The sequence below is a fragment of the Chionomys nivalis genome, chromosome 20 (genome assembly GCF_950005125.1).
Source record: "Chionomys nivalis chromosome 20, mChiNiv1.1, whole genome shotgun sequence".
NCBI lineage: Eukaryota > Metazoa > Chordata > Mammalia > Rodentia > Cricetidae > Chionomys > Chionomys nivalis.
In genome coordinates, this window is record NC_080105.1 from 26,777,992 (window position 1) to 26,850,080 (window position 72,089).

Consider the following 72,089-nt stretch of genomic DNA (forward strand, 5'->3'; position numbering starts at 1 on the left):
CGCATGTCAATCTTCGCAGCTCCATGATGAGCTATTGCTCTAGGATTTCCGTGAAGAATTTGAAGTGTAGGAATTATAAAACACTTGACCAAAAGCGTGCATCCAGGAAAAAGAGAAACTGGATTTTTCTTTTTAAAAAAAAAATGAAGAAAATTATTAAAATCTATTACCTCATATGGTTTTATAACTTGTTCAGGAAGACACAAAGACCAAGTTTTATCTTTGATACATGTTCTGTATCTTTAAGTAGCATCACAATGCTTACTACTTAAAGTCCATTATGTGCGTCATTTGTAGGTAGTCAAGATGCAGAGCTGTTACACTGGTCTTTATATGTTCCCGTATGCTTTAAGTCTTACAGGTATTGGTTGCTACCACTTGGAGCATAAAGATTAGTAGTGTAGCCATTGCCTGTCCTGTGTGATGTTCTGAGTTTGATTCCCAATACCTTCTCCCCTCTTCCCTACACACCACTAAAAAGAATGATCAGATTCTGAGCTAGTGCAAGAAACTAACTCAACATATTAGCAAACTTATGAATCTAACTAAAATCCCTAAACTTAGCTGATGATTGATAAGGGCAATTGAAATTCCTCTACTTGCAGTTTGCTATGGCCACATTCTAATTTTCTATTATGCAGTTTTTCTTTTTCTGGTAATGTAAATCTGCTTGTATACATCATAAGTAAATATAGAGATAACAAGAAATTATACAATCTAATAATCTTTACATTATATTATACTATATTTTAAAGAGATCTTAATTTAGAAAAAGAAAAAAATGGAAAATTGATGAAAATGACCTTAGGAATGAAATTAAACACAGATCCAAAAATAATAAAAGCACTTTCACTTTCCATTGTTAACTTCCAATCATTTAAACAATAAATCCACAGTCAAAAATGAGGTGTTTGTACAAGATCTAACGATAAATTATAATAAAAATATTCACGTTTGAGGTGTAATAGTCATGTGTGTATTTTTCACAAGCTTGCCAAAAGTGAACAATTGCATGGTAGGAGGAATTTAAAATGTCATGTTTCTGGCATGTGTAACTGAGATTATAAACTCTACCTCAAAGATTTCTTTGGAAGAGTCAATAGACTGAGTTACATAATGGGTTGAGTTTGAGAAGTAGTTCATAACAGGACGTAACAGTTACAAGTCAATCTCAAAAAGTAAACAAGAAAACATGAACTCCAAAATTCTTAACTACCTTCATGCCACAGTACTATTAAAAGTAATAGTGGCATTGAACAATTGTTTAGATACATGATTTTTGGTTGCTTGTTTGTTTGTTGGACTCGGGTACATGATGATCACTCTTCATCTTTATCAATCAGAAGGTTGAAAGCACTAATCAATGTTCTGATAAGGCAGTCCTTCTGATAGAACTCCTACAACAGGTCTCAATGCTGTTAGCACAGGCAGCAATCTTATTTTATTAAAGCCATTATCTATATGTGACACGTGACTTCTGTTGGTGTACAGCTGTCGAAATACTTTATCTAAAATTCAGTGTTTCTTTTATTATTTGCATATGTGGGTGTTTTGCCTACATATATGTCTAGGCAAAACATGTCTGTATGGTACTGTGTATGGGAAGTGAACGTTGACCCCTTGGATTTGGAACCATAGACAGTTAGGAGACACCATGTGGGATGGGTTTCAAACTCAGAGCCTATGGAGAAAAGCTCTTCTGCCTTAATGTTCAAAACCAGTAGATTTTAGGTTGTTTTTTTTTTTTTCCTTTACTGTCTTTCTTCTTTCTTCTTTCTTTTCTGTTCCTAGACCCTGACAGTAGTTCCTGCTGTGTTACTTAAGGAAAATTCTTTTGAACTAGAGGAAGAACTAGAGAGAAGGAACACGATGCAGAGCTCCTGTTTCAGCATGCTGCAGTTGATAGGAGCACATGTGAATTAGTTCTAAGTGAAGCATGTATATATTTCTGTGTGTGTTTCTTACGGAATATTTTCATTATCAAATTTATCATCACTGTATGTGCCTTCCTTTCAAGAAAAGAAAAATGCAAGTAAAAATAAATGATCTTAAGCTTTACATATTACTTTTTACCATATCATTTACTAACAATTGTATATAACTTGAAGTTTTTATTTCATACTGTCTGAATGGGTATGCTTATTGATAACAAAGATATGTTGTTATGTTATTGGAGTTGTACAGAATGTGCATCTACATTTATATCTTTTTCAAGAGATAAAACTATATTTGAATCTAGTTACTAATTTTAAATGTCCGCCATAAATATGTAAGCAACAGAGCTATAAAGTCTGGGAGAGCATTCTGTTGGTAATCAGTGGGAAAAGTGCCTGACTCATTGGGATGAACAAGAGGTAGTTCGTAAATAAATAAAGAATGGAAGGAAACAAAAGTGGGATGGAGGAATGAATTAAATTAAGCGTATGATTTACAAGTGAAAATACGTAAATAATGTTTTTCCCCAAAGAGATCAAAGTACTAAGTTTGTGAAAATATAAAATAAAAAGTAATAATTAAAAAGTAAATTAGAATAAGATATTCACTAAGAACTCATGGAGTTTGTAGAAAATAACAGGCATGCTAAACATTTCATATTTTTATTTCATTCTGTATTCCACTAACTCAAAATATCATCATATACTTCACTTACATAGTTTTCAAGAGTTATCTGATAATCCATGCTTCCCAACTCTGTTAACCCTCTTGATTTATTCTTAAGTAAATATAAGCTACTTGGTTTGAGTTAGCAAATCAAGAATAATGCTAAAGACTACAGTTCTATCAAGGTGAAGCTATCATGATTGAAAATATAGATTTCACTGGCAAGGAGCAGCTGTGTTCCTGGGGTTATAGCACTTTGTTGCGGAAAGAATATCAATGGAGTGTTTATGAAATAACAAGGGAACATCACATTGCAAGGAGCAATGAAAGTCTGTTTTTAAAAATCTTTATAATAAACATGTCTGGATGGGTATGGTTCTGGCAGATTGCTACAGAGAAAGTATTAGGAAAAAATCTCACCCTCATACATTTTTCATGCCATGTGCTGTATTATACATCACAGCTGCAAATCTGCCCTCTGAAGTTTGCAGCTTCTTAATGACACCAGCGATTCGGGGCACAGGGTGGAGTTCGGCTGACATGTGACTGATGAGGTGGAAGTGTGAGTCTGAGGGCCATTGAACACAGAGAGTTTTCCCAATGTATCATAATTACAGAAACACCTGTGCTGGAGAATTTGTGCTGATTCAGGGAAAATGCATGGAACTTAATGGTCTGCACGATCTTTCATCTCAGACCCATAGCTATTGGACATAAAAGATGCAGTTGGATCATAAAATGAATTTAAGACATTGGTTTTGTCCTTTAGCAGATGATGTTACTGTCACCTGAAAATATTTTTCATTTGCAAATGGAAAATTGGATACTGAACCGCAACTGAATCACGCTAGGAGCATTTTGTAGAAAATGTTGTGGGGCTATAAGGTCACAAGCTACTGAGTTAAAAGGTACAATCAAAGCTAAATTATTCTTTGTTTGCCTTATCTTAACAAAGTACACCATTGGCTGAAGAAATTTAGACTCAAGTGCGTATTCTATCCAATGTAACACGTAATTTGACAATGGAATCATCGTTCAGTTGTAAGTTATACCTCAGTGCATATATTTATTTCAAATATATGGAGGTTTATGACACATTATATATGACCTTTGATATTCATGTATATATATGAAACATTTTATATGTATAGATTTATATTTATATATATTTATAGTTATATATCTACCTAAAAAGATTAAAATGGTAATGTATGTAGTATGTGCAAATTACGGTCTACAAAGTAAAATAACAAACCAAGTAATAAAAATGTGTTTATTTAAAGGGAAATGAAAATTTATGAGAATAAAATACATTTCTTTAAACAAGTGAAAGTAAAATAAATTGAGCAGAAAATAGTGACTATGAACTATAAATAGATCAGTATATTACATAACTTCCCATAACAGTTTTTCTTTCTAAGCCTTTATCTGTCACTAAAGGGGCAATCTATCTTTATGAGTACTTCATTATTATTTGCTGAGTATTTCAACAATAAGCACATATTGTTATTTTGCTAACAGGCTAAAAGGTAGTGTCTTTTTTTAAAAAAAATAATCTCCTTGTCATTCTTTATTTAAGAATATTCTATTCTAAGGATATTTCTTAAGGACAATTTCAGATAATGAAAAAGATAGTATGTTGTTTTCTCTATCAAAACTAAAATATACTGTGTTTGTCTTTCTGGGTCTTGGTTATCTCACACAAGATGATTTTTTGCTAGTTCTATATATTTGACTGCAAATTTCATGATGTCATTTCTTTTTCCACTGAGTAATAGACTATTGTGTAGATGTATCACATTTTCTTTATCCGTTTTTGGTTGAGGGACATCTAAGTTGTTTCCAGGTTCTCACTATTGCGAATAATGCTGGTATGAACATAGTTGAGCAAGTGTCCTTGGGGTATGAGTGAACGTCCTTTGGGTATATCCAAGAGCAGTATTACTGTGTCTTGAGGTAGGTTAATTCCTAATTTTCTGAGAACCTGCCATAGTGATTTCCAAAGTGGCTGTACAAGTTTGAACTCCTACCAGGAATGGAGAAGTGTTTTCCTTACTCCACATCCTAGCCAGCAACAACTGTCATTAGTGTGTTTGATATTAACCATTCTGAGAGGTTAAAGATGTGTTTGACTCCTGTCCCTCATACATTAGCTGGCTCTTTGGAACCTATTCCCCCTGCTGGGATGCCTTACACAGCCTTGAAGTAAGAGGGGGAGAGCTTGGACCTGCCTCAATTTGATACAACATGCTTTGTTGATTCTTATGGGAGGCCTTACCACTTCTGAATGGAGATGGAAGAGGAGTGGATGGGGTATCGAGTAGAATGGAGGTTGAGGGAGAGAATGTGATGAAAGGAAGGAGGGAAAATTGTGGTTGGAATATAAAACAAATAAACAAAAGCAAAAACTAACACAACAGAAAAGAAAATTGAAAAGTAGTACAAATTGTTTATAATCTCAAGTTATACATGCAATATAAGCTTTTGAGAAAATATAAAATAAATAATATAAAATAAAACCTAAACCAGTTTATTTTGATTAAAAATTAAGCATAAAAGATCAGTGAATATTTTCCATCTTCTGTTTAAAATGAAGGAGGTAAAGGAATTGGTTCATTTTTCTATTATTGTGATAAATTCTACTGAGAAAAGCAACTTAATGAGAAAGAGTTCATTAAAGCTCACAGTCAAAGGGTTAGCCTGTCATTGTAGAAGAGTCCTTAGAGCAGGATCTTGAGGGTAAGGGTGCCCATGTTTCCAGAGTCGGGAAGCAGAAAATGCTGAATAATACTAGCCTCCTCATTTTTCTCTCAGCTCATAATGCTAGCTCATGAAATGGAACATATCAAACTCAGGGTGGGTATGGGAGAAGTTCACCTAGTTCAGACATTCCTTCACACATCTATCCAGAAGCCAGGCTCCACGGAGAATCTAAATGCTGCTGGGTTCAGAATCAGTATTACCTAAAGTAGTACATGACAACATGGCATAGAAAATACTTGAAAAAAAAAAAAAAAACAGATGTAAACTTACTCTCCTAGAGACTTTAAAAGTGTAAAGTGAAATTGAAGCTTTGTTTTTCATTTAAAATTTGAGTTCTTAAATTCAAATGTGAATATTAATTATTTAAATTAGAGTAATTAATCAGTATGCAGGTACTTAACTGAGTAGTTTCTCTGATCAATAGGGTCGTGGAATTCTGTAAATTAATACCAGCAAGCTAAATAAAACTAACTGGATTAGTGAAGGAAATGCACACCCTGTTTATAACCCAATTTCAAATAACACTAATTAAAGATATTTCAAAGTGCTTAATCAAGATGTTTAAGTACAGCTTTCTCATCTGTCTAGCAGAGTCACTGAGAATTGAGTACACTACTGTTTCTAATAGCTTTATAGGACTCTTGTCAAAAGAGAGGCACACCTCACTGTGCAATTGGCTAACAAACTCTTATAGGTCATTTTATATATTGTAATTTGAATATTAGAGCATTTAATATTTTACTATTTGACCATCATGGTCTGCTCCAAAAGCCTTTTTTATTTCTAAGTTACATTTTTCTTAATAAAATATATTTGTGCATTTTTTTTTTTATTTTTCAAGGAAGCAGGTTTTGATTATCTTATTTTTAGCCAGAGAGTCACAATATCAAAACTTGTGAAATAGATGTCAGGCAAATAATTTACATCAATTTGTTTACTCTTTTATAATTCTTTCCCTAAAAATTATACCCACCATAATCTACTCCTGATGTCCTTAGATCCTGCTTTTAATGTTGGCTGTATATTTTTCTACTTGAGATTTCTATTGCATGATCTACTTTATTAAACTCTTACATTAAAATATTTAGCCACGTTTTAAGTTTTAGCATTCTTATGTGTTGTAGTGAAGATTTTTCTCACACATAGCTCTGGCACAGGAAATAGCAAATGTGAATCTAGCAGGAAAAATAGGTTTTCCAACTTCACCTGTCTTGTTCACTAAAGTATATGTGAGCTGCATCTTAAAGGTAAAATGATGAATAAGAGATACAATCAATGAGATTCGGGGCTTCAGTGGACAATGGGTCAGGAGAGAAGACAAATGCAATGCTGCTGCTAACATTCAAGAGAAAATAATATCTTAAACAGAGAAACAACAAGAAAGGTAGAATGTCCGGCTCTCTTTTGATTTTTTCTTTTAATTTCTGGCTTGAGGTTAATTTGATGATTTGAGTTTTGTTTGTTTGGGTTGGAGAATTGATATTTGCTTCTTTCATTATTTTGAATTATTTTACAGTGTGTCTTGCTACATAAAACTTGCTGGCTTTAAACTTAAGATTATCCCATCATACTCTCATTACGAGATAGAGCTTCAATCACCATACTACCAAGAAGTATTAAAAAGAAAGATCAGATACAAGGTGAATTGTAGACAAGAACAAATATAAATTGGAGGATTATCAATATATCAGCATCAGCTATGAATTCTGAATATCGTCCTTATTTTTATGGATTCAAATTATTCTTTAACATGACAATTTTGTACATGAACCTTGTCTATTCTGCTTACACTCGAATCTCTATGACTCCTTTCTTTTTGCCATAGATCTCTTTTATCTCTCATGCTTTTGTTTGTTTTTATGATGCAGTTTTAATCAAGACATTCTGTGTGGTCATGGATAGAATAATCATTTAGTGTAAAATTAAAGCAATGACTGTGAATCCTTAGAATCCTTTATTAGTCAACTCTTTATAGGGGAGGGTTAGGGCTCCATTAACTGCATCTCAACCCATGATTAGATAATGATAGGCCAAATCTTATGTAGGCCTGGTGTAAGGAAAGAGAGCATGTTTGCGATGACAGTGTCAATGTCTTGAATATAACATGTCACAGCCATTTGTGGTCTTCTCTTGTTCTTACATTCTTCCTGATCTCTTTTTCCCTTGAGCCTTAGGGATGTATACTTCCCTGTTTAGAGTGCATCCTTTTCTATAGTTTATTCAGATTATCTTGAGCAATGATGAGCCTCTGCATTCATCATGATCACTGAAAATCAGACTTCTCTCACTAAAAATGAAAATAGCATTTGTTAGTGTATACACATCACTATTTAAGCAACAGGTTTCTGGCATTTCAATTTAGTTAAGCAACAGTGTTGAATTCTAGTACTAGAGTCTTTATGTTGAAAGTAAAGCTCTATTTCTTGGTTTTTAAAATTGTATTTATTTTGTTTTATTTTTGTTTTTATTTCCTTTTTTGGATAGTACCTATTATTTGTCTTTTTCTGTGGGATGGTACTCAAATTCAGTCATGGAGATAAAGGCTATACCAGGGGGTGAAGAGTAAGAGTCTATGTAAAGAACCCAGAGCAACCCAGTACTGTTAGTTGGGAAGACACTGAAATACAGATGGAGAAAAAAATAATATTAGATTAGGCTATGTTACAAACCTTGCTATTATAATAATCATCTACAGTCCTGGATTTCATCAGAGCCACTGCATAGGGTGCTTGAATTAATGTTGTCAGATGACTCCATTGTGCTACAGTAGGCTTCCTATCAAAACACATAAAAATAATAATACATATTTTGTGGGAAGAATACAAGAAGTTCATAAAATAGAAGGATGAGATAAAATGATATTTGGCACAAAATGAGTCCTCAAACAAAAGTTATTATCAGCCATAATTGGAAGGATCAAAGGCTCCAAAAATAGCTAATTGATATTGAAAGCAATGGTGCCAGAGGCAGATATGCATGAGTGAATGAATCAATGTTTTTGCCTCAGTGTGCTCATCAGTAAAATGGGCATTACGGAAATACATGTTATAAAGTCTGTCACAGAGATCAAATGGAGTTAATTGTACAGTGATTTACTCTGTGTAGAAAGAGAGTGTAGTCCATAAACCTGGTGTGGAAAGAGAGTTGATAAGATCATTAACTGAGATTCTGTATGTTTTCACATCATTTTCTGTCTTGGAAATTCAATTTTATGTGATTCCTTTAGTGTGTTGAAAATGTCCCCTTTTTCAACTAAGAAATGCTTTCAAAATTAAATGAACTTCTAATGACTTATTATTATATTCATGGATCAGAGCATTTTTCATATCTCATTAGAGATGCTTTATTTTTTTCCTGTAAATAGAGGTTAACAGAGACTCAAAAATGGTCAAGAAGCACAGAATAAAAGTCTTTGGAATACTAAAAAACTGAATGTGAATCAGAATCATTTTCTTTAATTCCAAGGCTCAAAGAACACCAAGGAAGAATCAAGGAAATGATTGCAAGGTCTGGAAATGCTTTGTGTGTGTGTGTGTGTGTGTGTGTATGTGTGTGTGTGTGTACATGCAGGTGACCATGGATGCCTAAAGAGAGTTACTCATTCTTTGAGGCTGAAGTTATAAGTCATTGTGAGCTGCCAGGTGGGTGTTGTTAACAAAACTGTGGTCCTCTGGAAGAGCAGCAAATGCTTTTTGAAGCATCCTCCTAGACCTGTCACTAATTGCTATTAATTATGGGAGGAAATTCAACTGAGACTTTTAAGTTTTGGTTATTAATATGGAATGATCAGGTTTAAAACTAACCCCTCGCTGTGCCATGTTGATTCCAAGAAACAATACAGATAGATATTGTTCAAAACTAGTGGAATAAACTGTACCAAACTAAGTCTGAAAGATGAGGAATGTGTTTTATTTTAGGGAACAGACTAATTTCAAATCAGAGGCATGAAAGTCATATTTGGCTTTAAAATTTTACAGTCAACATGTTGTGAATTTTCAGAACTGATAAAGAAGCTTAGAACATTTTTGACCTATATAATGTGTGTAATCAAATAAAACACCTGTTCAAAAAGTCTCAATAGCACCTCTCTTAGTAAGAATTATTTATGAGTTCCTTTGTGAATCTTGATTATAGTTTAATTAAAAATGGACACTTCTTTCTAAATTTAATGACAGTATTAAACTCTTGCTAAAGTACAGAAATTAACCATGACATTTTTATTGTAACATGAGTTTGTACACTTTATTCTAGATATAATTTTACTAAATAATATATGAAATTATGGTATAATAGATACTTTTTTCAAATGGAAGTTATATCCATGATAAAAGGCAATCTTGGGAAATTGAATGAATTATCCTATTTTGTGATATTTAGTTGTACTAAAGCCTGTATTATTATACTAGTATATTTCTAACTTTAATAAATTATTAAATTTACTACGTTTTACATTATGCATTGCATTATATTTTGTTGTTGCCTATATATTAAGATAGTAGGATTTCAAAGTAGCATGTATAAGGTTTTCTTGAAAAAGAAAACAAAAAATATGTTGGCTATACAAATTTGGCATTTATTTTCTACAATATAATTTGTATGACCTTTGAACTAGTGAATTAAATAGAAATATTATGTGGACCTTTTTGATGCATTCAGGAGCCATTTCCTTAGACAAATCTATTAATTTTAAGACCATTAGATTACTATTCAAAATAATGATTACTTGGGCAGACTAAAAGTTAATTTTGCTTTCAGGGTACTTTAGACCCAGGAATCGCTGTCTCTTTGACTTAAGTAGCTAAGAGAATCTATTCTGGAAAGTCAAACTTGGTGAGTTTAAGGGAAAGGCAATTTAAAGAGTGAAAATAAAATTATAAGAGATTCTTATAGTATCATTGTCCTTCAAAACCAGGAGGAATTTCAGTTTTATTCTCAAATGAGTAAAGGGTGCCCAGTGGTGAAAATACCCCGGCACTGCAGTACTCTAATATTCACCTGAACCCCAGAACACTTTCCAACCTCAGGAAAGATGATTTGAATGAGTGGAAACATAAGATGTGAAATGTTATGCTTACTTGGGAGTAGTCTGGAGAGTAGTGAAATTGGTCTTAGATGTACATAATTATTAGTAAGTGATAAGATAAACAAATAGTGTTCTTGTTGGACAAAGATTCTCTTATATTTTGCTTTTGTTTTACTTGATTATTGTGGCTATTCTTTTCAAGTTACAATATGCAATTCATATTTGTATCCATATACTCATATACCCTAATTTACAGTTAATATAAATGGGATCTTTCCTAGTCTCACTAAGACAATTTGATGCTAATATTGCTTCTAACATTTTTTCTTACTATGCTGAATATTAATCTTGCGAAATACAGAAGGAGGAACATTACCTAAAGAGATGATTCTACTAGAATCAACCATATTAGATTAATCCTCCAAATGTAAAAGTCATTCTAAAACACCATAAAAATAAATGAAAATGTGATGTTATTCAACATTATTTTAAAATTAATGAAGCAATTGAGTAATTACATGTAATTAATAAAAAATAGTACATATATTAACACATATTCCTCGAAATTGGGAACCTGGAGTTGTTCTTACGAGTTGAAATTATTCAGTTGCTCTTGTTCAGTAGTACTCACCATGAGTTAAAATTCACAAGCATAGAGACGGCATGGCAAACCCTGCCACTCTCCTAACTGTGACATGTATCTCTGTGAATTCCTGGCATCACCTGCCCACTCTCACACAAACTCCAGCACAATATCACAAGAGAACTCACTAGCAAATAATATGAATTTGGAAACAAGGCATAAAATGCGTCATCTTGAGGAAGGAGTTGGCCCCCAATTCTAGGGAGAAATATTAGAGGAAGAAAAGCAGTGATGTTTGAGTGTTAAGATCAGGGGTGAATGAGACTAAGGAGAACAGAAATGGAAGGAAGAAATAGCCTCTCTCTTCATTCCCCCAGACACTGAAATTCTAATAGTTATATATGAGCTTCCTTAACCATAGGCTATGATTCTTGATCAATATCTGTATTATTAAATAAAATCATGTGTTATAGGACAAAAGAAGCACAAATAGAAAAATGAGCAAATTTTATTTTTGTCTTTGACTTTTAAGGTGAATTAATAGAATTCTGTCCCATGTTGGTTTTGTAGTGGTTTTGTGCTTGTAATGGTTCAGTCCAGTTTAGTACTTATTTTGTAGTGGACATTAACTCTGAACTCCTGCTTCCATCTCCCAAGAGGTGAAATCACAGTTGTGCTTAGCTGTTAGAGTTGTTGAAATCTCCACATTTTGAATACACTTTGCAAGAACGTACTCAAATAATTAAAAAAAAATAGTTTTAAGTAGCCTACCATAATTTTCTACTCATTATGCATAAATACCTCCTAAAGTCTTTCCTTGTACTTTTTATTCTATGAGCCAAACAGATTTATACTTTCTGAATAACAAAATGGTGTACCTAAGCTTCATAAATGGCATCTCCCTTATCATCAATAAAAATGATGTACATCTTATTGTGATGATATTCAGCAAGCAATTCCCAGAAATCACTGTTATTACAGGGAATAAAACAGATGTATAACTCCCTCTTTAGGATGTCGGATTTACACAAAGAGACAGTGATATACTCCAGAGCAAAGAAAGAAAAACATTAGTTTTGGTGATGCTTTTCCCAATGCGTATAATGCCTAATAGAAATACATGTTTAAAGTCTTTGGTAATTGACTCATCAAAATATAAAAGAATATTAGCACAAAACATGGACAGAATCTTCAAAAAGCCAAATATCATCGAACAAGTTAAAACGGGTACGAAATAAACGAAAAAGCTGAAAGAGCTTCCTGTACCTCTTTTTATAAAGTGTTCCACAATCTCCATTTATCCATAGGTACAATTAAAGGACAATTCAAAACAAATACAAATGACTTTTTATTAATAATGAATATAATATTAAAATATAATATTAACTCCATTCTCTTCTTTTTCACCCTTTTATTTCATCTCTTAATTACTTGAAAATTTCGTATGTGAATATGAGGTATTTGAATCATAACCACGCCCATTCCTCCTTGTTTAATGTCTTCCTATCCAACCCACTACTTACCCATTTTAACTTTATGTGCTCTTTTTTTTGTATGCTTGAATTTATTGCATAGGTTAAGAATTTTAGATTTTAATACAATGTAAAAGATTTAAGAGGTGCTGTAAACTAGCTGAAGAAACATTTTCAACTCAGGCGATCCTCTTCTCCTTTAAATAGAAGACTATAGTCTTTAGGAACATGATTATTCATAAAGCGTTATGATTTATCCTGACAAAAAATATGGCTCAACACAGAGCCAAAAGTGTCTCTCTCCCTTAATCTCTTTTCTTTTTTCTTTTTATTTTTTTATTATCAAATGTGTTTTTTTATATAATTATTATTATTATTAAAAATTTCCATCTCCTCCCTTCTCCCATTCCCCTCCCCCATCCCCCCACTTCACCTACCCCTCCCTCTCCAGTCAAAGAGCAGTCAGGGTTCCCTGTCTTGTGGGAAGTCCAAGGTCCTCCCCCATCCATCCAGGCCTAGGAAGGTGAGCATCCAAACAGCCTAGGCTCCCACAAAGCCGGTACATGCAGTAGGATCAAAACCCAGTGTCATTGTTCTTGGCTTCTCAGCACGCATTGTCCACCACGTTCAGGGAGTCTGGTTTGATCACATACTCCATCAGTCCCAGTTCAGCTGGCCTTGGTGAGCTCCCATTAGATCAGCCCCACTGTCCTCGAGGTCCTGATTTCTTTGTTCATGTTCTCTCTCCATCTGCTCCTCATTTGGATTTTGAGAGCTCAGTCCAGTGCTCCAATGTGGGTCTTTGTCTCTATATCCATTCATCGCCAGATGAAGGTTCTATGGTGATATGCAAGACATTCATCAGTATGGCTATAGGATAGGGCATTTTATGTGCTCTTTAACCCCAGTAAGTCCCTAGGCACTGCCAGTATGAGTAGTATAAAACTCTTTATGGGAGCTCTGGTAGACTATTAGGGAGAGAAAAACTTACTCTCCCTCCATTAGGCATCATCCATTGTCACTATTTTCTCAATAGGAGTTGGACTTCCTGAGAAAATGTAGTCACAATTGCTGAATTTATAGTTGTATTGACATTTTCTGTCCTTCTGGTGCCAAGGAAATAATTTTCCATGAACTTCCCTAGCCCCATTCTTTTCATATCTGTGCTATTAATTATTATTATTATTATTATTATTATTATCATTTTTTTTTTGCTTTTTCGAGACAGGGTTTCTCTGTGGTTTTGGAGCCTGTCCTGGAACTAGCTCTTGTAGACCAGGCTGGTCTCGAACTCACAGAGATCCGCCTGCCTCTGCCTCCCTCCCAAGTGCTGGGATTAAAGGCGTGCACCACCACCGCCCGGGCCTCGTAGTAAGAGCTTTTTATACATTAAGTTTTATAAATATTAATGTTTGGGGTGATCAGATGCTAAATAGGTATTAATCTTATATCAAAGCTTACAGCTTCAATTCTCTAATGTCTTTTCAAAGGAAAGAAGCTAAGAAAAGAAGAAATATTACTTAATGAATATGAAAAACAATATTGAATATGTTTCAATAATGCAAAGTACTGTGTATATATATTGATGTATACATAACAGTACTAATACATATATGCAAATAAATCACATATAAATGATGACACCATTCCTATGTTTGAAAATACAGCAACATTCACTAACCTCTGGTCTTATACTAAGAAAAGGTGTGAGGGTGTCTACAAGTGAAGCATGGAGAATGACAAATTACCAGCAGTGTGCTTTATATTTCATTATAAATAAAAGGGAAACAAATGAAATGTAAGGAAAAGATTATCTTATCTTAAAAGATAAAAGAGTTGTCATTCATTTTATGTATTTTATAAAAGAAATAATTGGTATACATATTGTTTATAACAGATATTTTATAAATTTTAAGGGAAAAGTTTTTTTTTTTTAAAAAAAATGCATGTAATTTCTGGTATCTCACTCAGTTATTTTCCACATTGCCTTTCTCTTTTATCCTTGGATATAGAAGGGAGAATGAACAAAATGGCAAACAAACTAGAATCATCCAATCTGTCTAAGAGCATGCACTTCCTCTTTCCACTTCCATCTCAAGGCCAACAGAAAGGAGTACATATCAACATTTCTACAGTTCACTCAAATTTAACTAAGCTCTGCTTAAACAACAACACACACACATATATTCCACAGGTGCTGCAAAACATTGTCAAAATAAGGAGACACTAAGAGAGGTTGTGCTCGAGGAATAACAAAGAAGCCAAGGCAAGAGAAGCTGTTACCCTCACCCTTATCATTCTACCCCTCATTTCCCTGAAGCAAAACATTTTCTAATATTTTCACCTTCTCAAGCTTCTTGCACATTCTCCTTTCTATTTATCTTCTCTTACAAAGCTAATTAACATCAGTACCTTCCCCTATATTCTCAGTTTCTTGAAAAGTAACATGAGCTGCTCTTGATACATTCCTCTTACTGTGATAAAACGTTTCTAACCCAAAGCAACTCTAACCAAAAAGAAAGCACTGATATTAGCCAGAATTTCCACTACTAAAGTTGGCCAAGGAAGGAACTAATAGCAAAAACCTAGAGTCAGGTTATGTTACAGAACATTGGAAGACTGACACTTGCTGTCTTACTTCCCCTGAAATATTTCCAACTATCATTCTTACATATCCCAGGCTACATGTGCAGGGTTCTCACCAGCCGTAGAACCCTAGGCTACTATATAAGTTAATAAAATGAATGTTTTTCAAAATTTTGAGTAAAGCTGGATAGTCACATTATATCCCTAAATAAATAAAAAATATGTGGTTTCTGAGTTTAATGAGGTAGGCCCAGTAGCATGAATTACAGTTAGAAAAATATCCCAAATATATGCTCACAGGTCAGACTTATCAAGGCAATCCTCCAACTGAGACTCTCTCAAGGAACTCTGGGGTGTGGTGTGTCAATTTGGTGGCTGAAGTTAACTAGAGGCTTCATTGTGTGTGTGTGTGTGTGTGTGTGTTCTCACACTTACAGGTAACTTGCTATTATCCTTTACACCATCTACTGTCTTGCATGCCTTGTAAGCTACCAATGTATAATTGTTTCACATTTGTACAATAACAATTAAAATGATAAATTACAGCTGTGATACATTCAAAGTTGAACAGTAGGTATCTAATAAATTCTGGGGATTTTTGTGCAGTGCATAGGATATATTAAGGGATAATCAGTCTATCTCATACTTACTAACCTCTCACATGCACTCTTTTAACATTATTCTGTGTTTAATATTTACCTAGATTTGAACAAATTCCACAGGAGTGGGACTGAACCAACTACCTAGAACAGAGTGGGCCTGAGGAAGCAAACTATGGGAACAGAAGACAGGAGCCAGTCCAGTCCTGGGACACTGGCAGATCAGAATTGAGCCAGTGACCTGATCCAGTGTCAGCAATCTCTACCAGAACAGGTACAAGAGAGTACCTCACAGATTAATTAAGGCTTGTATTTAGAATGCTTATTATAATCAAAAGCAACTACAAATGGGCATTTAAAAAGATTTTTTTTATCCCCAATGATTTATTTTTTAACACAAATTAAGATTGATTTATTCCTTAAGACAAATAATGATGGTGCATGCTTTTAATCCCAGCACTCAAAGGAACAGGCAGGTGGATTCTGTGAGTTCGAGGCCAGGCTGGTCTACAAGAGCTAGCTCTAGGACAGACACCAAAGCTACAGGGAAACCCTGTCTCAAATAACCAAAAAATGAAATAAAATAAGTGGCTCATTTCTTAAAGTGGACTATTACTAACAATTTATGTTAAGTAATCTTAATTCCCTTTGGAAAAGATTTATTTTATGACATCACACAATGTGTATATTAAAGTACAAATGTTAGCTACTTATTTGCCATTAAATAACTTTTAATCTTTTAGACGTTATCTTTTCCATAAGACAAATATGAATCAGCTCAAATGATGGGTAGGAACTGCATTATCTTAGCTTTCAAGCAAAAGTTTAGATTTTCTCTTCTGAAACTATCTAATAAGTGAATCCTGTCTCTTAGTTTGAGTTGTATGACAATTAGACGTTCAGATTAACATACCTTATTTACCCCCTTAATATACTGTGTCATTTACAGATAAATATACTTCTAAAAATAAAATATTTAATTAACAATTAATAAAAGTATAAATTACACTTTGTATAAATATGAAATAGAAATAATAATAAAGTATTTTCAAAGGTATTAATAGATATATGTTTATGTATATGTTACATATATGTATACATAGACACACATACACACACATATATATGAAACGTGTATATCCATATATGTATAAGTATATATACTCTTATTACAGTGTAACCAAGCTCTATGCACCAGTTTTGTGCACAGATGTCCCTTTTCCTGTGCACATACCACTGTGCTTATGAGGAATTACTCTCTAGTAGGGGCTAAAATGTATTTCAACACATTAGATGGCCAGTGATCTAATAGTAATTCAATACCAAAATCTATGGACCAAGAGAACAAATGATGTAATTTCTAGTCCAGGAACAAGAGAAGTTCAATGTTTCTTCTTATGTGGGCAACAGGAAGAAACAACATCACACTCTCTTTTCCATCTACTTAAGTTCCTCAGTGGTTTGAACAATGCTCACTTACATGGGAAAAAATGAGGTAATTCAGTGAATCAATTCTAATGCCAATCTCATATGTAAAAAACACTTAGATGAACTGAATAAAATTATGTTTGATGTCATGGACTAGAGTTCAGTCTTATTAACAGAGGAAACCTATAGTCAGACACTTATATCAGTTAAGCAAGGGGTGAAAAGCAAGTCAGCCAAAGTAGTGAGCATATCCAGCAAAGAGATTAGCCTCCTTCTCTGGTTTAAAGCTTAGATTGATGTCAAGTTTCCCAATGGAAGAAAGGGATTAACTAAAGTTTAGTGAATGAGCTTTGCAGCATTCGACCGCAGCAAAGATCATCATCTAAAATCTATTATGTACCTGTCTCAGGAATTTGGGCATTCTGGCTGATCTAGATGTGGGCTTCTCATTTTCTTCTCAGTTATAAAATATTTTATGAAATTATTCTTGTAAATTTTGAATATGAAAGAGGCAAAAGCCAAACAGAGCACTAAAACACAAATGCATACTTCTATTATGTAGTCTTTTCCAATTAACCTAACTGGGTTGAAGGACGGTCCTGAACTCAGAGATACTGCAAAACAGGCCAGTTACCTACATGTCTTAAAGGTATGGTGTTAACTGGACTTTGGTCCACCTGTAAGATTTAGCCTGCACCATCAAAATGAGCTGAATAGCAAGAGAGGAAATTACAACGATTTCTGGATGCTCTGATGGGAAAGATATTCTGAAATTGATTTTATATTAACATATGTTAATTCCACAAAGTTTAATAATTATGAAGTTTGAATCAAATAAAATGATATGCACTCTCCTTTAAGAAAAAAATTATAAAAGATTTTAAGTAAGTAGATGTCTATGTGTATTTTCAAACTATACAAAACTAGTATTTATTTATATGAAAACTGGCTGTGTAGGAGATAGCAGTAGAAGTATTTAGGCGTCCTGAGAATGTTGATTCTCATAAAATTGTGTATTGCTGTGAAGATAAATTATTGATGACACAATGCAATGAAACTCCTAAATCACAAAGAATTAAAAATATTTAAAACTAAGCTAGTGTGAGCATGAGTCTCACACTATTTCAAAACAGATTGAGCTAGTGTGTACAATATAGTTAGATAGTGAGAAATCTTATCTGGAAGGCTTGAAAAAAAATCAAACTTTCTGTAATAACAAAATTCATGATTTTATTTATCCCCAAGTATGGGGCTATAGAGAGTTTGGAAATAAAGCCTGGCATTATTTTGCACATATTTGAAGAACACTTGAGACTCTTTGTGCCAATAAATAAATAAATAAATACTTGACTTTAGGATATATCAAAAAAGTCTAAGATTAACACTTGAGGAGAGCAGATATTTTATTTTTCACAAATGCATCTGATCTAGTAATCAACCTAAATATATTCTTAGTATTAAACAATGTACTATAGGAAATGATTCCCTTTTTCTGCAAAATAATGTTATTTTTAAATAAACAAAGAAAAACGAAAGATTTAAAGTGACTACTGGAAGTTTTAACTGACATCTAGTTAAAGAAAGTCCTAAAAGTGTTTTAGATGAGCAGAATATTTATTGGAAGGATAGGGACAAAACAGAAATGGAGTTATATAAAGGTGTAAAGACAGTTTTAAAAAGGAAACAAAAGTTATTACTTTGTTTAAAATTCAAATGTAAATATAGAAGAAATAGACTCATAAGACAAATATAATGTGAAATCTAAAAAGTTCCTGACACAAAACAACCAGGAAATATAGGATGCCAAGAAAAAAAACACACCTAAAAACAACAGGAATAGATTTAGGAGAGGATACCAAGTTCAAAGACTGAGAAAATTTCTTCAAAAGAATCATAGAAGAAAACTATTCTAACTCAAAGAAGTATAAGCCTACAAAGGTACAAGACGCCTAAAGAACAACAAATAGATTGGATCAGAAATGTAAATCCTTTTCCCACATAGCAATCAAAATGTTAAACACACAGACTAAAGATAGAATATCAAAAGCTGCAAGGAGAAAAAGTCAAGTAAGATATAAAAGCAAACCTATTAGAACTATACCTTTCTTTTCAGTGGATACTCTAAAAGCAAGAACTGCCTAGACAGATATCTCAAACTATAAGAGACCTGTGATGCCAACCCAGAATACTATACCCAGCAAAACTTTAAATCTGATTTTTGATGAAAGCAAGAAATTTCATGACTAAATCAACCTATATATCCATCCCTACACAAGGTGTCAGAAAGAAATTTCCAACCTATGCAAGTTAACTATACCCATGAAAATACAGGATTAAATAATCTCAGAAGAGCAAAAGCTAAATAAGGGATGCACACACACAAACACACACCAACAATAACAAAATATTTGGAATGGACAATCACTGATCAGTAATATCTCTCATTGTCAATAGATTTGATTCATCAATAAAAAGAAAACTATATTCTGTCTCACTCCAGAGATTATCCTGATTTCAGTTGTCTCTCCGAGTACTCTCTCCTTCCATCCTCTCTGCACCTGTTCTGTACTCTTCCTATAACCACACTCCCATCACCCTGTGATGTTTCTTCTATTTCTGCCTCACAGTGAAATTCATGTGTTCCCCCCTTGAGCCCTACTTGTTACTTTGCTTTGGGGGTTTCATCTTTATTCATGATAGTCAAAAACTAGAAAAAAAAAAAAACAAGATGTCCATAAATCAAAGAATGGATAAAGAAGATGTGGTATATTTACACAATGGAATATTACTCAGCTGTTAAAAACAATGACACCAAGAAATTTGCTGACAAGTGGCTAGTACTAGAAAAGATAATCCTAAATAGATAATCCAGACCCAGAATGGCAAACAAGGTATATACTCACTTATAGGTGGGATATTAGCTGTAAAGGATAAACATGCTACAATGCACAGATCAAGCCAAGATTCCTTTACCCACGGTCTTACCGTGCAATTGAGACAAAGCAAGCTAACAAACAAACCAAAAACTATTGCAAATATTTAACAAAAATTTGTTTGAGTGTGCTCATTTGGTTGCCCTGAAACTACCTTCAAATTAAGGAAATAGAAATACCTAACCTCTAAAAAAAATTATGTTTTGTTCTTGCTGTTATTTTTATCTATCATATATTTGTCCTATATCTAGATAATTATGAACTATTTACCTTCTATGCATACGTCTGTGGGGAAAGGCTTTACTGAGACCAGCCTGGACTCAACCATGTAATTCTCCTTTCCTAGTGTTTTGATTACAAGTTTAGCTTCTGGAAACTGAGAAACCAATACCACATATTCCCACCTATGACTCTTAATAGAAACTAAGCCAATAACACTTGATATCAACTCAATGAATGTTCTTTCTGTTTCTGGTGTCTGTACATGTGATAAAATAATTCTGTTTGATTGTAAACACTATTCTAGACAAATGTGGTTACTGTAGTGAACAGAAACTAATGTATAATATTTGAATGTAGTAATATATTTTTTGAGGAAGACTTGATTCTAGAAAATCTTTTCAATTACTTAAAAACCTATCTCAAAACTAGGTAATGAGCATAAAGACTAAATGTGGGAATATGGAAAAAACTCTGATATGTGTGTATGCAAAGCATGAACACTTATAATAATATCTGGTCTCAAAACACAAAGATCTATAATCATGTAGGTGATTTTATATAAGAATGCATACATTAACTTAGAAATGTAGCATTATCATACTATGACTCTAAAGTTTACGTATTTGATGACACACATGGAAATACAGATAGACACATACACAACACACACATACACACACACATACACACACATACTCACTGTTTTTTCACAGTATTCTCTTGAGGAGACATGGAGAAGCAGCTACTCATACCATATTGAAACCCGATTTCAAAGCAAAAAAATGAATACTACCAACATCCAAATTGGTGAATCAGTGAGTTTAAAATGAGTTTATTATAGGAGTTTGGGTGAGGAAATTCTTAAAGAGGCAGTACCAACTCAAAAGCAGGTGAAACATCAAAGCCCACTCTAGGAATGGTGACAGCTCATGAAACCTGTAAAACTGGATAATGTTGCATGTAGGCAGCTCTGCAGTTTGGAAAATATCCTTCCCAGTTAGTTTGATTGATCTGAACCTCTTCTAGGCAGATTGTTGTTCTCTGCTTCTTGCAGGTAATTAGATCAATCTCAGTCATGAAAAGTATATGGCTGTGGGGCATTATCTCTTGCTGGTAGTCAACAGATAATTGATCTATTCTTTCTCTTTAAAAAGTCCTTAACCAGCATATGTCCTTAGCTTAGCTTTAGAACCAAAAAGCACCTGGTTCTCGAGAAAGTATCAGGAAAAATTGAAAAGACCCTAGCTCTAGATAAGTTACAAGCTCCTCTTGTATTCAATATCTATGCCATATAGACATATAATCAATGAGATTTGATTCATAGATTATGCTCATTTGGAGATTAGGTATAAGTAAATAATAATGCAGCAATGACACCCATATTAATGGTAAATGTTATATGAATGTTATTGCCCTCAAGCATTGTATTGTATATCTAATAAGTCAATTATGTTTCTCTTTTTCTCTGCTTCTGAAGTCAGAACTTCTACATCTTCAATTAGACTAGTTAAAATTTTTCCTTGGCATGTATTAACATCATCACCATTTTTATGCTTTGGGACTATTACTTTTTTTTTATTCTTTTTTAATTAAAATTTCCGCCTCCTCCCCGTTTCCCATTTCCCTCCCCCTCCTTCCACATATTGCCCCCTCCCCCCACTCCTCTCCCCCTATCCCCACTCCTCTTCTCCTCCCCCCACTCCATTCCCTCTCCCTCTCCATACTGAAGAGCAGTCCAAATTCCCTGCCCTGCGGGAAGACCAAGGTCCTCCCACTTCTATCTAGGTCCAGGAAGGTGAGCATCCAAACAGGCTAAGCTCCCACAAAGCCAGTTCATGTATTAGGACCAAAATCTAGTGCCATTGTCCTTGGCTTCTCATCAGCCTTCATTGTCCGCCATGCTCAGAGAGTCCAGTTTCAACCCATGTTTATTCAGTCCCAGACCAGCTGGCCTTGGTGGGCTCCCAATAGATCAGTTCCTCATGTCCTCCCTCCTTCTGCTCCTCATTTGAGGTGGCATGGGGCTAAGGGGAAATGGGATGAGAAACTTGAGAAGGGGAGGATGGAGGGAGCTTGGGGGAATGGAATGGTTGGGATATAGGAAGGGTGGATACAGGAGCAGCGAAATATATATCCTAATTAAGGGAGCCATCTTAGGGTTGGCAAGAGACTTGACTCTAGAGGGGCTCGCAGGTGTCCAGGGAGATGTCCCCAGCTGGTACCTTGGGCAACTGAGGAGAGGGAACCTGAAATGACCCTATCCTATACTGATGAATATCTTGCATATCACCTTAGAACCTTCATCTGGCGATGGATCGAGATAGAGACAGAGACCCAATTTGGAGCAACGGACTGAGCTCTTAAGGGACTATTACTTTTTTAAATGAGGGTTTTCACGGGATTGGTTATATAGTCTCTGTGAAATCTAGACCAAAAATTTGAGAGCCTACTTTGAAATTAGGCTTTCTATATGTGGGCAACAGTTATGTAGCTTGGTCTGTTTGAGAAGCCCACTGGCAGTGGGAGCAGGATCTATTTGTGATGCATGACCTGGCTCTTTGGAGCCCATTCCCTATGGTGGGAAGTTGTGTTGTTTAACCTGATGCAGAAGGTGGGGTCTTGGTTCTGCTTCAACTTCATGTGCCAGGTTTTGTTAACTCCTTACATTTTGTAGGAGTAGATGGGAAATTTGGGCGAGGCAGTGAGGAGAGGGAGGAGGAGTAAGAGGGAGAACTATGGCTGGTATGTAAAATGAATAAAACTTTAAGAAATGAAGGTTTTCAATATCAAATGCTTAGCTCTGAAAGCACATGTAAATATGATATTACATATTCTAACAGGATATATTTTTGTAAATTTATGTGTGTATGTTTATATATACATATATTCAGTGTATGTATAAATATACATATATGTGTGTAACAACAATTGATGAAAAAAGATGCCATAAATTTAAAATAGTGCAAGCAGTCATATATGAAGGGCTTAGAATGAGAAAAGGGAAGGGGAAAATAATGTGATTATATTATGAACTAAAAACATGATTTTAAAATTTAAGGGTTGAAACAGTAGCCATGTGATACTATGACAGTCAACCCAATAGTAAAAAGATGGTTTCTATATGACTAACCTGCGAGAATAATTTGGTGCATGCAGAACACATGGAGATATCTGTTTCAAGTGTGAAATAATTATACAGGTTTTTATTTATTTCCTCAGATAGCTAGAAGGCATGCAATTTAAAACCTAACTTATTCATGTGTAGAGTCTTTCATTGAATATTGAACTGTATTTGACTATAAATAACTACTAGAGAAAAAGTGATGGGAGACTTTTTATATTATACAAATCAAGGTTTTAAATAATTGTACAACTAAGTTTGGAGTATTTAACAAGTCTCATGTTCATTTAATACTTTAATGAGCTGATATACAATTGGGTTTCTTCTTCTTCTTGATTATTTATAGCAAAAATTGTTCTTTATGTGCCTCTAAATTCATTGGGAATCCACAGAAACCTGTGAGCATACTGATCAACCCAATATGTGTGAGGTCATAAATTAAATTTCCTTCAGATAAAAAAAATCCACTCAATATGTATATCAGAGAATACTTTTAGGTTTTCTAACCTATTCCAGTGGTTAGTGCTTTGGTTTTATTAGAACACAATTTTGGAACACAGCTGTACTCACCACAATACCACCAAACAAAGGGCAATAACCTAGTTTACATAAATGGAATTATAGTCAAAATGGTGAAATTTACAGGTCAAAGAATGGAATTGAAAATATACTGATTTTGGTATCGTGGACACCATATTCTATTTTGTATATTCTATTTTGTATATTCTATCACTGAATCCTTAGATGTGAGTATAAAACCTGGACTAGCTACAGAAACAAGAAAAGGAGAAGGAATTGTGGGTTGTGAATAAACAAGAAAGTTCTCTAGAAATGGAGACGTTAGGACACACATGTTAAAAGAAGATTAGTGGAAAATGAGGTAACTAACTGAGGAGATGAAGGGAGGGTAATGTTAAGAAGAAGGAGGAAGAAAGTATGAGAAATAAACCATACTAAGAATGTTTGAAACACACTTGGAAACTATTTTATAAATTTACTTAAAATATATAATAGTTATGGATATTAATATAAAAATAGCAACAATAATTTATTGAAAAGAGATTTCTGACTGGTATTGGAGTGCAGTAAGATGAGGGGGCAATATGGAAATGATGGAAATACACTGAAATCATGTCTAAAAAATATATATATATAATATACACTATATTTATATTTATAATTACATTTGTGTTTATTTTTATGCTTATATATAATCTGGTATACATGAAGTTTTTTTTTTTTTTTTTTTCGGTTTTTCGAGACAGGGTTTGTCTGTGGTTTTGGAGCCTGTCCTGGAACTAGCTCTTATAGACCAGGCTGGTCTCGAACTCACAGAGATCCGCCTGTCTCTGCCTCCCGAGTGCTGGGATTAAAGGCGTGCGCCACCACCGCCCGGCATGAAGTTTGTTTTAAAATCTTGTAGTGCAATAGCTTCTTCTTTCTTCTCTATGTTAAAGGTTGCTTGGGTATTTGATAGTTTTCCATCCTTTCATAAAAAGTGAAGATCAGTTTCTCTACTATGATGTATAGCATTGGTATCCTGTCAGAAATTTCTAAAACCTTCAGACTTCTTAGGAATATATCTAAATTTTATTAATATTTTGTTAGTTCAGTCAAGAACACAAGATATCATTCCACTTTTTGTATGTCCTACAGTTTATTTCATTGGTGTTTTATATTATTCAGTGAAAACATATTTCTCCTAAGTTCAACAAATTTTGTAGGTACTTTGTTTTCTGCAGGTATTTGCAATGAGTTTGCTTCCTTGACTTGTAGTGACTCTTGCTATGTTTCGATGTTACTGATATTGTGACCTGAAGCATTACTATTTTCTAAAGAATTTTGGGTGGAGACTTTGGAGGTTTCTTCATATAAGAGCATGTTACCCGAAGCCAGTTACACTTGTTTTCGTATTTGCCTGCCTGTTGTTTCTTTCTCTTTCTTGATTTATCTGACTACGACTCCAGTACTATGTTGAATAAAAGTGATGGGATTTGGCATGCTCGTCTCCTGGACAGAAAGCCGTCTGAGAAGCTGGGACTGTTTACACAAGGCTGAACAAGGTCAGAAGAGCCCAAACTCCAACATTCATATGAGATTGGTTCATAAAGTTCCGCTTCTAGCTAAGAAGCGTGTGGTACCTTTTGACTCCTGGAAAAAAGAAAGCCAGTTATCTTTAGGATGTAGCCCTAAAATTCCACCCATGCTCCAGCAGATGGTCTTATACTCAGGTGTATACAGGAAGCACTAAGTGGATTCAGAGGGTTAATTTGATTTCAATGTATTTGTTGCCAAAAAGAGAGTAAGTTATCTGTAATTATACTTGCATTTATTCTAAAAATGATTGAATAGTCTACCCTTTTTGCTTTTAATAATTGCTTACATTTTCTCCTTAAATTATGGCATAAAACTCCATTTATTTAAAATAAACCCAATAACATGACTTTTTAAGGATGGGATCCAACTGAAATAGTGTTTCTGAATTTGAGTTACTCCTGTTTAAGACTGCCATCCCTCATAACAGGAACTTAGTACATTTTGCCATATGACTGAATTCTGGTCTGAATGAAAGGTTATTGACCAAATCCTGTTTCAAAGTAAGAAAAAGAATCTGGTATTTTCTGAAAAACCTTTGTAACTATCTTCATATCCATATTGACCATTCCCCAATTTTTCTAAACTGTTTTAAGTCCATATGTAATTGCTAAAACTGATCATTATTGCTTTCTACTACATAATATGAGCAAGAATCAAAGCAAATTAATTTAAAGTTATTCAAATGAAAATAAAGAAAAAGGACAGTCTTATTTAAGCAATATTTTGTATGTCCCTTTTTATCTTAAAATATGTATATTGAAATCTTGATTATGGATGCCTTGAGTACAATTGTAAATGAGAAATTTAGACTTTTGGGAAAGGAATTAAACTAAATGGTGTACTTAGTGAGGACTCTATAAGAATGTAATGTCTTTATGGACAATATTCTTACACACAATATGTCTTTACACACAATATGTCTTTATGGACAATATTCTTACTAGTTGAAAATATGAGGAAAGAGACAGATAGCTAGAGAATAGCCTCAGAAGAAAAATACCTGTGTTCTCCTATTTTGAACTTTCAGAATTATTAGAAAGAAAATGTTCATTTAAGTCCCCTAATCTGAGATATTTTATTGTGGCAGTCCTAACAACACATATCTACGAATATTTTCTTTTATAATGAAAGTCCATATTAACAATTCATTTTCTAAGTTTCTTGAAACTTATTCAGGTTGATTTTTTTAACGTTTGGTCATGTGCACATTTATTTTGTAAAATTCAAGTACTAATTATTTTTGACATCATGTAAGCAAAATTCTGAACATTAATTCCTTAATTTATATGAGTAGACACACTAAGAGAAAAATACAAAGCAGTTTTATATTAGCTCAATTCTAAATTTGTTAACAAAGTAAATTTTAAAAAATGCTGCAGGTATTTTGATCTATAACAATAGTTCATGACAAATGTTCTTTTCTTAAAAATAAAGAAAATTTTTGAGCTTACATATGCAATCCTTCACACAAACAAAAGTCTATATGTCTAGCTCAAAAACCAGTTTTTAACTGAGAAAGGACAAGTATGTTCTCAGTTAGTATATATTAACCTACATAGATTGTATGTTTACACAGTATATATCTACCTATATAGAGAGATATATGAAATAAATATATTTGATCTATAATAATAGATCAAAATAAGTGAACAAAATAAGCATAGATGAACCTCTATTCCTGATTTTATCTTTTTTACCTGTAATAAAGTATCAGCGTTGAGTAGAACTTGATTATTAGGAAAGTTAATGTACTCACCAGGTGTTTCTGTTTGCTTTCTCGCTTACTTGTAAAGGTCAAAGAATCACTCGAGTCCTCTCCATAATTTCATCAAGTTGCCACCCCACCCCTAAATCAATGTTTGAAGAGACATTCAGTTTCTATTTGACTGTTTTACTTATTGGAACTTCAAATAATTTCAGATTCTCCAATCCATAAAATAGATTTTTGGTGGTAGATTATGTCCTCGGCTTTTAAGTATGTCTCAGTTATTTGTTGGTTTAAAGGAATATTGTTAATAATACTCTTATGTGAGTTTACTAGTCTTACATTCTTTGTATAGAGACAAAAGAGTGCAGCTGTGATGTGGAGGCCAGTTTAGAATAGTTAACACCTGAACATCTAATAAATGCTGCCCATTGCCATACAGGTCCTGCATCATTACAGTTTATAGCTGGTGTCTATATCATTTTTTCGCCTGTTTTGAAATTAGCTCAAATTGATTTGTTCCTGATTTCTATCAAAGACCTCTCTCTCTATTTGTTTTGAGGGCTGAAAGCTATTTTGAAGGTTGAGTCTAAAGTGTGCTTCATCATAATCATGCTTTTCTCTGGATACCACTGTTGAGAAATCTGAAAAAAAAAAAAGTACATGTTTACTTCTTTTTATTTTTTAGAGATTCTTTTCCTCTTTAAGATAAGATTAGGATGGTGTTGACAGAGCACCCCAAAAATAACAAAACTGGTACATCAGTATGTTACATTCTTTGAAAATTGTATTTATACATTGCATATGTAATTATTTCATGTGACATTCCAATGGTTAGAGGGAAGACTCTTATCTGTTAGTTGTGGTGCTTATGCAAGTATGGTCAGTGACAGAAAATAAAATGATGCAGCTACAAACCTAGGAGTTGGAAGAGTCTCTTGTCATTATGAGAAACTGGGGAGCTACAGGAGGCAAAGTCTCCAGCAGATGCACAACCCTCATAGCTAACACACTTTGACTCCAGAGCTCTCTCATCTAGGTGGGAAGAATAAGTTTCTTTTGTGTTATGCAACCAAGTTAGTGAGAGCCTGGAAACCCATACACAGGTTCATTGTAGGAAGTTATTTACATCAGTTTTTGAGTGGTAGGGAGTGAAATAGCTTTGTAATTTTAAAAGAAAATTTTCAATAATAATAGTTCATCATTAACATTGCAATAGTGAGAAATCAAGTCAATGAAGTATCAGCTTTCTGTCCTTAGAGAAGCAGTACTGAAAGACAAAGACTTCCTTCACTTTATGCTGTTTCAAGCCTTGCATTGGTTAATGGCCTAGTTACTTTTCTTTCTTTTGATAAGACACCATGAACTAGGTAATGTATAAAAGAAAGAATTTACTTTGTACTTAAGGTTTCAGAGTGGGCAGTAATGACCATCATGGCAAGTAGCCGTTACGCAATAGTTCCAAGTTTACGTGCTGATCCATAAACACCATGCAAGAGAACTAATAATGGCGGTGCTTTTGAAACTCCAAAGCCCACTCCTAGCGCTGTATCTCCTCAACAAGGTCACCCTGCCTAAACCTGCTCAAGCATTCTACGTACTAAGAACCAAGCATTCAAATATATGAGTTCAAGAGGGTCGTTTTCATTTGAATAAAGACAGCTACTATATTAACTGCTTTTTTCAACTATATTGTTATGTATCTGTGTGCCAACTTCAGAGAGTTTTAAATTGTCAGTTATAAAATCTTTGATTTAAGCTAACTCTAAATATGTAATTTTCTATCAGATGCTGTATTATACACATATCTGAAAGAACTGTGATGTGCACTTTTTAATAAGGTCCTGCAATATATTGATAATATTTAATAATAAGGTCATACAATATACTGATTAAATTGAATGAACATTTTTAAAATGCTTTCTGTTTCCCTAGTAAGTAAAGCATAAAACTTATTTGTATTTTATTAAAAATTTTATAGTATTTGAATTTACTAAGAATTTTTAAACTTTTTAAAAATTTTACTTTGCATATTTTAGTACAGATTTTGGATTTTTTCTTTTCAAGAGAAAACACATTGTATAGAGCTTGTCTTTTTTTTCTTTCAAAATTATCCATCTCTAATACATTATACTCTGATTTCAGTTTTTCCTCCCAGTTTTCTCCCACCTTCCCTCTCCTACATATCTGATCCTCCTAGATTTCCCTTCAGAAAAGCATTTTCAACTGTAGCAAACATTCTTCTTTGATTTTAAGTTATCTTACTGATGCTTTCAAAGTTCCAACTGTATGAAAATTACATCATACGGTAGATAAGATGTCATTTAATGTTCCATAATCAAACATTTTGCTTTTGTTTTTATTTTTGTTTGTTTGTTTGAATGTTTCTAGACAGGGTTTCTCTGTATGGTCCTGACTATCCTAAAGCTGGCTCTGTAGGTCAGGGCTGGTCTCAAACTCACAGATTTGTCTACCTCTGCATCCGGGATACTGGGATTGAAGGCATGTGCCACCAGCACCCAGAGAAGCAAACCTTTATTAAACCCTATTTGTGTTTTGTCCCAGATGCATCCTTTGGAGAGGTTTAGGTTAGAAGCTGTAGAGCCTGCCACAACATCTGTCCATCGAATGTATGAATGGGACTTAACAACCATTTGCAGTTGCACCTTGTTCAGTGAAGTCCACTAGTGTCGTAAATCAAACACACACAGTTTTATCTGGAATATTTCAGAAACATGCACCGACTACATGATTTCATATAAAGTGCAAATGTGCTAAGTTCCCAGCCTGCAAATGAACCACACTGCATTGGCGACTATGATAGTATTTATTGGAAATATAATTTATTTCTATAGGAGAAACATTTTGAATAAAAATCAAGGCAATCATTCAAATTACTTCCCTCCCTACAAAGTGAAATTCAAAGGCATCTCCTATTTTTATAGCAAGGATCATACACAGAATAAGTAAAAATGAAGCAAAAAGGGATATGTAAAATATGCTCAGAACTAAATCACGACCCATTTGTTCATTTTGGCTCAATAAGCTGAAGAAATGGAACCAGGTTTATCCTTTGGCTTTGCCCCAGGAAAAAGACTTTAACAGCAAAACATAAGGAAAAAAAAAATCAAAAACATACCGTCCAATTACCCCTACCTGAGAACAGCTAGGCAGCTATATGCCCAAGATCAGAACAAGGTTAATGCATTTAACATTTTTCTAAAAAAGGTTTTTCAGGATAGCTGTGGGGAGGGGTCATGAGTTCCAGCTTTGACAGGTAAATCTCCATATCTCAAGTGTCTACAAGAAAGGAAGCAATGCTTGGATGCCAAGGTGCAAATGTATTCTCAGACGGCAGGCTGGCATGTCTTTTCTACAGGGTCCTTACTTGTATTATAGCAAGAAAATATTAAAAGTAATAATGATAAATTAGAAGGACTTTTGCCTCCTTTATATATAAGGATTTCTGAAACTGAATTTTAAGGATAAAGTTGTGTTAAGTTATTTAAACGATCAAAATTCTCACCTAAAACAAGAACTTCAAGAAATTATTATACAGATAACAGTAAAATACAAAACATCCATGTTTTTCATGCCTTTAAATATATGTTTGTTTATTCACCGCCTTTAGCACTATGCATAAAACATGCATTTTTCACAACATATACACATTTTCATATCTCCTTCTTATATAAATAATGTAACTTGTGTTTACACGATAATGTCTTATAAAAGAAAAATAAAACACTATTTTAAAGTTGCTCTTGGCAAGACATTGAATATCTAGTATAAGATATCTGTATCATGACACTCAATATGTTTTTATACCATATAGTTGTTGCCTGTTGTGAGTTAGACTTGTTAAGTGGTAAAATGATAAAACCTTATATCTGTGCTTCAACAGAGAAATGAACTTTATGTTTACCAAACCCTTTTTCCATTCCAAACAGAATTATATAAAATACTGAGCATTTAGGGAATGGTCTCAAATAGAGAAAATAACAATAATAATAGTAGGAAAATGTCTTTAGCATACCAAATACCTGAAAGATTCACAAACTAGGACCCACATCACCATCACTTACATGATCTAGAGATGGGTCAGATAGAAGATTCACAATAGAAAGATCTTTTAAAATGCTAGTTGCTGAGCTGATCACCATCATAATAACATCCTAATAGATCTATAGGTTTTAGAGAATAAAAACTTCAAACAATTTAATTTCATACTATGTTTTAAGAGATTGAAAATCTGCAAAATTTCTATACCAGAAAACCTTTTGTGAAGAAACTTACTGAAATGAAGTTGTTTCTGAACAAAACAGATATGTTTATAGATATGTTTGTTAGTATATGTGAAGTTTGAGTGTATGTGGGCATGTGGGAGTGTGTGTACATGAGTTCACTGTGTGTGTGTGTGTGAGTGATTTGACTATGGGTGGCTATAAGTTTGTGTTGGTTAAGTGTTTATTGACATTGAACTCGAAATCAAATAATACATGTTCCTCCTGAATAAAATATTTACCTGAGATGTGGTTCATATTTTTCTACTTTGCTGAAGAATTAAAGTCATGAGATCATGATTTAAAAGAATGTAGGGGGAATATAATAAAATATTTTACAATAAAATATCTGCCCTTAAAACCTGATTTGAAAAAGATTGATAAAGAATGTTAATGGAAAGAGATAGAAAAAATGAACTGACACATCCACCTGATTTAATGGTGTTTTTCACAGTATTAAACTGCTCAGAGGTGGCACATTGGGTCAATTGGTTGCTACTCAACAACAAATAAATTATCTAGCTGATTTTTCCTCTAAATTGGCTGAAAAGATGAGCTGTTTTGGCAACAAGTAAACACAGCCAGATAAAAATTTAACCTTTATTGACCCCCATTATCTATTTGTATTCAAAACTAAATGCAGATTGAGAACTCATTATTGTAGTGACAACCTCTTTCATAATTAAAAAACATGGGATCTATTGCTAAAGTAGAGGTATGGCAAAGGGCAAGGAAAAAGCTGCCCCTTCCCATACATTATCCCAAGGCTTCTCATTGTGAAAGCCTTTCCAGCTGTGTCAAACAGATATATTGACCTATGACTCTGACTAGTTAATCCAACTGTGACAGAAAACGTAAAGAGCTGTCAATTAGTCACTGGAGTGCAATGGTCAAAAGGTGAATAACAGAACGCTGGGATACATGTGGCTGCCTGTCACAAGCAGCATCACATCAGCGTCTCTTTAAATGAACAATTTATACTGTTCAAATATGACTAACTTAATTGCACGGTGCCAGTTTTCTTTTCCTCCTTTGGTTTTGTCTATTTAAACACTGAATTCAAAACTTAATAAAACTTTACTTTTAATTTTGCTGCCTGGTATATCAGCAGCAAAAAATTCATTCCCTTTGACTTAGGTCATGAAGTCACTCGATACTATTTCAGTCCTGTACACTGGAGTCTTTAGCTCTCTAGCGCAGTGATCAGTGATGTGTTTGGGGAAAATTTCGTAGCATGAAAGCTACATAGAAAGAAAAGAAAAATCACTTTTATCATTAGCTTATTTTGCACTGAGAACAAAATGGTGGGGTGTAAATATTTAAAGTCCATGGAAAAACACTCTCTCTACCGTGTAGCCATTGGCCAATCAGATTCTGAAATTCCCATATAAGAATACATGACTCAATGAGTGCTACTGGTAGTTCTAAAATGTAAGTCATTATGTTAATTTTCTTCACCTTATCAATCGCATCTACTTACATCATTTACATCTTAGTCCTAGAAATTAAATTTCCTCGTCATTAAAGTCAAGCTTTCAATTCATCCTTATGCAGCTTGGATTCCTGGTGTTGTACGGATACTATCCCGTTTCTTGTCTTCTTATGTTTCACATTATCCCTGTTGAATGATAATTCTGGGATCCAGATGCCAAAACGCAAAAATCTTCTTCCAGGAGCAACATATGGTTCCTTGGCAAGCTTATCTAGCATCTGTCCAAAGAGTTCCTGGTTTCCTTCGGGTGTGGAATACTTCTGGCTGCTAAGAGGCTAGTTGTGCACGCGTTTCCTCACAGACGCCATTTCTCTTGACATAACTTTAGTTCTAAGGAAATTTTGCACACATTTTTGTCCGTTCGAGAATCAATAATAAACACAGCCCTGCTTTACTACCAGGCCACTATCCAAATATCTTCACTATATGATCGGGGGGTGGATCTGGCACTGGTGCCAAACGGTTTAAACACAATAAGAGATTATTTAGTTACTTTGAAAAGCAGAGTTGCCTTAGTAATAAAATCTGAATATGATCTACATTGTGTTAGCTGATTGTAATGATTACTAGGTCAAGAAAAAAATGCATTTGAGATGAAAGCTGTGCAAGGTTTTGAAGCAGGCTTTTCATCAGCATTCAGGCTGTTAGAAGTTAGGTGTGAGATAAGTTACTCATAAGCAACTTTCCCTTCCCAAAAATTTCTGTCTCTCACAGTTGTGTGAATGGAGCCCGGGGGCTGGTGAACTCCACTAGAATCTGCCGTCCCTTCCTGTAGAAAACTCTTTTGTTGGTTATCATTTTATCGAAGGTCTAAAAAAATAATTACTTTTTCCCAAATGAGAAAATACTTCACACTGAGGAATTTACCACCTAACTTTTAACATTTAATATAGACACTTTTATGGCTTTTCATAATTATGGCATTGCTCTGAGTTTTATGATTTTTTTCTCCGCAGAAAATGACTGCATTTGTGAAAGGACATACTCATTATTTTTGTTGAAAACAAAATCACAGCAAGATGTGCTTTAATATCCAATCCCTCATTTTGTGACTCCCAGTAAGAATATATTATATAAATTCTATATATTATATGTATATTCTAACCATAACCCAACCTATATATAACATATTCTTACTATTCATGACATTAAGCCAACTTTAATATAAAAAATAGAAGTCTATTTTCATTACATGTAATTTCTTTATATGTGATATCATGACCCCAAATTTCAAAATAATATATTAATAAATTGGAAAGAAAAGTAGAACAGAAACACATCAATAGGGAGTGCTATATGTAAGTATGTCAAACATAGATGTGCTGAATACTTTTCAAGTACAACAGCCATTTCTTAACACAACATATAACAAAAGTTGCTCAAAAGTAACGGAACAATCTCTTCAATAGCACTCCATTCTGAATTGTGGTATTTTCCATAGTTAAACAGGAATGAAAACCAACATTCTTAAACACCGCTCCTTACTGGGAGCCTTTTGGTGGTCTTCGGCTTCCTGTACTGCTTTATGGATGCCTGAGGAAGGGCCTTCTCTACTCACACTCTGATTTCCTAAAAGTCGATTTCCTGAAATGATACTAGGCAAAATACATTTCAAAAAAATCAGAGGTATAGAAAATGTCAATACCCACATGTCATCAGTAAATTGTGCAATATCATGCCAGTAGTTTTTAATATACAACAAATAAGGAAATAATAACAAAACTCATATCATGTGATGCACATATTAAGGAAGAGTCTTATTGTAGGTTTCTCATGTTTGAGTTCTTTAGAAACTTCAGATTAAATAAAATGTGAAACTAATAGTTTAGTAATTGTATAATTGATCTATTTTTTAAGGCTTACAATTTTGAGAGCTGAGTATGAGTGCCAGACATACCAACCAGAGAGGAGAAATTCATTTGATAAGTGAACTTTTAGTACTGGGGAAACTTAATTTCTAAAAAGTGACTCAAACTGAGCAAAACTGGAGAGATACGGGCACAAGAAGGGCAGAAAGCAATGTGAGAGCTTCTTTCCCTCCATTTAAATCAAGTAAGGGGTGGCCATATGGAAAGCGATGGCAATGATTCTTTATATATTTAATTTTTTTCATTTATTTATTTTATATCCTGGCCACGTCCCCCCAGCTATCCCACCTCCCATTCCTTCTCCCCCTTTCCTCCCCCCATTCCCCAGTCTCCTCCTTTTCCATCTCCATACAGGAAAGGGCAGGTTTCCTATCAGTATTAATAAACCATGGTATATCGAGTTGCAGTAAGACTAAGCACCTTCCCATGTATTAAGGCTGGGCAAGTTGACACAGTATAAGAAATAGAGTCCCAAAATCCTGTAAAAGAGTTGGAGACAGCCCATGTTCCCACTGTTAGGTGTCCTATAGGAAAATCAAGCTACACAATTTAAAACAGTTTGAAAAGTAGAAATTTAAAATATTTGGGCTAAAAGCATTATTATTAATATAATAGTGAGAAATCATTTGCAGAAAATTATCTTATCAGCAAAAGTAAAATGCAATCATTAAGTGAAGATGTATAGTTATAGGCTGTTTTGATTCATTCTTAAATCACACGAACATTTTATCATCATACATGGATGGCCCATAATAGAATTTGGCTCTTGTAAATTCATGCTCATTCTCGGACGTGTGCTGTGCCATACATTTTGCTATTTTCTCAGTTTACTTGTGATAGGTGATGGTGAGAACTATTACCCATTTACCCAAGATTAAAGGGAAATCCCACCCCTCCTGGGAAACCTGACCTAGGAATGAAGGATCATGTGGAATATTTTAATCCATCCCTTCTCTGATATCTAGCGGGACCTCTACAAGAACAGTGATTTCCAAGCATTTCTTTCCACCTGAATCAGGAAAAAGTACAATGGAATGTGAATAATGTATACTGTATTTAGAAAAACAACGTAAATTCTTTATAGACTGTTCAGTAAATAATGTATATGCTTAGAAAAACAATATCAATATTTCATGGACTACTGGGCAACTGTTAAGATTCAGATTAAACCTCTGGGTTTAGAAAACACTGTGTTTATCAAAACTCAATTTCTTCTACCCAATAGAATTCTGCAAGGTTCTGGATAAATTGCCATATATAAGCTATGCGTGCATGATGCAGTCAATGTATTAACTGTACATTATGTTTTCCCGCCACTGCACAATGAAATCCTATGTGCTTCAAAGTTGGAGTGATATTATATTGTTACAAAATATAGAGAAAAACTTCTTGTCAAGCCATTGCCAGCCTTGCCAATCAGTTTATGAATTGATATATTTGTGACCTATTAGGCTTACAAATGCATTCATGTGTTTCTAATAATAATGTTTATTTTTCTCAAACTTGGATTCTGTTATAGAAATTACATTTATTCTTTCCTCTCTCAAAATTGCATAACTTTCTTCTATTTTATTGACAATAGTGTTTTTCGTGTAATCAATTTTGATTAGAGTTGTCCTTCCCCCTCCTCCTAATTCCACCTTCATCAGGATCCACACTCTTTCTTTCCTTGGTAGAAAACAAATAGGCATCTCCCTTTATCTATGCAAGGTACTTAAGATAGATGATATAGATATAGATGATATAGATATAGATATAGATATAGATATAGATATAGATATAGATGTGTGTGTGTAGGGAGGGAGAGAGAGAAAGACAGAGACAGAAACTTTTCTTTTTTGGATTCTTTTAAATCACAGCTGAAAATGTGTTTTTCTGTGACTCCCTTTTACTTCTTCAGCACTATGGCATATCACTGCAGTTTCCCATTTAATATTCAATATCTATTGTTAAAATCTCATAAAGTGCCAGTAAGTGCTCATATGTTCTAATTAATAGGCATAGTGTGAAGGCCATAACCAGCTTCACAGAGGAGAACAATGAGCTCACAGATCACAGCTGCAATCCACCAGAGGTTGGATGTGAACATTCCCTCCTCAACTGCTGAGTATTTCAAGCAGGCGGAGCAGCTGGCGAGCGAACAGAATCCACGATGCAGGAGCAGTTTGTGGAAACCCTGAAAAAAAACTGTAGATGTCAAATGCATATCAAACAGTATTCTAAACCAACTGTTAAACTTCGTTTGTTTCAAAAGATACGGACCGCGTAAATAAAAGTTCCTGTAGCATTAATATAGTAGTTAGAAGCATGAAAGGATAATTTACCAGAATTTTTGAATCCACAGACTAGCAAAAGGTGTTTGAGATGAAGGGGAAAATCTGTTCAATGAAGATAATATATAATATCTTCTGTGTTCATATTAAATCATGTTGGTACATTTGTATTCAAATGTGCGCCTGTGGTTTAAGATATGTTCATAAGCACACATATAAATGGAGCTAGACGGAGACAGAAAGAATGTCACCTGGGTCATTACAAAAGCTAACCCAGTGTGACCTTCCTACTCTATTGATACAACATGAAAAATTACTCAAAACACATATCCTCAGTCATATAATCTTCAGGCTTGAAAATTTGCCAGGTTTTACAATTGAAATTCTGACATGTGAAAACTTTAAATAACACAAGTAAAAGTGGACTCAGAAACACAGAGCTGTGTTGAAAGTAATCACTTGATAAGGTACAGTGAAAAGAAGCCCAGGGACAGTGTGAGCAAGATTATAGATGGTATTACAAGAAATTAAGGAAATGAAAGGGAAGTTGGCGTAGAAAGAAAGATTATAGAAGGTTAAGGGTCACATAAGATTACAACGGAACCTTCATTTTTATTCATCTCTTGTTACTGACTAGAAGAACAATGTTGTAAAATTGCTTTTCTCTGACTTTCAAGCTGTCTTACTCTTTGAGATGCTATAAATGCTAAAGTTTAATCCTGGGTTTCTCTCATGCTAGAATTCATGTTCTAATTGAAGTTCTTCAGTGACAGATCCAGCTAGAATCAAAGCTAGGAATCAAAATTGCTCTGTGATCTCAAGTTTATTGTCGGCTTTTTGTTTTTTTTTTCTGTTTTAAACTTAGAATAAAGCATTTAGTTATTCTTTCCAAGGTAAAAGAGCAGGTCACACTATGTATTAAAAATTCATATACTATTTGGTAATCATGAAATATATTTATAGTTATTATAAGAAATAGGCTGGTGCTAGTGTCATATAATCTTGCTGAAGATTATGAGCCAAAAGTACTATGAAATTCGCTAAATATCTGTAAGTCTAAAAGACAATAATCCTGGTCATTACTACAGCTGCTGATCCTAGATAAGAATTGTTTTGACAATATTATGAAAGGAGAAAACAGAACGAACAGGAAAAGGAAGTCAAAGGACAGGGAGGTATGGAGTCAAGTACCTTGGAAATTCAGTATAAAAGCCAGAGCTTAACATTCATTAAGTTCCTGGACACCTAAGTAAAATAGAATTTAAAGAATATAGTTCAAAATCTTTGAATCATATACAAAAGTCTAATAGCTCATTTTCAAACTACTTTCCTCCCAATATTGGAGGCAAAAGAAAAACAACAACCAAGAAGTTACAATGGGTTATTAATGACTAGAGGTGTTTCTTAACCCAGAAAAAGAAAAATTTCACAATTTAAGCAGTTTTTACCTGCAACCTCAAGTTTAAAAAAATCACCTTAATTTTCTCTTTATTCATTCTTTAATATCTAATTCTCATTTGCTTTCTTAAACCAAGAGAGTACAAACAGAGGGAAGACATTGGGCTTACTTCAAAATTAATTTATTTACATTCTGAAAAGGGAGAAAATAGAAATATTTCTCATCATGAATTCTGTTCCCCAAGTGCAGTGAGAGTGAAGAGTGACCACACTACCAGTGCACACCCACTCTAGAGTAAATCCACCAAGAATCACTGATGTTTTAGATACCTGAATTTTTCCAAATTATTTAGTTTTTCCACATTTAAACTGAATATTTTGTATGTAACCCAGAAAAGATGTGCAACCATGCATAACCAGCATATTGCTTCATTTGTGTTCAAATACATAATGGGATTTTCTAGATTTTCACATCATAGATTATGGAATGTATATGAAACAATTATTAGAATTTTCAATTATTGGAATATAATACATGTTAAAATGCTCTTGATATTGAGAGAGGATATTTTTCACTTTTTTATTTCAACAGTCTGTTATAGAATCAAAAGATATGTGTAAAAATCTCTGCCACCAGCTTCTAGTTATGAATGTCATGAAAACAACTGATAATTTTTAAACATTCCGCAAATATTTCTCAATAGTAATCAGAATAATTAAGTCTATGTCCATGTCCTTATCACTGTCTCTTTAATACAAAGACTATATATGCAGAAAACTTCTCTAAACTGAAATATGCAGCATGGTTGACTGCAACTAAGTACATACCCCTGCATTTGCATGTCTGTAACTTGTTTGACAATTCAGCAACTCTTTGCCCTACAATTTGATTGTGAGAGAATATTCAGTCGCCTCCTATAAGAAAAGGACACTTCAGGCACTACTTACTACCAGAACTTTCTACCCTCATTGCCTTCAGAAAAATTCCTTTGTGTTTTTAGATTAGTACTACACAAGAACTATTTATTAGCTTTTGGCTGCTGATTTGCTAAATTCCTTTCCTTCCTTCTTTCCTTCCTTCTTTCCTTCTTTCATATATTTTAGATTTCAGGTTCATGCTCATAGATATTTTGTACTGAATGTAAAAATATTCAAAGATATACCTGTGCCAGAAAAAAAATGCTACAGATAACTTCTAATCAACAACAGATATTCATCCACACATGTAGAGCAACATTGGACTACAACAAACAGAATGTGCTTTCCTTCAAGACTCTAAATTAATTTTTTAATATCTTCCCCCTCCTTCCTTCTTTCTTTTTCTTTTTTTTCTTTTCTTTTTTTTTGTGTGTTTGTGTGTGTGTGTGTGTGTGTGTGTATAGGTTCACATGCTTATGGAGGCCAAATGTCCAAATCAGACATTATTCTTCAAGAACCACATTCGCTGGTTTTTGAGACATAGCCTCATTTGCATGGCACTCACAGAGTAGTCTAATCTTGGAGGTCAAATTATTACTATTTGGGTGCTGTGGATGACATTGACATCCTCATGCTCATTTGTGAAACATTTTCCAATAGAGTCAAAACTCCAGCCAAGACTCTGATTTCTACCTGGTTCTGATCAATGGTTTCTAAGTGCTAAGTGTTTTGGAGCTGTTTGGTTAATTCTGACTAATGTGTGAGAATATGGCAATGAAGTACTAGAATTGCTCATACCAAAGGAAGTTCTGTGTTTTACAGCTACATTCTAAGTTTAGCTGTGTAATCCAGCTGTACATGAACCACAGCTGGATGTACATATATATATATATACGTGTCAACATCACTAAGCACATATTAATCACCCACAGCAGATACTTGTTTGATAAGGAATATTTATCATTTAAATGCTATTTTCTGATTTGGTGGTATTTCTTCAATAACTATCAGTTCTTATTTATTTAATCTTGTAAATTATATTATCTATATCACCATTACATTTTATTAAGCTTCTAGTAAGTTTTTTAAAAATATAACATTTTAGGTATTACTATAAGAAAAAATATATACAAATCTATTTTATAAATCATTTATGAATGTACAAGCTTACTAAAAATCTCTACTCATTGTGTGACAATACAAATATTTAATAGGTCAAATTTTATAAAAGAATCTTTAGTATTCTGCTTAACATTACACAGTCAACAGATGAAGGAGTTAGGAGGCAGATTTCATTCCTGCACTTCAATGCCTCCTAACTCTACTTTGGGACCAAGAAGATCAGTCAAGGACTCCATAATAAGAAGTTAAGGACAAAGGGGGAATAGGAGCATCACTGAAAGGGAAAACTATGAAATGATACGCTTCACTAGAATACATACGGGAAATGATGGATAATATTGAAGAGGAATCAAGTTCACCTGTACAGTGGACTGAGTGGCATTCTCAGAATATGACATTTGCCATATGAATTTCTAAACTGCTGTTTTAAAGTCACCTAGAGAACAGGGAAGTATTTTTCCTTTTATATCTCTCTGTGTTTTCAGTTGTGTGTTTGTGTGTGGGTCGGTGTACAAGACAGCAGATAGAGAGGTCAGAGGTCTGGGATCCCCTGGCACTAGAGATACAGACTGATTATAAAACTCCTCTACAAGGGTAGTGAGCTCTTTCAGCTGCCGACTACCTCTCGGGTCTTAGGAAAGGTATTTCTGGAAGGGAAACATACTGAAATGCAAAACACTTTGTAAACACTCACTTGTCTATACAGTTAGTAATATCTCTCACTTCGAAGATGAACTGTTCTTTTAAGAATTGTTTCTTATCTTTTGAACTAATATAACTTGCTTTACATGTATACATAATGTAGGCATTTAGTCCATTATTATTTTGTCTTGTTGATGAGGAAAACAAGTACTTCAATTTTGAGCAGCATATTCAGTGTGTAACTGATACAATGATGCCCAAGAACTTGAAGTCACTGCAGGGCATTCTTTACTATTTACAAACCCTATGTGAATATTTAAAGATTTTATTGTCATTACTATTGTAAAACTCAGCATCAGTTGCTTACTCTTCGATACCATAGCACAGATAATAAATCTCCAATGTTTCAACAATGAACATGTGACATATACAATAAAAAAAAATTTAATGATTGGGACCTTTTTTGCTGAAATTCACTGGTCGCTTGCTTTATTAGTTAATCACAGTTTTGGTTTTGGAGAAAGACAAAGACCGGATTCAGAAGTGGACATATTTAATCTTTTTTTCCAAGGAAGTATTGTGTGCAGTGTGTGAGCATGCATGAATTAGTTTTAAAGCTTTGGGGCTTTCCTCCTGAGAAATAAAGGATTTGGTTATAGGGAAGTATTGTTCAGAGCCATTGCGCTCAGTGGCATTACGTAAGTGGACATTTTTATATAGAAATTGGAGATCGCCCCAAAGCAGTACACACTATTGATTCACCATGAGCTAGAGAAGCAGTTAGGCCATCAGGGGTCTTGCAACCCAAGTCCTTTTCAAGTAATGAAATCTACAGCGAAGAAGTCAAGAATCCAGAGAGATGGCTGGGTACCATGGCCAAGGGGGAAAAGGCTCAGTTCAAACTGCATGCTAATTCCCTCTGAGTCAACTATTGAAGTGATAATAAGGCACAGGAATGGCAGCTGGCCTCTCAGTCTGGAAGTTCCCACTAGTCAAGGACAGCATTGAGCAGGGCTCTGTAGTAGCACCATCCTCTCTAACAAAATTGGACGCTCATAAACTCTGAGTATTAGCAGAGAAACGTGGCAATGTCTTTGTGCTAAATATTTCTGTATTTTTAATGTTATTTTCTTGAACATCATTTATTTTTTTCTGAAGCTATTCTAAAGTGTCAGGTCCCTAAATTATGTTTACCACTGTGGAGGTGGGGTGGGAGCAAGACATTGTCGTTTTCCAAAAGTTCTGGGTGTAATTTTAGGAGTGATGATTCTAGACCAAAAGCAAGGAAACAATAGAAAGTTCAGGTTTCTTGTGTATAACAGAAGTGGAGAGGCAAGCTGAATTCTCCTCTGAATAGCATTTTCAATAAGAACTTTATTCACATTTTAATAAGTTAATTACTATACTTCTCACAAAATAGTATGAATATACAATGATCTATGAAGTAGAGATTTTTAGCTTTATATATATATACACTTTGATATATATAGTCACCATTTTCAAATTCTGTATTGAGAACACCTGAAGTTACAACGTAGGATTCTGACAAAGCTGTTCCATCCAGGTGAAAACTCAGTGGCAAGGCAGGGAAAGAGGTATATTTTTCCTTATTTCATATGCAATAATTTAATAGGGCAATTAAGGTTGGAGTTCAGGTCCAAAAAGTAGGATCATTCCTGATTTCTGTCTTATCTCATGTTGTTTCCTTTTTATAGGGGGTATTTGATTACTTGAAAGATTTCATAGCAGCATAGCTTTGAACATAGTTTTACATATGAAATATCTGACGCGAGTGAGAAAAGGACACGAGATGAAAACCAACCCACTTAAGAGTTTATTAAAGAAGAAGAATGTGCTCATGGCCCGACAAAACTGTGCGGGGAAAGAGTGAGGGTAAAGATGGCCCATCTAGCTCTTAAAGGCTTCCTAGCACGGGGAAGACATGCCTACGTCTGACACTGATGACGAGAGATCCTACGCCTTGCACATGCGCACAGGGGTTTTGTGTGAGCATGTCAGATGCTGATGATGCAGATGGTGGGCGACCCACACATGTGTACACAGGGGGTTAGTTGAGTCACCGGTAGAGGTAACTACGCATGCTCACACGTGGGTCATGTGGGCCCTGTTCCCAAGGGTCCACCCACATGTTCCTGCCTTAGGACATGGAAGTGCAGCCTTATGGGTGGCTAAATAATTACAACATAGCTATGCCGAACTCAAGCTTTCATCTCTGCTGATTCTTACTAATGGTTTTCTGACATATCTTCCTCTCTGAATGTTACCTGTGTGTCAGGATTTCAGTCTGACATTGTTTTACTTCCTTTGGACATATGCAAACATGCTGCAGATTTAAAATGCATTACACACCCAAGACAATCTCATATGAAATTTCCAAAGCCCTGGGATTAGGGCAATAGGGCATTTTTGGTTGCTAATTTTGTTTTATTCAACTAGGTTACAGTGTACACAAAAAGAGAATTAAAGAAAAGCACAGGTCCTTTAAAAAAAAAAGTCAGTGGCTAACTTATAGATCTCTGTTAACCTTTTGGTTCATTTCGGAAATATTTATTGTTAAGTGGTGGGGAAGCTAGTGTATAAAAACTGGCTAAAGAACAAAGCTATAAGTCCTCAAAAATCCAACATGTCTTCACCTGGGACAGTGCTGGAGGGAAATAGTTTTCTAAACTCTAGAAGGCTGGCAATCCCTGAGAATGTTATCACGTCCAAGAGAGGAACATGAAAGTTGATGATTGACTTCCAGGTTCCCTCCAGTGCTGCAGCCCCAAGAAATTTTTCTTGCACAGTCTATAAAACATGCAAAGTGTAAAAGAATTTATACCCTAAGGTTATTTCAGTGCTTAAAAACACAAATCATAGAAAGCAATAGTCTTTGGGGGAATGGATAAAATACAGGAATAAAAAGATAAAAGAATTGATGAGAACAAAGAAGTAGAAATAACGAAAACCAGGGCAAGTTTAATCTAAAGGGAAAGGACCAAGAGTAGATTCAATGACAACAGTGATTTTAGTTGGAAGCCGAAAACAAACACTTTAACAAGTTTTTCTAAATTTCTAAATGCAGGAGAAGTGGTGGAAAGGGTAATGTCTTCTGAAAAACTATCTGCATCTCTCACACTTGCCATTCCTTTATTAGTTTTTAAAGTATCACAATATTGAATATACACAACCGTTATATTTTTTAAAAATATTTATTTATTATGGATACAATATTCTGTTTGCATATATGCCTGCTAGAAGAGGACACCAGACCTCATTACAGATGGTTGTGAGCCACCACGTGGTTGCTGGGAATCGAACTCGGGTCCTTTGGAAGAGCATGCAATGCTCTTAACCGCTGAGCCATCTCTCCAGCCCCCACAACCATTATATTTTAACATGGTAGAACTATTAGCTTGCTTTTCATCTAAGTGGTTCAAGTACAGAGTGTATATGCATCCTAAACCACATATACAGATTATTTTAGTTCCAAATGGTATTAAAAATGATTTGATTGAGTTCTTTCATTATTCAAATTTTCTTACAGGAACATAGATAATGTGAAGACTTTGAAAAGACCTCATATGTTTGTAGTGGAAAAAATGAGAATAAGAATCTCAACCCTGCCCCTATCTATGATCTATACATTCACATATATTTCAAATAAATGCAACAGACCCCCACACAGCAGAAAAGAATGTCGACGTGTATATGGTGACATGTGCCTCCAGATGCTATATCCATTATGACTAATATGCTAAAAAATAAGTTTAAAGAAAGACAATCATCCAAGATCAAAATGTGTAAATACACACACACACACACACACACACACAAACACAGTGATATTTTGTGCTATAACAAATAAAGCTTGCCTGAAGATCAGAGTGCAGAGCTAGTTAGCTATAGAGGCCAGGCAGTGGTGGAAGACACACCTTTAATCCCACTACTAGGAAAACAGAGGTCGAGGGATTTCTGTGAGTTCATGCTTACCCTGGGTTCTGTTAGACTCAATCAGTCTAAAAGAGAAACAGATGCAAGATGTGGTGGCTTACACATTTAATACCACCACCAGAGACGTGAATGATGATATGGCGGACAGAGAAAAAATATAAGGCAAAAGGAAACAGAAGCCCAGGATTCAATCTGAGGTTTGTAGAGACAGGATGCATTCAGTCTGAAGACTTGTAAAGACAGGATGCCCCAATCAGTCTGAGGATTTTGTAGAGATAAGAACTAGTGACAGGCTTCTCTGCTCCTCTGATCTTTTAACTTTCAGCTCCTAATATCTGACTTTGAGTTTTTTTTGTAATAAGACCAATGAAAATAAGCACTACACAGATAAACACACACACACTGAGTTTTCCAATATATGAGGCCAAGATATTTAAATTAATGCATACTATTAAAATATAGGAAAGAAAAAATGTTAAAAATAAATGAGGAATTATAAACTCAAAATGTAATCAATACTTGCATCATGTACAGACAATGGGAGTTTACAAAACTTCTTGATAATGTATCTTATACAATACATATAATGTTTTAAAAGGAATTCATGTTTGATCTGAGAATTTAGTGAAAGTAAGTTAGACAGAATCTTGGAAAACCTTCAGTATCATTTTATTTTTCTACAACCAAATTTTGTTCTCCATGAACTGAGAGATACAGTGAGCCTGTTCTTTAATGATAAATTTGCATTCTACCCCCAAGTTGGAGCACAAAATAAATGGTAACTTATTTTCCATGTTTATAAGTAAGTTCAACATCTAGATTATATATAATAAAACTATTGTTTGTAATTTAATCTTACTTTTTAAAATTTATGGGTAGTGGGCTTTGTGAGTGTTACTTGTGTGTGTACATGTGTATAGATACCTATGGCAATCAAAAGAGCTTATCAGGCATGCAGTCTGAACGCAGGGATCCTAGAATAACACCCATGTCTTCTACAAGATGATAAAGTGGATTAAATGCTAAGTCATTGATTCAGTCCCTAAATTCATAATTTTTATGCTTTTAATTTAATGAATTTTATCAAAGACATATCATCTTAAAACAGTCAACATGATCAAATTAGATCAACAACATTCCTCTCATGGCTTTCACCCTCTTTTCTCCCACAGTCAGCCCCACTCTCAGTAAATGCCTATATCTTTCTGTCTCTATAATTTTATGTTTTAGAGAAAGTCAAACTAATAGAATTGTGTAGTATGTAGTTTTTGTTCTTTTGCTTCTGACTTTTTTCCTTAGCACAGTGCTATTAAAATTCATCAATATGACTGCATTATTTTCTCATTCTTTTATTTTTACCACGAAAAAGCTTTGCGCTATATAAATATGTGACATTTTACTGTCCATTCTCCAAGTGACTTGTTTTTCTCAGTTTAAACTATTAAAAATGAAGTTGTCACTAGCTTTCACATGTATCTTTGTTTAGAGTTTGACAGTCTTTGATGCAAAAAGGAAGCTTAGGAAATAATGAATATGATGCAAGAAATTACTGGAGGAAATGAAAAAGGGTATGTATCTTTAAGTATGGAGCCGTATTCCTCAATAATGTGGTCTAGACTATTTTTATTGTCTCTTTGTTTAGCCATACACAGGGATCTTCCAGGAAAAAAAAAGAAGGGAGGAAAAACAGACCTGGGGAACTTAAGGAGAAATGTAACTCTAACAAACCCTTGCTTTCAGACCTCTGGTACCTACAACTGGGAGCCAATATATGTTCTTGCTTTGAACAAGTCTGTTTATGGGTCTTTTCTTTTTCTTTTCTTTTTTTTTTTTTTTTTTTTTTTTTTGGTTTTTCGAGACAAGGTTTCTCTGTGGTTTTGGTTCCTGTCCTGGAACTAGTTCTTGTAGACCAGGCTGGTCTCGAACTCACAGAGATCCGCCTGCCTCTGCATCCCGAGTGCTGGGATTAAAGGCATGCGCCACCACCGCTCGGCTTTTTTTTTTTTTTTTGGTTGTATGGGTCTTTTCTTGAAGAGATTCATACATTACCAAATAACAAGATTGATATCAAAGGCTTGGAAGGAACATTCTACAATTTCTGATTTGTTTATGTAAGTGAATAAATTAGTGGCTGTCATCATAGATATGGTTTAACCTAGGTGATGTTATTATAAGTAGACAGTCAAGTTGCAGGACATCAAATAGGAATACTATCCTTTTGAAGGACAGGCAAATATTGTTCATCTTACTGGATTCACATTAAGGCCCTTGTTTTATACACAACCATTTTCCAGTTTCCTATGACATGAATTCTCATGTTTGTCTGATGCACGCTGACATAGTTCTCCCATTCCAAGGTTATATGCCACTTGGTTGTACCAAAGGAACTTGGAATTCTTCTTCTTCTTCTTCTTCTTCTTCTTCTTCTTCTTCTTCTTCTTCTTCTTCTTCTTCTTCTTCTTCTTCTTCTTCTTCTTCTTCTCCTCCTCCTCCTCCTCCTCCTCCTCCTCCCCCTCCTCCTCCCCCTCCTCCTTCTTCTTCTTCTAAAGACGATGTTGTATTAATGAAAAGAAAAATCAAGGAAGTAATGAGAAAGACACTTTCTTCAAATTATCTACGTTGCCTTCTTTTCTAAAAGACCTGATGTGCACAAGAATGGCTGAGAAAACAAAGGTGAATAAAAAAATGATACAGTACATCCCTGTGCTTCCTCTCATAGTATACTCTGGAGAATTGATGAATGTTCCGAATATTCCACTGAGCAATCACAATAGATGAAAATAACATCCATTGCATTTATGTCAAATGTACTGTGACTTCTTGATTTGACATACTATGTCCTCAACTCCTTTCTGCCCAAGTGTGGAACCTAAATAAAATTATCACCTTCAGGTTCCAACAGTCAATAGCAGGTGTTAAGTATTCCCCAGTGATATTCCTGAAAAAAATTATCATATGGCTAAGTGTGCAATACTATTTTACTTGCAGATAAACTGGACTGATTTTGTTAGCCTCCAAGTGTGCCAACCCAATTTCTGGCCTGTTATTCAAGGATAATAAGAAAGAAGTAATCAATAAGCTTAGTTGTCAACACCATATTTCATCACAACAACGTCAGCCTTCCTAGGATTTGTCCTTCTGATCCCAAATCCCCCCAAACACATACATCAGTCTTGAATTTGCTAGCTTAACTAGTTGACATCACAACAAACCAATCCCCCTTCATATATTGATTTATACTTTGTTTCTCTGGATATTAACCTCCGTTAAATATCTTCTCTACTTCCTTCAGTTTGGACAGACATCTCTTAATTTTTTTGGTATGAAAAAAAATCAAAGGAAGAAGTTAAAAATATTTAAAAGTATGCACTCAAATAGGCTAACCATTTGCAGGTTTTCATTGAATAGTTTTAAAATTAATGTTCCCAGTAATAAAATGGTTTTTATTTTGATTCCTTGATGCAGCTATCTGTATATAGAATGTCTACATGGAGACTCCGTGATACAGATTAGGCTGATAACCTAGTACTGGTTGAATTATTACCTCTCTTATGGTGTTTTTTACATGCAGTGCCACAAGGATATAATAACACAAGCACCCACTGACTTGAGGTTTCTCTAACACCTGGACTCAAAGCTATAAGGAAGAGGTGGTAATGACAGTTCCATGATTACTCCCTTTCTGGTCAATTTCAATCAGTTCCTTAATGCGACTTTAATGATGTTTTTTAGTGTTCATTTCTTTTTTATTTTTTTAACATATACCAATAGCATTTCCCTTCAACCACTGTGATTTTTTCATTAGGATGATTATAATGGAAGATGACTCTCACTGGAAATAGATGAGACACTCTGGTTATCCCTGCACCATTGTTACTATACACTAATTGCTCCAGTCTGTCATGTGAATGAGTATTTAAGGAGATTTGAATCCCTGAACCACCACATTCATTGTAATTCTGTATGCTAGAGATCCTTATGACATTATACTGTTAAAATTGCTAGCACTGCACACATGCCCAGATCTCTTACAATTTAAGCATAGTTAACACATTTAGATATACATTTTAATTTATAAATCACTAAGATAAATGAATGTGTTAAGTTAAAAGTTTGAAGTAAACTTGCATATTAAAGTTCGGTGAATCTTGGAAAAGATAAGAGTGGATTAATTGGATGATTTCCTGCTCTATTTTGCAAACCATGTTTCAATTAAGCTCCCAGTATGGGTAAGCAGTTATGAATAATGTCCAACCATCACACAGCTCCCTGATCTTATGAGAAAGATGTCAAATGCACTGAACCCATCAAGAAGAGGATTTAGGTCATTAACTCAACCATAGATTTGAAGGCATTTCAAAAAGTGGGTCAGTTTGTCAAAGGTACAAACCTGACACAACAGAACAGTTTCTAGAACTGAAGCACAACTCCTCGTCACATCAAACGTAATCAATGCAATTCATTATAAAATCTGTTGTTTCAGGCAGTGCAGGAAAGTTCAAAGTAAAAGGTATACTTGTCTTTATGTATGGATGATAAAAAGGTGAGAAAGATAAGATGACAACATTATCAAAGACTTGAAAATATATGACATACTGTGCTGGCATTTTAATTTTTTTTTTCAAGCCTGGTACTTCCATCACCATAGCAATGGATTTTACAAAGACCATATTAATTAGATGCAAATGGCTGCGAGGGAAACAGAACCTTTTAGCATTAAAGAAGTTGGGCTTAAATTCGCTGCATTGTCAACTATGATATGGAAACCGTATTGCCAACTGAACATCCTGAAGTTGATGAATAATCTCTGAAGGAAAGGTCATCTGAGTTATTCGATTTTCAGTTGTTCTGAAGAAACTGTGATGATGCTGATGCTACGAAAAGCTAAGGAGTGATTGAATTACAAGCTCAGAAGTACCAGTTCAGTAAAATGATAATCAACAGAAAGATGTAAAAATATTCTAATAGAAACAGAGAAAAGGTTCTAAGTTTTCACTCGTAATAAACAAATGACAAAAGGTATCAAATGGGATTCTCTATCTATATAGTTAAGAAGTTAGTAACAATTTCAAAGTTTTAGATTCAATGATAAACAGACACAAGCTGATGTAAAAATGCCGAACCTGTTGTTATGAGAGCAGATATGGTGGACAAGCATGCTCAAACCCACATCAAATGTCATGAATAAATGAAGGAGGACAGGTGTGCTTAAACATAAAGTTTATTTCTTTCTGTGTCCAGGAGGTATTAGAGATACCAGATAAGAGCTCCAGCTCTTTCTGAGGGGAGGAAACTTCCTCAAACTTGGGAATTATATCGTTGCAAAGTTCCACACAAATGTTTGTGCAACATCGCATCCTCACTGAGAATTTCGACACTGGACTTCTCTTCATTGGCCTTGGTCACCTGGTATGCCAGGATCAGGGCTGCTCTGAGTGCACTTGAATATAGAGTAAAGAAATCACAAGAAAGGATGTGGTTGATGCTTTGCATGGATCTGCCAGACTCTTTTTGAGCAGTCATTCCACAGACCGTGCTATTATTTTGAAAGCTGCAGCTCCTTTAGGGAGTGGGGGATTGACTGGTACAGTAAGTCATTTGGGATAGACTCTTGAAAGTATTAGCAAGGCTTGATTCAGGCTGTACTCTCTGCTACCTAGTTCTTGTCCTGTGAACAGTCATCACCATAAATCTCATCTCCATCGATGGAGGAACTCTACCTGAAAAATCTCTGAATCTACGAGACAAAACAATCCTGTCCTCCTTTAGACATCTTCTGTGCCATATTTTGGGCCAAGGAATGAGAACAACCAATACAAGTGTGTATTTATGAGATTTTTCCCCACAGTAAATATTCCATATCTCTCTTTTATATACAATGTTTTTGCATTTGTCTTGCCTTGCATGACAATATTTAACCATTTCTCCTTCCTTTGACACTTTGGCTACTGACTCAGGAAAACATCAATATTTCAATGTCATTGTTGACAAGTTTAAATGAACTCTGCTTAATTGCTTATAGACTGTTTCACTCATTGCTCAAAGCTGGGTCTAGAAGAGCATTTCTCATGAATTACTGAAGTGATGCTATTGTGGTGTTTGCCTCTGACATTCTCTATTTTTAAAGATCCTTAATATTAAGGGATAGTGATTCCAAACTCTCTGAACAGGAAAACCTACCTGTATTGGGAAGAAGAGAATAAAGAAAATTAGGACACAGCTTTAAAACTCCAGTGTAACTAATCTCTTATTCCAGTTTCCATTTTGGGCTTTCAGTGTGCATTTAATCTTTGAGGATTCTAGGAACAATTGACATATTCTAGATTTCTTTAGCTGAGTCTAGATGATGAGTAGAAAATCTCTCTCTCTCTCTCTCTCTCTCTCTCTCTCTCTCTCTCTCTCTCTCTCTCTCTCTCTCTCTCTGAGTGTGTGTGTGTGTGTGTGTGTGTGTGTATCTTCTAAGAAGGTAGGAGGTTAGGGATAGAAAAGGTCAATAAGTAAATAAATAAAAAGTCTCCAGTGACTCTGAGATGAATGCAAGAGGTGACACCAAGAAAAGCAAGACAAACATCAGCAAAGAATGTATCAGGTCATATTCTAGGTTTCACACGGTTGTTTACTGGGACTTATGTGTGGAATAGGGAGAACACAGAAGAATGTCCAGTATGCAGCAGAAGCAAATCTCAGAATAAGTCACATTTTATCTTTTCTTTAATTTTCCTGCCCACATTTTTAAAAGATGCACTGTTACTTTCTCTATACTAGTGGTATTCCAAAGTGCATACCCCAGTACTTGAATATATAAAACTAGAAAAGCAACATTTGCTATAAATCAGTGCCATTCTTTAATAATCTAATGAAAAGTTTCACAAAATTTCATCTTTAAAAATATAGGACTGCCCTTGCGACAAATCAAATGTTTCTCTAAAGGCCCATGAGTGAAGAATAATATCACCAAGAGGTACAACTGGGAGATGATATCTTTGAAAGATGAACTCTGCAAAACTCCTTAGATCATTCAGGGTATACTCTCAACATGGATAAGCAGATAATAGACTTCCTTTCTTTCTATGCTTTGTTTTCTTCTTGGACATTAGAAGAACAATCAATCTTTTGGGGAACCTTGCCATGACGTGCTTCCTTGTCTGTACAAATGCAGTCGTTTCAATCAATCATGGACCAAAGTCCTCAGAACACTCTGTAGATATTAAGGGTTTATATATTTATTTGTATTGATATGAGTAACAAGAAAACAATAAGCAAGCATTGCATTTCCTATAAATAGTTAACAGATGGTAGAAAGGGAAGCAGTGCATCTACTGCAAGGTAATTTCTTCTTTAGAACAAAGATGGGACAAAGGAAATGGCAGCAGCGCAGAAGTGCTTAGGGAAGGAGGTGGGGATGGATTAAGGTGTGACTAAGATCTAGACGAATTGTCTAAAAATTTTATAAAGAATTCTATAAAACCTAATGAAATACTTTATTATTAAAAATAGTTAAGAGTAATTTAATATTAAAAATATCTGCTTCAATTTATTTATCTCAACTCCTTTCCTCGATCCAATCTTGGTTATGACATGCTCTTTCCATGTTTTTAGGATATATGTTCACAATCCTCATAGTTTAAAGCAAATAGTTTGTAAAAAGATAATTTGAACTTAAAATTGAGTTATATAACTCTTGACTAAATTAAAAACCATGTTTTGCTCACTCATGGGAATTGCCTGTAATATTATCAATAATGATAAATGTTCATCCTGAAACTTTATCTTTGTTAAAAGTCAGACAAATTAAACAGTTAGTAGAAATAACTTGTTTCACGGGAGATATTTTGCAACCCCTGTAGGAAAAGCTGTTCTTTGAGAGATAACTAGAAGTTCCTAAGACTGCTAATACTCATTCTATAGGTATTTGTGAAGCTTATCAAATATTCAAAGTGCAAACACACACATCTTTGCTCTATCAATATTTATAGCCTGAAAACACATTGTTGTTGCAAATATGTCAGGGCAATGAAAAATATCCTTTTGCAATGGGGATATGTAACAAAGGGCAGCAGAACAATATAATTTATTTCTATCATTTATCAGATGAGTCACAAGTAATAAGAAATGAAGCTGCTAGTAAGTTATGAAGGTCATCTCCTGTTATGCGTGAAAATGCATAAATTGTTTACAACGTTACCTGCCTCTGATATTCTATCCACAAAGGATCCTGAAAATTATGAGTCAAGTATAAGGAGTCTATAATAGAAAAGTACCACAAAATTGGCTTTTAATAGGTTTTATACATATGTAGAGACTTCTGTTCCTCGCAAAGAACACAGACATGGCCTGGAGTAGTTGTGTGTGTGTGTGCGCGCGCACGTGCATGCGCGTGTGTACGTGTGTGTGTGTTTTAATTTAAACTATATTGGAATGTCTTTAGACCCAACTACATAGCTTGTTAATTTCTGCAAGATACTAAACAGATAAAAATAATGAGCAGTCTTTATTAGGACAGATGGTGATAGTAACTGCTCATATTTACATTATTCTTTCTCATTTCAAGTACAATGTAAATATTTAAATATCTTCAGTTTGTATCTTGTTTTTGTTTTTCAATACTGTCTCAACATGTAGCTCAGGATGCCCACAAACTCATAATCACTATTTTCACCTTTTCAATTGCTGGTAAAGAGTCATGCTTAGTTTAAAATATTTTTGTTTTGTTTTGTTTTTTGAGATAGGGTTTCTCTGTAGCTTTGGAGTCTATCCTGGAACTAGCTCTTCTAGATCAGGCTGGCCTCGAACTCACAGAAATCCACCTGGCTCTGCCTCCCAAGTGCTGGAATTAAAGGCGTGTGCCATCACCGCCCAGCTAGTTTAAATTTTTTAGTCATGCTTTTCTTTTATCCTTTTCTTATAAGATTCTCTTTTTTATTGATATTTATTGAGCTCTACATTTTTCTCTGCTCCCCTCCTTGCCACCACCATCCCTTTCAACTCTCATCATACCCTAATTCTCAATTTTAAATAACACTTAAAAACACATACTCTTGGGTTCTGTATTGAAACTGTCAAGAATTTATTCAGTATATAAACAAGAGTCAACAGAACAGATTTCCTGTACTTTTCTTTTCACTTTCTGGTGCATTATGATTCACTCTAGAATAAATGCCACCAATATTTATTGAGTATTATAAGAATTATTCATGACTGGTTACATATAATACCTCACTTATAGATGTAATTTGGTAATTTACAAAGTATGTTTCATATGCGAGATAAAATAAAGCTGGTGGACCTAAACACACTTTCATAAATTCTGAGACTGAAATGCAAAGCTCAACATCTTTTTAGTATGGAGTTTAGAGAACACCATCACTAACTAGGCAGGGTTTCTCCACTGGTAAGAACCCCAGGTTGTCTTGATATATCATTAAAATGCAGACACTTTCTCAGATATATAGAGAGTTCCTGAGATTTTTTTGCACCTTCAACACACAGAACTGATTACCTGGCTCATTTGCCACTCTTTGATGGCCCCTTCTCGGTCATTGTCTAATCTACTGGTTTCCTTTGTCTCCTACACTAATGCTTGAATGATTTAAAAGAAAACTGTTCTGTGTTGAGTGATCCCAAGAAATAAATTATTACTTCTGTGTTTGATTGCCTGGTTTTGATTGTGATTGTTATATGGTGTTGGAATGGAGACAGCCCTAAAAATAGGACCACAGCCTATTGTGTGCAACCCGCTACTGTATTAGGTCACAGAACAAAAAGAATATAGGTATCAGATGAAAGTAATATGATAATAGCTGACTTTGAAATGCAAGGTCCAGTTGGGTCCAGGGCATTCATGAAAGTCTTTATCAGTAACAAGGCATGGAAGAGAAACAGAGATAGTGGCAACAAGGGAAAAATGTGGCCTCCAATAGCTGGCTTTAGAATGGTAGTATACATGTAGACTTTAGAAACTTGGTATAAGGCAAAGAAATGCTTTATTCCAATAGGCATCAATATAGTGAATCAGAGTGTATTCTCAAATTGTTCCCTGTCCAAAATGACATTATATATATTGTATATATGACATACAATATATATATATATATGTATGTATGTATGATAGTTTTTCTAAAATGTTCATGTTCTTTTGCTATAATGTTAATAGGAAATTCAATAATGGACAAAGATATCCGCAAACTAAAGCTGTTTAGTTTGTGATATATTAATATAGTTACGACTCTGACTGAGATCTGGAAAAGTTCATAAAGATTCCTAACCGGTTGTGGAGGTCTAATGACATAAATGGCACTAGATTCTTAGTCACAGGGTTTACAAAGACAACAGTTTATTCTGTTTCAGTTCTTTATTTCCTGGTATTTCAGGAGGAGGGAGCTTTGGGCCATTCTTTAGAATAGGGACACACAGGATAAAATGTAGGCATTACAGTAGGCAATACGGCTTCTGTTTATTAAAGTTTCTGTATAGAAAGGCCTTATACAGTTCAGTCTTAGTGGAGTGGATCTGCTCCTTTAGGGGTATTACAACATATCTATGAGACTTTTCACGACATCATGAGACACATGTCTCTTTCTTTGCCCATTGTATGTGGCTACCTTACCATCACAGCCTCACATTTCTTCCATAGATACAAAGAAGTCAATGGAAATATCAGAAGGTTTTTCTATCACCTCTTGATATCTTCCTCATCTATTTTCCTTTCCTCACTTGAAACAATTGACTGTAAAGTATCATTTGGTTGGAGCTTTTATATCAGTTGGTATTTGAGAATATCTTAGTCTATGTGCCTCAAAGTATATATGAGTTACAAAAGTCTTAGATGTCAGAAACATTAAGGTGAGGATGCCACATTTTAGGTATCCTAGTATCAATATTCAGTAGACATACTGTTTTTTTTTTTTTTTTTCTTAATGGTTCACTGTGCAAAGTGGGGAGAGATTTCTGTTCCTCTCTGTTTACAAAAATGTTAATCTCATCTTGGGGATTCTATAACCTGGTGTAACACAACCCTAATCAGTTCACAAAATGTTCATTTCTAGATTTATTCCCTTCAGGATGAATGGGCTACAGGGGATATTTAAGTTTGGATAGTATTGAATCTTACCAGAAAAGCTTCGGAAGCAGTGCTAAAGAAAGCTATAATTTGTAGAGTGCTGAAGAGGAAAATTCAAAAAAGAAAGAAAAATATCCCTATTTTAACAAAATATTTTAGCTTCATAAATATTTGGAATCAAATTTTGCCTATACCTATCTAAATCTATATCTACATATATATTTATAATGTGTATACATATGAGATATATTCTTTTTTGTAGTATTGTTTTTATTTATTTATTTAAGATTTCTGCCTCCTCCCCGCCACTGCCTCCCATTTCCCTCCCCCTCCCTCAATCAACTCCCCCTCCCTCAGCAGCCCAAAGAGCAGTCAGGGTTCCTGCCCTGTGGGAAGTCCAAGGACCTCCCACCTCCTTCCAGGTCTAGTAAGATGAGCATCCAAACAGCCTAGGCTCCCACAAAGCCAGTATTTGCAGTAGGATCAAAACCCAGTGCCATTGTTCTTGACTTCTCAGCAGCCCTCATTGTCCGCTATGTTCAGTGAGTCCGGTTTTATCCCATGCTTTTTCAGACCCAGTCCAGCTCAGGAAATTCGGGATCAACCCACCCCTGAGATATATTCTTAAATATTTGGAAAGTCAAATTGAACATATATCCTTATATATGACTCATTTATCTTTGACAAAATATTTATCATGCACTCATTTCATGTGAAAAACCACAAAATTATACTAAAATCAACATGAAACTGAAAAAATATATAAGCTTATATTTTATACAACAAAGAAAACAAGGTTATCAAAGAAGTTATGTTTTCTATAAAACACAAAGACGCATTTCCCTCACCAAAACTCAGGGGTACCAATGTATTATATTGTTGAGATTTGAAAGTCTCATTCCGGCTGTGATTAACACTCTGGTATGTAATAAGCAATGCCTTAAAATGAAAATCTATTTTCCTGTTTTTCTTCTCCTTTTTCACAACATTACTTTCTCTTAACTACCACTTAAAATTCAAGTAGAATTTTGTTTTATGACTAAGGTCACATTATAAAATAGCACATAAGATGAAAGTAATAGAGTGTAGCCAAAGAGGGGTGGGAAATAAACACATTTGGAGCTGCCGTTGCCCGAGCTCTGCTTCAGAGGTTTTTTCCTTAGCGGTGGAGCTTTATGGTGGGCTGACATGAGCAATCAGCAGTCTCATAGATCACTGACAGGAGCTCAAAAGACAGACGATATGTAGAACAGCAAACACCACAAAATTAAACTACGTGCTGGAAGAACAATTAGCATCTTTGAAGGTAAAAGTGCTAAGGAGGAGTATTGCTGAGTTAGGGCACAAAACCCAACCTTCATGACCTCATTATCTAAATCAAATAAGAAGCTCACAAAATAAAGCCCACAAATCTGGTTTGAAGTATATGAATTTGATTTCATTGAATTTCAGAGTGTACAACAAAATAAATATCACAACTTTCATTGTCAGCTGAAGGATATGTTTTCACATAATTTCACCATATAGAGTTAGTTCATACCAGCTGCAATCAGGTGTTTTGTTCATGCTTCAAGGATACTCATAACTGAACCTCACATCACTCTCTGATAAAAATATGCTTTCAGTAAGCAGTTGAGCTAAATCTTCATGAATCATGAATCAAAACGAATTATGTTCTCTATATTCAGGGAGATGCTCCAGTAGCTTAAGAGTGAAGAGAAGGGGAACCAGTCTAAAGACAGGTTTTGCTCTGATTTTAAAGAACAATCTGGAGTTTACTAGCATGGAACAGATAATTCTTTTGGGGAAAAATACTTCACAATTGTACAGAATTTATCAGCTTAAAAAAATGTGGAGAAAAAGAGAGTAAGCAGCTTGATGACACATATCTCAAGCAGAGAACAATTCACCAAATATTAGAAGAGCTAATCTCCTCCAAATTAGGTCTGTTATTATCTCCTTTTAAAATAATCATTTGACAACTATATAAAGGATGAAATAAAATAGAGCTAAAATAATATGTTTTTCAGGATGCCAAATTTTATATCATAATGTAGCTTTACATTTATATAATGAAAGAGCTATGAAAATCCACACCTTTGGGTATAAATTAGCACTGATGGATCCCACTAAACTCAAAATTTTAAACTACAGTTTTGTTTAGGTGTTTTAATACATTTCCATTATGAAGATCTCTGCTATTTTCTTTTTATAATTTTGTATTTGAGGTATTAACAATTGTCTTCATTCGTATCCAGCAGTCTATGACAGTCTGGTCAATTGCACTCAGACTCTGATGTGCAATAACTAGTTAACACAGATAGGGACCATTGATCAACAACTAAAACCTGAACATGTTTATAAACTGAAATAAACTGCCCCTTTTGATGCACTGATTATCTAGGTTATTACCGTAGTGAAACGTTGACTAGCACTCCAGCAAATGAAAACTGTCCATGTTGAATGACGACATATAGGAGAAAAACATTTTGGAGTGAAAGTTCATTGTCAAGACCATCAATGATTTCTCCCTTTTAACAACTCCTTTGAAGCTTGATGGCGATGGAGAGTATATAGAACTATGCTATAAATTATAAAGGATCAAAATGAATATGGCACTTTTGCTTGATCTAAACTGCAGCTACTGGATTCTCTTTGATGCTGAACTCATTTTTAGCCCCTACCATGATGCTGCCTGGTAGACCAGAGGAAGGTAATTTATTTGAACACAAAGGTACCTCTCATACTGCTATAAATTGTCTTTATGTTGGTCTCAGTAGTAGTCCGAAATAGAAGCACACATATAACATGGGATTGAGTTTAAAATCAGTGTATTATATGATACCTCAATTAGAACTTATTCTAAAAATAAAGTCATAATTGCATGTCAAGTATAAATTTATCATAGAGAGATCTGTTTTAGAAAATAACCTGCATTACATTTTACCAATGTCTCAGCATTTTTCTCATGCCTCACTTATTCAGGCTTGAGTTCTGTGATCATTATTACCTTGTTTTCTTGTTTAAATAGTTTTCTTGTGCAGTTTTACACTTGTAAATTATATGTAGGTCAGTTACAATAGATTGTTTTTTATAAGACACTTGAGTGAGTTTGTCTTTACTCATTGTGTGTGAATTAAATATAATATGCCTCAAGGAGAACTGTCCATACCAATTATTCCTAATTTCCATTTATGATATGAATAGACATTTTATTTATTCCAATTAGATTTTTGATGATATTCTTTTCAATTTTTTTCCTTCCAGAAATTTAAACTGTCTGTTCTGTTCCTCATTGATGTTTACATTTAATGACTGAATCCAAGTGCATTTTATTTGCTTATTTGACTATGATCATACTTTATCATTCATGTATTCTATTCCACTAGCTTTCTTTTTGTTTAAACATATTACATAGTGTTCATTACTTTCCTAAATTACTCATTAGGTTTAGAATATCATCAGGTCAATTTTCATTTTGCTACTATAGCTCTGTAATCTTATTTAACATGCTTTTTGCTTTGCATTGGTTTGTATTTGAATGAGATGATTTACTAACTTACAATAAATTAATTTGTCTATGAAATAAATAATAGTTTCAGCTTATTTCTGATCTGATTTATTCAATTATGCTTTTTGTGGTTGAATGTTGTGAGTTTATTTTGCTTACTTTGTTTTTACTCTCCTTTCACTTTCTCTTCTGTCTTTCCCATCCTCCTCCTATTCTTCTTCAATAAATTTACATATTTAGTTTCTTATATTATTGTCCTTGTCAACTGATCATATCAAGATATCAGATATTGTTTTCACTAAAAATGAGGTAAATTTTCATCAGCATTACTTCTACCTTTTCTGAAACCAGATACTCCCAACCATTCTGTCTCAGTTTGAATTATTCTGGTCTTCTACTTTCTTTAGTTCAACTACGAGGTCAAAGAGTATAGAACTGTCTTGCACTGAAAGAGATTCATTTCCTAGCTTTTAAAAATGGCTTCCTTCCTTTCATGATTTTGAATATCCAGGACAGGACCCATGTCAGGCAGGAATTGGGCTGTAGTGCACATCAGTGAGCCCTGGCTCATTTCTGTTTCTGTACAGGTCAATAAATTATGATAAGCTATGAAATGTGGCAGAGCCTGAAATAGCACAAAGCATGGGATTGCATAAAAACTGAAGTATAATAACTTTGATTATGACAAACTGACATTGCAAAGGTCTTTGTAACTAGTCCTGTGGAGATACATCTGCTTTGTGGATGGTCCAATTATCCAGAAACATCAACTCCTGCCTCAGTCACAATTATGAAAAAAATGGAATAAATGTCAATATCATTTGTGAATGGCAAGCAGGGTAGTGCTCATAATAACAATTCCTAGGAGAGGGAGGATGAAATATTTGATGAATTCTGGTTGTAAATTGGAATAATTTCAGCAAAACTTTCTTGGTGTTTATAGCCTGTGGCCAAATCAAATTGGCCACATGGCTTGATTTGGCATAAGCGGGTTTGGTGAGGAACCAGGAAAGTCAGAACATATAGCGCACTGATGTTTATGGTGACATTTTCATTTTAAGCTCACCAGTTTCAATAAGAGATGGCCAAACTGAGTTTCACATCTTAAAGGTAAAGCTGCACAATATGGTGTAATGCTGACTTGAAACATTTTTTTCCGTAAATGACAGTCCCAGTGAATGAGCTTCTCTAATCATAAATAGAAACAAGTGATTCAGTGTTCAAATCAATCATTGCCTATACATGGCTTTAATAACTGAATTAAAATACTTTCATTTTACTGGCTTTACAAAATAGATTTAATTGAATTTTCTTTTATTCTTTTATTGTCATATTGAGTAAGCCACAAAAGAAATAAAAATATGTTTGACTTTTGCAGTGAAGAAGAAAAATCTAATTTTTTGAAGTAGCTACATGGTAATAAAGTGCTCAAGGATATTGGTAAAAAAAATGGCAGTTACTCAGTACCTCCAAAAAAATAGAAAGATATGAGTTAGCTATTAACAAAGAGTAAATAGTAAAGAAAACTATTGTTTCTAAACAGATTTGTCCCACACTAGACACTTGTGGGCAATTAGTTTTCCCATAGATATAATACGCTAAGAATGGTCAATTTCTTTGCTTAAAAATGTCTTAGCTATAGCATATGCCTTATACATATTTTTGATAATATGTTAAATCATAAATAGATCACTTATATTATGTAACATAGTATAAATTCTTCATTGCCCATTTGCTTTAAATAATATCTACGTTTGAGTTGGAGTGTGTGTGTGTGTTGTATGTGTGTGTGTATGGTAAAGCAGTTTCCTCTGAGATAAAATTTCTATCTTACATGGAAACACCTTAATATCAGGAAGCAAATAACTCCATAGCTTCAGGAAGTCCTTGAAACTAACCAGATTCACTCAGTCTGTCAATTCCAAGAATATATGAGCTACAAGCACTATTGAAAGACACTCAGAAAAGCTGATCAATCTGGAAGTAGCAGAGATTGGCCCAGGAAGCTGGACAAAGCAGAGCCTACCAGACCAGATGGAATGAAGTGATCTGCTAAACTACCTGAAAGAAGCTCAGGCCAACTAAGTCGCAAGTTGTCTGAAAAAGAAAGTCCCCGCACTCTGCAGTTACCTTTAAGTCGTATAGTATTCTTTAGGTTTCCTGCTGATGTGAGTTTCACTCATTCTAGGGTGGGCTTTTGGTTATACGGAGATCATGCAGTGCCTTCTCCTACCGTAAGTAAACCCTCAATCTTATTCCTGTAAGTAATAAAAGTTACTGGCTCACCAGCCTGGACTTTGGGTATCCATACTTTGGTTTTTGTCTGTCTCTTCTGTCAGGACATCACAATTAAACTGGAACCCCTGCAATGAATTCCCTGACTCTAAGGTCTCACAACCATATTACTTACCTACTGCATCTCTTGGCAAATAATTTGTTGGGAGTCGTCCCATCCTCCAACCCTCTATAATCCAATTACTTGCAACAAGTCAGCTTTACTCACCATCTCTCTCTTCCTACTCCCTGCTATTCTTATTTCTCTATATCGCAGTCTTTAATACAACTGCATTTTAAATACTTTAAGACTTTCGTTTTACAAATCTATGTACAGTGGGCCAAAAGCTGGTAAGGAGCATGGCTGAGGAACAGTCCCAGAGAATGTGTCTCTCCACCTGAACCTCTGCAGGTGGTACTTACAGACAGAAGTAGAGTATTAGAATATCTGGATTTGGCTAAAAATCATATAAAAAGACAGGTTGCCTCTCTCCCTAACTAACTTCTAATTAAGTAGCAAACACATCCAGAATGACCTAAGTACCAGGGTTAGAAGTGTGTTTTCCCATATTTTGCAAACAACCTTGATAGCTCAGCAGAAACAGAAGAGAACCAGAGCAGCAGAGAAATGGAGTGTGTTCCTCATTGTCATATGGAGGATGTAGTAAGCACTGAAGAGGAAAGACCATTATAAGAGGAAAAGATCTCATGAGAACGCCTATGAGCAGGCTGAAGAAATTCAGATATATTCTATACAGATTTTTCAAAATATATGTGATCATCTCCATGTAATTTTGAAAAAAAATGACTATTTGCTTGTCTGATAGTGTTTTTATATTTTGCTCTTTGAGATTATAGCCTAAACTCTTTAGAGAATACTCCTCACACCCTGGATTGTGGAGCGTTAACCACAACAGAAAGACACGGGCCATCTTTAGCCAAGGCAATCTTAACTTTCTACAGTTTCGTTTGCCGCTTCTTTCTGTTTCCCAGTGCTGGGGACTGAAAGCAGGCCCTCACACATGCCAGGTTGTCAAATGTTTCAATGATGTTGTTTTTCTAAATGCTGTTCTCTAACACATCTTTTAAATTATTTTGTCCTTTATTGTTCTGGACTTTGTGTTAGTTTTACAAAATGTTTCCTAAGATTTAACACCAGGAAAAATATTTTGAAATAAGCTGGTGCTAATTGGAGAAGAAGAAAAATTTTCAGCTTCAAGATTTACAAAAGAAAATGTTCACACCGGTTAAACTGCACTTTCCCAAGGGGACGGCAGCTGTCCAGAGGACCAGCAGAAGTTTACAGCATTGTCTAGTCTATTTGGTGTTTCTAAGCTCCTTGTACCTTCATAGACATATTTTTTTCTTTAGGTTGAGAATTTTTTTCTCTGATTTTGTTGAATATATTTTCTGTGCCTTTGAACTGGAATTCTTTTTTTGTCTATTCTTATTATTTTTAGGTTTAATATTTTCATGATGTCCCAAAATTCATGAATGTTTTAGGTTAAGTATTTGTTAAAATTTACCATTTTCTTTGACGAATGAATCTATTTCCTCTATTTTATCTTCAATGCCTGAGATTCTTTCTTCCATCTCTTGAATTTTTTTATACTTCCATCTGTATTTCTTCATTTACCCAGATTGTCCATTTCCAGAATTCCCCCAGCTTGTGTTTCTTTATTGCCTCTCTTTCAATTTTCAAGTCTTGAACTTTTTCCTTCACTTGTTTGATTGTTTTCTTTGCTTTCTTTAAGGGATTTTTAAATTTCCTCCAAATTTAGTTTGTCTTTTCCTATATTTCTTTAAGATAATTTTTCATCTCCTCTTTAAGGACTGCTCTCATCTTCATAAAGTTATTCATAATGTCATTTTATTCTACTTTGTCTTCATCTGCACTGGGATTTTAAGTCTTGCTGTTGTAGAGCCACTAGTTTCTGCTATTGCCATATTGCTCTTTATGTTATTGAAAATATTCTTACATTGTCTTCCACCCTTGGCTTCCTCCAATCAGTACAGGTGGTGCCTGTTACTCCAGTGATCTCTCTTCCTCATGTTGATGCAGGTAGAGCCTCTGAGTCTGGTGGTTGCTCTTCGACCAGGTGCCAGTGGGACTTGTGTCTCCAGGGGTCCCTGATGTGATGGGGGATGCTGGGGGTGGAAGGGAGGATACTGAAGCCTGGTTACTGATGCTGTGATAAGTGGGGGTCAGCTCAAGATGTGCCCCTGGAGGATAGGACCTAGAGAACAGGGTTTCCAGTTGAGAACTCTGACACTAACTTCTTCTTCCAGGTGCTAGTGAGTCTGTGGTTCCCATGACAGCTGATTCGGTGGGCGCGCGCGCTTGCACACACACACACACACACACACACACACATTTAAGTTGGTTATTATGAGATAATTACCCTTTCCATTTGAGTTAATATTCAATAACTTTAAAATACTGATATCCGCATAAAATTCAGTAAAATGTGTCACCTAAATGTTAATACCATTTTCTTAGTTCAGTCAAAATTCTAATAAGTGAAAAGAGACAGAGAGACATAGCTTTTGTTCAAAAACTCAAAACTGCAATTGTAAGTAGAAATCTCAAATCTCTTTTAGCCTAAACTTGTTACATATAACAAAAGGATACTTAATTAATGATCAATTTTAATATTAAAACATTTAAAATTATTCCCTATTAAAATTCATTATAGACAAAACAGCATACAAGAAATTATCTGTTGAATGAGTTCACTTCTGTGGTAAAAGTGTTATTTTAGACTTAAAAGTTCTTTCAAACAAGGCCATTGTTATCCTAATAACAAAACCAAATAAAGACCTAACCAAAGGAGAACAATTGGCAAATACCTTTGATCAATATAAATTCAAGCATTCTTAGTAAAATATTTTCAGGCTGAATTTGAGAACATACCATAAAATTATTCAACGTAATCATGATATCTTCATAAATAAAACAAAAGAAAAGACATTGGAGAACAGACAGAATATTCAAAAAAGTGTGCTGGACAAACTAGATAACGACATGTAAAAAAAAAAAAAACAAATTTATAGTCTTATTTTACTCTGAACGAAATTCATGTTCCAAAACTCCAAGCACATCAACATAAGAACTGATAAAAATAGGGAATCTTTCCATTTATAGATGCAAGGCAGGACTTTCTGAGCAGGAAGGACACTGTTACCACAGTCATTAAGATGAGAAATCAACAAATGGAAGTTCACAAAAGCAGAAAGCTACTGTGTGGCAAGTGACACCGTAATTCAAGCAAAGACACAAACTACAGAATGGTAAAGTTTTTGATCAGCCATATATCTGAGAGAGCTTTAGTCTCTAGAACATATGAAGAGCAAAAGAACTGAACACCAAGGAATGAACAACCTCGTTAAAAACTGGGGCTTGAAGATAAGCAAAGTCTCTCAAAACATGAATTACAAATGGCAGAGAAATATGTTTCATAAATCCAACCTCCTTCACCATTAGCAAAATGTAAATTAAAACTATTTTGTGATTTCCTCATCTGTGAGTTAGAAAGGCTAAGATTAAAGAAGAGGACAGGCAGAATATACTGGCATGCTTGTGGGGAGTTTGAATATTTTTACTCTTGATGAGAGCTAAACTGATAAAATGTTATGAAAATCAGTTTGAAAATTCCACAAAATGGTAGAAATTGGTCTACAATGTGATCCTTTCATACAATGCTAAGCATATTCCAAAAGGATTTTGCTTTCTGATACGGAAATACCTTACTCTTCCATGTTCATTGATAATGTATTTGCAAGATCCAAGAAAGTGAAGCAGCTTAGATGTCAACTATCTGCTAAATGGACGGTGCAAATGTCTTTTATATATACCACATAATTTACTTAATGTAAAAAAATAAAATAAAATTCACAAGTAAATGAATGGACCTGGAAATAGTTTAGAGCTGAGCTTCTCAACTATGGGTTGTGACATGTTTGATGTCACTTATCAGATATCCTGCATAGCAGAGGTTTTACATTAGGATTTATAAAATTAGCAAAATTACATTATGAAATAGCAAAGAAATAATTTTATGGTTAGGGTCACCACAACATGAGTAACTGTATTGAAATGTCACAGCAATAGGAAGGTTGAGAACAACTGATATAAAGTCTTCCTAACAAAATAGAGCAGTTATATACATGAACTATGTGTATATCACATGACCTACACAAAAACAATCCAGTTAAATTCCAGACTAGCTGGGAGAAAAAACCATGAAGTCCCCACCCAAAGCTCAGAATTGATTTACAGAGCAGGCATACACCAACACATACACACTCATACAGAGAGAAACAGAGGTATAGACAGCGACAGACAGACAGACAGAGACACCAAGAGAGAAAGAAATAGTGCTTCAAATTTAACAATAACAAAAACAATGATTCCTCATCATAACTGGGGATTGGCCCATGTTAAGTGTATCAGTAGATTTCTCAACAGGAATCATATAGGAAAAGAAAGAAGGCCAGTGAAGGTGCAATGGTAAAAGAAGTACAACAATTAACAACCAGGAAGAAAATATCTGACAAAATTCACTTTATATATTAAAGAGTGATTGAAGACTCTTCCGTGTAAAGAAAGTGCAATGGAATCTATTACCATTAAATTTGTCTTATGAGATACGTTGAAATGAAATAATTCGTCCACTTGAAAGGAATAAAAGTTAAAAATATAAAATTTATGTGGTTACAAATGTCCCTGGTTAAGTTAAATACATAGTCCAATTCCAAATGCCAATATTGCTATGATGATGCACAACCTTTAAATAATACAGAAATCAAAAAACATTGCAAAACAAATATGAAAACAATAATTTGGTAATTGGTACATAATATAAAATGATGTAAATTGTGATAGCAATATTGTAAAATGAGATGAGAGAAACAATTAAAGTATAAAGATTTTGTATGTAATCAATGTGAATCATCATTTTGATGGTACAATAATTGTAGTATGGATTATGTGGACTCATAGTCATCACATAGAGAAGCCTATTTAAAAGAAGAAAGATAAAGAAGAGGCTATCAAAATATACTACTACTAAAGTCACAACAAAGAACGGTATCAGTTCTCAGAAGATAGACATTAGGTATGGAAGCAAAAGACAATGGAAGGGCAAATGAGTACAGAAATTACAAACAAAATTTTAATAGCAGTACTGCTGGTATGGTTATTTTATCATAAGAATGATAAATAAGCTGCCTGTAAGGATTAGAAATCATAAGTTTCATTTACTATGGGTACTCCATATCCATTACTTTTCCATCTTATAATGCAAAAAATAAAATAGTGAAAAATATAAATAAATGTTTGCTGTTATGACGTGTGTATGACATGTGCAGTATGTGTGTTTTTCCACTTACCAAATCATGTGTGTGTATATATCAAACGATAGCTTTCCTGGATTTGTTGTTTCTTTCTACTGTGTGTTCAAGGACTCAAACTGAGTTCATAAAACTGGTGGAACAAACACTTCAAACTAATGAATCATCTGACTGGAGACTGAAGACATGCTACAAGTTTTGCTATGAGTTTTTCATCTAAACAGTACAATATTTTTGTTCTCTATTTAGTTTTTATATTGTAGCATATATTGTCAGCATTCTGGTGAAGCTAGGCTGGAAATGTTTGGATCATATAAAATGCAGAACCATTTTATGCAAGGAAATTGAACATCAGGATTTTATGTACTTGGGATTTCCTTAAACCTACTTCCCTAAAGATATTGAAGGAGAAGAGCTTGGCGAGCACTTGCTAAGGTGTCATGCTAAATTATAACAACTTACTGCTAAAAACAATAATGAAGGAAATAAGAGGAGACTCTAGGTAGTGATGGCCATGATGAAGATGGTGATTTGATGTGTATTTGATTTAGATAGAGATCTAAAAGAAATTGACACATAAATAGTAATTTGAAGATGGCTTGTAATTGCTATTATATTTGATAAAAAATGAGAGACGGTTTTGTTACAAAAACTTAAACACACACAAGGATCGCTTTCAAGGAAGTTACAATGTAAAACTTCTTCTGCCACACAGATGATACTCTATTACTAATAAAAACGAAGCAGAACCTGCCATAGGTATTTAGTCAACAATTCCCAGATATCAATTTGACTCTGAGGCAGACCTGTGCTTGTCATCCATGAATATTAAGCTTGATGTAACAGTAACCTTTTGTTTCTGTGTGCTTTTCAGGCAAGGTTCAGTGCTGCAAAGAGCACTGTGCAGTTTTAGTGAGCCACTCCAGGAAGTGCAGGAAAACCCTTAATAATGTCTTGGAATTCACAGGACTTAATGTCTGAATACATTTTTTTTCTATCCATTTCTCATTCTACATTTTGAATAACATGTTTGTAGGTTCTCTCTCTCTCTCTCTCTGTGTGTGTGTGTTTAAGAGAAAGAGTGTGTGTGCATGTGTGTGCCTTGTGTGTTTGTTGAATATGTACATGACACATACATGTACACATGAATGTATGCATGAAACAGAAGACAACAGGTAACTTTCTTTATGGATTCAACCTTCTGCATTAAGAAAAGTGTCACTGAACTGGAAGCCCATCATTGCCAGTTTGAGCACTGGGGATCGTTGTGTCTCTATCTTCCAACTGTCAAGTGTAACCTCATGTAAATTCAGATTCTCTTGCACAGCAAGCTCTCTTACCCACTGCTGCATCACAATGGCAACTGCAGTTATTTATAGACCAACACTTGTCAAGGCACATATCAGGATAATGACATGGATAAGAGTTAAAAAAGGAAAATCTATATTATCATTAAAGTTTGGTTCTAGCATTTTATTTTCAACATGACATAGATTCATCAAAGGACTGGCAACAGTTTCACCTCTTGTTAAAGGTTGTGGAGAGAGGATGGGGCTGTTTTCACATCACTATAAAGAGAAGGAAAATATTTTTGAAACAAGCGCACAAATTTAGTTCACCGTCTGTTCTGAACCCAATGCCAATACCAAATATAAACAGAAGTAAAGAAAATATTGGCAATTCCCACAACATTTTATGCAGCTTGTTCGTTCACAAGGATGGGAACACTCAGGATGTCACAATAATTACAATTTTAAAAAAAAGTCTTAACAGAATTGGCTTTGATTTCAGCATCTCCCAATAAAACGATCTTTTTGCAGAAATAGTTAAACATGGAAAATTCAATTAATTTGCTAAATCAGTTTCTCATGCCAGTTTAGAAACTGTAACAATTTTGAAAATCCAAAGATGTTTACCATTAGCTTCTGGGTTGTTGAGCTCACTGGTTCAGTTATATTCCCTTTCCTTTAGTAATTCAAAACCACTTTCTTTACACTGTAGATAAGAAAATGGAAGAGGGGAGAGGGGTTAAAATTCTACAAATGTCTAGCAGAGTCTACTAACAAGAGTCTATTAACCAAAATTAAAATATAAAGGTACAGAAGCAGGTGTGAGGCAAAGGTCTTCTATTTGATAATTCAGGATGTTAATAAAGTGTTTTAAATGCCTACTGTTGATGGCTAGAGAAATAGCTCAACAATTAAGAGATCAACAATTGAGAGCAATATTACTAGTCCCTGTAGAGGTCCAGTGTTCAATTAGTAGCAGTCATGATGGTGTCCCACAACTACACATAACCCCAACTCCAGGAATCTGACATGTTCATCTGGCCTCCAAGGGCACCTGTACTCATCTACACATAACCGCCCACCCCCTGCCACAAACACCACAAAGGAAACACAATTAAAATTAAAATAAAGTTTAAATGCATGGCTGTTAATTATCTAGGAATGAATCTTCCGCTGTTGGAAACATGGATCTGAGTCAGGAGCATGTTAAATTATAGGTAAGGATGTAGCGAAACCGTGTTTCCACTTGATAGTTTAAATTGCATCAAGCCACTCTGACAGATCAAGACAATGGATCTCTGCAGAGACTGAAATCTTATTTTAATAAGCAAGAGATGCATGGGGAGAACAAAGGGAGAGAGAGTGTTTGACATCTATTTTAAGAGAGATGTCAATTATGATACAAGAAACGTTTGGTCAGTTTTAGTAGAAAACAAATGACATAAAATTATTTTATTCATTTGTTTTATGGAAAGGAGATGCATTTAATGTTTCCTTAAGATCTTCAGATGAAGAACACTTCCTTTTTTAGTGATAAACCCAAGCATGACGCACTGATTATGTTCCCTGCTTACATTCCTGGGTAATGATAAATGCACAGTGTTTTGTTTGTGCTGGATATTAGGTGAGAAATAGTCTCAGGTAAATTCCACAAAGATGATGGACCGTAGTTATGACATATTTATACATTTCAGAGAAAGTGAGTTCTCATTTACTTTTTTCTGTAAAATAATACTTTTGCTGTCTCATGCATGACAGCACAAGGACAACAAATTTCTCCAAGTGTTGCCTGGAAAGACTTTATATTTTGTTTGCTTCTGAGGAATATCTCTTCTCACTGCATAATTATATGTAGGTGTTTATTTGAAAACTCTAAATACTTGATGTCATTCTCTTGTTTTCCTAGTTTCTGAGAAGCATGATGTAAACCTTAGGTTTGTTCCTCTGTAAGGAAAGTGGTTCTCATTTCTGATCCCTTCTGATAATTTATTATTCATCTTTTAGATTTTAACTTTGAATAAGCTTAGTTATAATTATTGGGAAAATGACCTTTATGATCTTTTCTAAGTATAATGACCGTGACTATGGAGTAGACAATGTTGTTGAAAATTTGTCATTACTGGTTCAGATGATGCTTTAATCCACTCTACTTTTGATAGTCTTCTGTTACATTTTCTTATTTTTTTTCTTTTTTCTCTTTTCAACTAGCTCGGGGATTGTTTGTGTTACTTCCAGACTCATTTCCATTTGATATTTTGTTTTGGAGGTAACCAAGGTATTGCTCATATCTCTTATAGTCCATTTCATCTTTATGATGGCTTTTGATTTTTTCTTAGAATCTCCATTTTGGCTTTAATTGTCTGTTTATGTGCTGTTAATAAATATTTATTTGGTAAGGCTCCTGATATTAAATACATCATACATACCTATATGTGTGTGAGAGTGTGTATGTTTGTATATATATATATATATATATATAATTTCTAGATTTCTTTCTTTCTTTCTTTCTTTCTTTCTTTCTTTCTTTCTTTCTTTCTTTCTTTCTTTCTTTCTTTCTTTCTTTCTTTCTTAAAGATTTCTGCCTTCTCCCCGCCACCACCTCCCATTTCCCTCCCCCTCCCCCATCAAGTCCCCCTCCCTCATCATCCCTAAGAGTAATTCGGGTTCCCTGCCCTGTGGGAAGCCCAAGGACCACCCACCTCCATTCAGGTCTATTAAGGTGAGCATCCAAACTGCCTAGGCTCCCACAAAGCCAGTAAGTGCAGTAGGATGAAAAGCCCATTGCCATTGTTCTTGAGTTCTCAGTAGTTCTCATTGTCCATTATGTTCAGCGAGTCCGGTTTTATCCCATGCTTTTTCAGACCCAGGCCAGCTGGCCTTGGTGATTTCCTGATAGAACATCCCCATTGTCTCAGTGTGTGGGTGCACCCCTCGCGGTCCTGAGTTCCTTGCTCGTGCTCTGTCTCCTGCTCTTGATTTGGACCTTGAGATTTCAGTCCGGTGTTCCAATGTGTAATTTCTAGAATTCTAGGTGTAGTTATTTCACCATTTCTGACTCTGGCTGTGGTGCTTACTCCGCCACTTAAAGCAGTGACTCTTTGTGTTTTTATTTAGCATACTTTGCAATTCTTTTTGTTTAAATAGGTACACTTTATGTCATCTAGAAAGGACTGTATAAATAATGGTTATTAACATCTTGGTAGTAGAATGTTTGAGAAAAGAAGGCTTATAATAGCTGTATACCCAGTTTTGCTCATTTTTGACTTCCTAGTCTGCATGGGATGGCAACAGGCATCATACATATATCAGCATTTTTCTTCCTCTAGGTGTTTAAGCTGAATGAGGATTAAGAAACAAGAGATGCTAAAACATATTTCAAAAAGATTCTTTTCCCACCCTCTCTGTCTGAAACACAGGGAGATTTTTGTCCAGTATTCACTGTGAGGACATGGTAAACCTTACAGAGGTGAAGTGTATCAGGTTTCCAGTGTGGAGTGGCTGAGTTCCCTAGCAATGCTAAT